The 72,089-nt window shown below is 41.1% G+C and overlaps 3 protein-coding genes across 5 annotated transcripts; 2 read left to right on the forward strand and 1 right to left on the reverse strand.

Moving 5' to 3' along the window:
* Nucleotides 1–6,527: 6,527 nt before the first annotated feature.
* LOC115359964 (CTTNBP2 N-terminal-like protein) lies at nt 6,528–23,957 on the forward strand. 2 transcript variants are annotated; one of them, XM_030052674.1, is made up of 7 exons: nt 6,528–6,618; nt 10,142–10,249; nt 18,045–18,278; nt 19,516–19,623; nt 20,860–21,048; nt 21,174–21,344; nt 22,019–23,957. In XM_030052674.1, the coding sequence occupies exons 1-7, from the start codon at nt 6,580–6,582 to the stop codon at nt 22,994–22,996; spliced, it is 1,827 nt and encodes a 608-aa protein (XP_029908534.1). In that variant the 5' UTR covers nt 6,528–6,579; the 3' UTR covers nt 22,997–23,957. The 2 variants fall into 2 exon arrangements, with proteins under 2 accessions (XP_029908534.1, XP_029908535.1); XM_030052675.1 differs by having other exon boundaries at nt 6,539–6,618; nt 10,145–10,249.
* Nucleotides 23,958–30,208: 6,251 nt separating this feature from the next.
* Nucleotides 30,209–39,181, forward strand: LOC115359316 (protein Wnt-2b-A-like). Its single transcript, XM_030051712.1, has 5 exons — nt 30,209–30,347; nt 32,396–32,616; nt 34,075–34,352; nt 35,506–35,770; nt 38,426–39,181. The coding sequence occupies exons 1-5, from the start codon at nt 30,220–30,222 to the stop codon at nt 38,653–38,655; spliced, it is 1,122 nt and encodes a 373-aa protein (XP_029907572.1). The 5' UTR covers nt 30,209–30,219; the 3' UTR covers nt 38,656–39,181.
* A 4,924-nt stretch (nt 39,182–44,105) lies between these two features.
* Nucleotides 44,106–64,707, reverse strand: st7l (suppression of tumorigenicity 7 like). Of its 2 annotated transcripts, XM_030051695.1 has the most exons (15): nt 64,536–64,707; nt 63,993–64,075; nt 63,317–63,476; nt 63,027–63,081; nt 62,657–62,772; nt 62,279–62,357; nt 60,569–60,657; nt 60,290–60,390; nt 58,596–58,710; nt 58,415–58,487; nt 57,639–57,741; nt 49,648–49,798; nt 48,728–48,820; nt 48,480–48,619; nt 44,106–46,676 (listed from the first exon to the last, which is right to left on the reverse strand). In XM_030051695.1, exons 1-15 carry the CDS (start codon nt 64,702–64,704, stop codon nt 46,581–46,583), a joined length of 1,623 nt encoding a protein of 540 aa, XP_029907555.1. In that variant the 5' UTR covers nt 64,705–64,707; the 3' UTR covers nt 44,106–46,580. The 2 variants fall into 2 exon arrangements, with proteins under 2 accessions (XP_029907555.1, XP_029907554.1); XM_030051694.1 differs by having other exon boundaries at nt 58,415–58,710.
* Nucleotides 64,708–72,089: the final 7,382 nt, after the last annotated feature.

The raw sequence follows: 72,089 nt of genomic DNA on the forward strand, positions 1-72,089 counted from the left end.
ATCTCTTCCTTCTTCTGCTGTGATGCGTCAGTTCATTTAAATTCAGTTCAGCTCTATTATGGAGTTTTTCTCACAGTATGCTGTGAATGTTCTTTTCATTGATGACAATGGGAGAATATGACGCTTATTCTAAGGAGCAACTGTGACCTATTTCCAAGACTGAAAGAGGACATTACACTAAGAAAAAAAGGGACATATAAACAAACACAAAACAATCTATTTCAAAACACCCAATTGGGCCTTTGAATCAATCTGTCTGGTGGGAGATAATGGCAAAGCTGACAGCAAGTACGACATTACACTGGATGAGCAGTCGTGGGCTACCAGAGCAAGAATTACAGACTTTCAGAAATTGCCCCAATCACCTGCAAAGTTAAATGGTGTTTACAAAAGTCCTTCTTGAAATCAACTTGAATGTGTGTAGAGCAAAGACTATGGTAGGTTCAGTAACCTGCATCTACTGTCACTGAAAGGATTTTGAAAGTTACATGCTCACTTCATTTGGACATACAGGCATCTTCCTTCCTTCCATCCCCAAAATCATTGTTATCTATCAGTCGCCCTTACTGCATTGTTTCCTTCCTGCTGCTTATCCCCCCAACCAAAAAAAAAAAAAAAAAAAAAAAAAAAAAAAATGCTTCACATCATGCATTGATTCCTTGGAGTATGTGCTCAGATTTTGGTTTTCTTACAGGAATATGCACACAAATCCCCACAAACAGATCCTTGATACAGAGGGGGTGGAAAGACACTTTGAAAGCCCGCACCATTTGTGGCTCTGAATCGATAGTGCCACCATTTCAACATAAAAGTGAAAAGTGCCTGGCTTTCAAAAACACACCAGCTGAATAACACCCTGCCATGTTGTGTCCTGTGGGATACTTCCACCTGCTCCAAAAGCAATCTATCCCCAGAATATAGATTAGCTGTAGCCAAGACCGGTGATATGGGAAGTGGAAGCCATCACATGTTTGTTCATCAGGATGGGAAACCGAGAAAAAAAAAGGACAAAAGCTGCATCATTACAAAAGTAACAAAGTTATGACACACTTATATTAGTGTGTGGTGAACAAAAGCTCGGGTGCTGATGCAATATTAATTTAACAGGCAATTTTGGGAGTTTGCTTTACTAAACAGGTGTCACACAGAAGTAAAATGGGGAAAATCAATGCCAAATAATATATCACATTAGATTTTATTATATTACTGATTGAATTTGCCAAAATATTAGGGCTTTTTTTTTTTTTTTTGCAGACAGCTGCTAAATCATTATCTCAACAGATGGGCTGTGGTGTTAATACAGCAACACAAAATACTGGCCTCTATGGACCCATGAAACAGTAGGAATAATAATAAAAAAAAAAGGTTGTGGTTTTATGTCTCTGTTAGTGTCTGTATAATCCCCTCTGGACCATTGCAGAGCCTTGATTTAGTTTTGGTTTTGCAGACAAAGATGCATGCTGGTAAAATTGTTAGTGTGTCTCATGTCATGCCCTCACTCTCCTCTCCATCTCTCCCGTCATTCTTCTATCCACTGTGTTCAGTAAGGCAGGAATAAAAATAAGACCAAATAAGGAGAAACGCTGAAAAAAAAGGCTCTCCTTGAGTTAATTTATCTTAGATGTTTCTCATCAAGCGGATAACCTAATTACATTTCCAAGAGTGGTCCGATCAGCAATGCATATCATGCACTCTCTCTTTTTAGTAATTACATCAAATCTGTTGAGCATAATTTCCATCAAACAAGAACTGAGGTGTCTAAAATGGAATAAAACAATTGTCCTCGATATCCGTCATTAGAATTCACGGTGCATACTTGTTACAGTGGAGCAGACAAAAGAAATTAGACTTTTGGAGAGTGTAGGAGCCATTATGTGATTAAATTACCATTCATAATTTTGCTGTCTGGTGCTTTTAGCCTGGATGGTTGCCTGGGTGCGCGGGCTGCCTCTTCCGACTGGGATGTGTGTGTGCGTGCTGTATTGAGCTATTCTTCACCCAAATAGTTTGCTTTTTAGACAGTGCTTTGAGGATCAGTGGAAGTAGGAGAGAGCCAGGGTACCTTCAGACTGTTGCCTTGCTCTTTTATGTTTATTAGATGATCCCTGAAATGACCGACAATATGTTAAGTTTAATGTTTGTGTAGTATTGATCGCTACACATTGCCAACTGCACAGAGGAATCACTTTATGTCAATCATTTTTGACCTGGAAAGGCAATTTGGATGATTTTGAAGCCTTGTATTGTCAAGAAGTTGGGTAAAATATTGATGTACTGCACCCAGTCAAATCTTGGTTTGGCTTACAGTTTTTTTTTTTGGTTTTGTTTTGTTTTGTTGTTTTTTTTAACCCAATGTGATGATCCTTTTCATCTTTCTGTATACAGTAAAAAGGAATCCAGCTCTCTATAAATTACATTTCAAGCTTCCATATCTTCTCTGGTTGAGGCGTATTTGATTTTTTCAAGGTAGCAATCATTTCTGGTTTGTGATAATTTAATCAAACTCTACTGTAGACCCTCACGTCTGTCCAAGTCAGCTGAGGTATTTCTCCCTGAATCTGTGGTTTCATTTGCTGAAACCGTTCACCTTTGGAAAAATGTGCTGAGGTGAAACTGGCTCCGACAGGGTCATAAAACCTCCCCATGCCCCATTCTGCTTCAACATGCTCTTGTATTTATAACTCACAAACCTCGATAACAACAGACGGAGAAGGACATCTAAATTGATCGGGTCGGTTTGTCAAGTTGCGGGAAAAGACCTCTGTAAAAGTGCTGTGGAGCACCAGTTCAAATGTCACCCAGGGTGCCAATAAATCATATCATAACATGCAAACTTCCATTTGTCTCTGCTCCCTTGAAAGCCCATGATTTGTAGTTTGGCTCCACTTTTGTCAGCAGAAACACAGGTCATGCCCAAGTGGGCTATGGCTTGTCTTAGCTTTGAAAATTGAGGTTGTCTCATCTCGAAATTACATGGGTTACAGCTCTCTCAGTTAATCTTTCCAGAGATCACGCTCAGTTTTTAGTCACTGAAGACAACATGCACTGCTGAATAATTGAGATAACAGAGAACATTTGTCTCCCTTGCAGGCCTTTTACTCTTTTAGTGAACCATGCACCTGTTTACTTTTATGAAAGAGACCAGTGAAATACATCTAAACAACTATTCTGTCTAAATATAGGGAGAATAAATCAATGGTAAAGCACACTTTGGTCATTGAATTTCACATCCAAATGCCTCCGCATGATTAGAAAACAAGCGCTTCGGTAGCAGTGACACCATCTACTCCTCGAGGACGCCCTAGCACTCTGGAGATATGCAAATGATTAATCAGAGCTGCTTCAAGGTCAGACACTTGGGTAATTTACATTTCACATGACCATTGCCAAAGCAAATCAATTTCCTAGCCTTAACCTCGTTTCGTGGCTCCAAATGCAGTGAGGTATATTGAGAGGAGTCGACTGCTGGATATTGGTGACAGACTGACTCACTTGGGGGTACTGAGAGGTTACAGCCTCCTACGCTCTTGCACGCATCCTCTGTATGGGGAATCAGATACAAAAAAGTGACAGATATGGAGCAATAGATGAATAACTAAAACCCCCACAGAACTGGGTGCCAGGCAACAGATGCTGATAACTGCCTTAGATTAGGTCCTAGATTGGCGTCGCTCCCGCCAAGACGTCGATGCTATATTTACTGCTTCTTCTCCATCCCTCCTCTGATCATGCCTGCGCTGCCATGGTGTCTCATCGCCACATTAGGTCTGGCATCTACTATGGAGCACCAGGTGTGAAATGGAGATGAAATATTCATTTTGAATAGTGGAATGCAGGCTTTCATATAGGCAGGGGAGAATAAAGCTGAAGTGAAATTGATTGCAGCTTACTGGCATATTCACTCAAAGTTGTTTGGGGTTTGGGTATATAGTCAAAATTGATTGGTTTTATCTTTCGATGGGTCCTGGACCTGTTGGAAATGATCTTGCTGTCACTGTCACAGCACTACAGACACCAAGCTGGTCCATCTACCAGCTTCTACGGGCTGTATTCTTGATCATTGGTGCAGTTATCTTGAAACTTTTACAGTCAAAATATACTTAATTCTTCTACTCCTACTGTGTTGAGCTAAATGTCAATATTCAGAGTTGGATTTAGGAACTCACTAAAGAGAAGGACAACTAAAAAAAATGAGCTATGGACTTCAATAAAACACTCCAGTCAGCGATTATGTCAGCAGAGATAGGAAAGAGAGAAGAGGGAGTTCAAAGGGAAAGAGTGCAAAAGAAAAAAAAAATCTTTGCTGACACAATAAAATTTTGACCTGCCGGTCTTTCTCTTGTAGAAATTATTTGGGCCTCAGCATGGACATTTTTGCATAAAATATAATGTAACTGGCTTATGTAATAGCTGAGAAATACAAACATGTGGAGGCACACAGTGATATTTGTGAAGCAAAAGCATCTGATGGGTTGCTAATGAGAACACATGAATTTGTTATATCATTTTTCTTAACATCCCCACCAACCCCTGTGTCTCCCTCTCTGTGCAAGACCAAACCAATGTGGATGGAAAACTTTATAAATTGTTTGGGAAAAGGAGGCGAGGACACGGCGAGGTTCAGGGGACACAGATACTCCACAGCAGCCAGTCAGCAGGCAGGCAGAGGAGAGCGGCTTAATTGAAGAGCCTGAAATAGAGACTCTCTATTAGGGCTGAAGAGGCTCCCTGCACCAGCAGCCAATCAGGAACTATATACCCTCCGGATAGCAGAGGGAGGGAAAGGGACACAATTATCAAATAGCACAAAGATGCTGCATAATCATAGATTGGAACAGAGCTCTGTCGTAGGAATTGTGCCAATTTATCAGTGACACAACATTTATCGTGGTGTGTATGCATTTTCTGGCAGAATGGTGGACTATTATAGCTCAAAAACGTGCTTGCCTTTGTTCCATACCAAGATAAGATTGCAGTGCAATATTTTGTATTGCATTTGCATTGTATTTTAATGTCTTAATTTGTTTTTATTTCATCTGATGTTGCACAGCACTTTAGGCAACATTTTCTTATATTTAAATGTGCTATATAAATAAACTGAATCATGATTTATGATGTACTGCAGCTAATGCATAAACATAGTAATTTACACTGAGTAGACCAATAGAATGGTTATAACATTACCCATATAACGTTACATTGCTAAAATTACACACAAGTAAAGAAAGCAAGGGTTAAATATTTTTCTCATGCCCGGTTATGGTGTACATCCTTCATTTTGCAGTGTCTCCTGTCTGCATAATCACAGGTGAAGTGACTGTGGAAACTTTGGCTTGAATTGTGTGAGCATTGCTCTCTACTGGCAGCTGATCCATATTACAACAGGGGAAACATCTTGCAAGTGGGAATTAGCCTAGCGTCTTCAGGCTGGCGGTGCAGTGAGTGCAGGACAGTGATGGGGGTTTTGCCACCCTGCACCTGCAACTCTATCAAACAGTTTACAACACGCAGCTGCATCCCCTGACAGTGTCCACCCCACTCCGACAGTGAAGTTTGTGTTATTTCAAAGCACTGCTATTAACATGTGGAAGGTGTGGGATATCTCTCTGTCTCTTTGAAATCACAGAGAAAAACCATGGGGCAAGTTAACACCTGCACCTGCACTTGTTCTGAGAGCTCTTTGGCAGGCAGGAGGATACATTAGAGAGAGTTGGATGCTGGCTGGAAACATCATATTCACTCATCATGCATACTGCTTGCTTTTATAGGGTGAACTGAGAAACCCACTGGTATCACTCCTGCTCTCTCTGTAGGTTTTTTTTTTTTTTTTTTTTTTTTTTTTGTGATTATGCCACCAGATGGCAGCCAGTAATACTATAAACTCACACAACTTGTCATGACTTCAAGGGACACTTTGGTGGAATTGGAATAACTCATATAACAGGGCAATTGAAGGGGGGTGATGCAGCTTATACCACATCACACACCTTGCATTGCCACTATGACAAAGATAATAATATGTAATTTCCCTTGTGGGAAAAGAACAATGGATATTGTACAAATGTAATAGCAATTCTACATACTGTCTATTATATCCCAAGAATGCAAGAATAATCCCAAGAATTTAATAGGGATTTCATCAGAGAAAAAAATACCAAAGTGCAATAAGGTGACAACAAACTCACTATAGAGGATCATATAAGACCCAATGGCAAGATTCTAGGAATCTTTCCAGCCTTTTTCTTCTAGGTATGTTTGGCAAATGCCTGTGTGGGAAATACACTGAACTGTAAACCCAACACGAACTTCTTTAAGAAAGAGCCAGGCGTTAAGAAAAAAAAAAAAAAAAAAAAAAACACTAAACAAAGAAATGCAAGCTAAATCCAAAGAGGTGGGAAGTTGTTGTTCCTGCCCCTTTTTCGAGACCTCGGCCTCTCATTGGCCACCGCTCCAAAGGCGGCGTCTCCTATTGGCTGGCTCGCGTGTCAGCTGAAGCGCACGGGAGCCCAGTGTTCCGCCGCGTCTGGATCCGAAGACGCAAATCAAGTGAAACAAATCTTCTGACAGGAGAAAAAGTTCATGCTGGAGTTTTTGAAGACTTCGGGGGGCCACATGAAGGTAAGCGGGGCTGTAGACAGAAATGTTTCTGTATTTGCAGCTCGGAGAAGACAGACGGCATAGTTTCATCGTTCTTCATCCACTTTTTGCTGTAACAGAGAGAGAGAGAGAGAAAAGATTTGAAGCAGTCAAGGCTGCAGGCCGAGCAACAGTGTATTTGGAGTGTATTGCGGATATCTTCGCAAGTTTAAATGAGAAGAAAAACGGGCTTGTGTCGTGCAGAAATATTTAAGGATATTATTACAGTGTCCTTATGTAACGTCTTTTCAGCGAAGGAGGAATTCAAGAGTGACATGCCATATCCTGTGCCCAGAAGCTATTATAGTTCACTGTTTTTTCTCTGCCTTCTCCTGTGTATGATGGAGACACACGGTTATTAACATAAAGTACATCTCTCTGCAGCCGCTTTAATTGTTGGCACTCTCCGGGTCCTCACTTTCCCGCTGCATGCTGTTTATTTGCTCATATTCATGAATAAACTTAAGTAAGTGCAGCAAGCGAGCGAGTAAGTAGGCAAATACACAAAAATTAGGTTTGCTGCTAAATCCAATTTCTTATCCAGACGTGCATCTGGTCAGCCGTCCTGGGTATCAGCAGAAGGAAGTCCATCAGACTGCTGCTGAGCTGTAGCCTGCTTGATCCTGTGGCTGACCCTCATAGACGCCAAAGTCAGCCTGCAGGGCCAAAGAGATTTCACAGTCTGTTATGTCTCCATGCTGTGACTGCATGACTCTTCACCATGCCCAACAGTCTTGTTTGAAGATGTATGGGGGATTTTTCACATGCTGAAAAAAGTCTGTGATGGTGCTCGAGTGAGTTTTCTGGGTTTAAAGGTTTTAAATGAGTTAATTTAACTGTAAATGAATGATATACCTACTTTTATTGTTTGTATGCTGCAGTAACAACAAGACAGGGTATCACAGCCTGAAATGTCTGTCTGTGAATGAAGATGAGCATTTTACCACCAGAATATCCCAACATATGAAACAAGTGGGTTCAGAGAAAATGCATGATAATGATGAGGATGAGGAGTTTTATTTCCTGTTTGTGCTGGTCCATCCTTGTGCCGCTGAGAGAGAGAGAGAGAGAGAGAGAGAGAATCACAGGCAGCCACTTGAAACCTGAGGGCCTGTAGGCAGGAACAAGAGTGTGTTTGCAGTCAAGGCTACACAGTGTTTTTAATGAGTTTACAATGTTGAAGACCAAGGCACACGGCTGACCAGGCTTAAAACCAACACGGATAAGGGGGATTATGGACACAGGGCTTTCGTCATCGGAAGTGCAGCTGAGAGAACGTGTGAGAATATTTGTATTTCCCATGCTGTCCGCTCTGCGTTTGTGTACCATCAATCTTCCGAAATCTAACCGGGGGATTAGGTGAAATAATATTCAAATGATCCACAACAAACATGGTGGAAAATGTAAGGCTCATGCTGGGCCCGACTTGCCTCTTAGAAGGCAACGCACACTTGCTCAGTGATTACAGCGGCCAGTGAAATTAGCAGCGAGCCTGTAAACCCAAACCAAGGGAGGTGTGTATGCTGCAGTTTAATTTACATTTTACCCATGTGGTTAAGCCACAGACCATGAGTGCTGGTAAAGGCACAGCTAACACTCTGTGGGTCCTCTTTTTCTCAGAGGAGGCTACTGTAATGATCAGGCTGTAGGCGCAGTAAAACAGAGATAGATCTGGAATAAGGAAGAATCTCATACAGATCATAGCTGAGTTCATTTCTCACTTCTGCATACTTAGTATGTGTCACAATGTGCTTACTGAGAAGTAGGCTTATTTTCAGCACAGTTTTTTCCAATTAGCAACGCTATCATGGAGCGATTTGTGGTCAGGCATCTCTTTTTCTGATGCTATCAGAAATGCCTGGGAAATATTCTGCTACAGTAGCTGGTAGCTGAGATATGAAAGCCCCATGGCTCCTGTCTCTCATTATGCAACCAGTGCTCCAAGAGAGCAGCCCACCCCCTCCTGATGACTTCATGATGTGGAAAGTTGTAGTGACCACAGAGCGCTGAGAGGAGAGCGCAGGCCTGCTGAATGAATGGTCGCTGGTTCAGGTACAGATGACAGACCGACAAGCTGGAAAGAGGGAGCAAAAGCTAAGGACTTAAAACATTTTTATACCTTTACACCTTTATAACTTGCAGTCATCCTGAACAGTGGCGTTCACCTAATCCTGCAGGTCCTGCCTACAGTATAAGACGATTCTTGTTTATCAGCATCTGGGATGATATTTCAAAGAAGGGCCTGCACATGTGTTGCATGGCCATAATGTGGTTGCATGTTTGAGGTGTGGACACCACAGGGCTTGTCTACAAAACCAACACAGCTGTGAGATTAGGGTGCAGGGACGCTACAAAGAGACCACATCACATTTCAAACATTTCACTCAAAACACCAAAATCACCAACTCTCAAGGGTCTCATCGTGGAGAGAAAAAATAGTGGAGAAAACTAACAAAATGCTTTGAAATAGGCTAATATGCAGTGAAGAATTTGGTAATAAAGTCAAAAACACAGATGATCAGTCTGTTGGCCTTGTGTCTGCGACAAATATGGTGATTGAACAGCTTGGACGCTGGAGCCGGATCTGTCTGTTTGATATCTGCCCTATCTGTACCTGCTGAACACATGTCCGCTTGTCCTGTTGCCAGGCTTGTGTCGCCTCATTGAGCTGCAACATCCAAAACCCATGAAGAAAATCAAATGGGTCATTTTAATGGAAATTTCAGTGCTCGCTTTTGAAGTGTACTGTTGCGGTTATTAATGCTGATGCAAGCTTCAGCAGCGCCTTATGAGGCCTGCTAGATCATTTGCTTTTTTTTTTTTTTTTTTTAACAGCAGTGGCATTTTGCTTCAGACAGTATTGTTACATTTTGCCAGAGATACGCTGCTGTTCTCATTTGTATCCAAGTTAATATCATGTTCAAAATCAGAAGAAGGAAAGAACAAAAGGCCTATACAGCAGTATAGTGGAATATCACATGTCTAGTTTCTCTTTTTATATGCATATATTTTCTCATTAGAAGTTGAATTTCTTTACCACACATTATGCACACAGGCTCTATTATGCCAAGTGTCTCCCCTCTGAGATAATAAAACATATCCACACATAGCCCACATTTCAGTGGACTACATCAGAGATATCAAATATCTCACTTGTCTAGATGTCTACTTCAGGGGCAGTTGGAGAAATGGGGCTTGCTTCCCAGATGAAATGAAATACCGATCGAAAAACACTTGTGGGAAAAACAAAAGAAAGAACTGTTTCTCATCTTGGAAATGTGTCCTCTTTGGGGTTTATATAAGTGTGGCAAGACGAATTAAATACAGTTCAAGTTGTTTTTATTTTCACCAGCAAAGTTATCTTATCATTCCCATGAGGCAGCTACATTTGCATGAACACTAATAGAGCGAGATAAAATCAATGGGTAAAACCTGATATGGAACCATTCACTCAATCAGTCAGTAAATCAACCACAATGCTTTTTTTTTCCATCTCTTGCCCTAGCAGTCCAAACTGAACATGGAGAGTTTGAGTAAGCCAGAGTTGCTGATGCTCTTCAGCATCCTGGAGGGAGAGCTGGAAGCCCGGGACCTCGTCATCGATGCCCTCAAGGTAAATATCTGCCCAACTAACTATAATGTCAGCAGTGGTACAGTAGGCATCATATGTGGCGTAAAACTGTAAGCTGCCTTAGGAACAGGCCATGCACTTAGGGTTTAATGTACATCTGTACCTCTGTGTAAAGTGTATAGGGTGCAGACGTGGTCATAAATACTCCCACTGCGCTTAAGTCAAGGATGTGGCAACAAAGATACTCAGCACAAGAATGTTAATATGGAAAACATGGAGAGAAGGAAATGAGCTAAGGTAGTTGAGATTTAACCCATGTAACCCTGATGAAGGCAGTTATTTCCTGTTTGGGAGGGGAAAAAAAAAACAAAAACAAAAAAAACAAACCTATGCTGTATTGTTGCTGTCCGGTGAAAACCTTGTATCTCCAGTATTGATTTCCATATTTTAGCTGAATTTGAGTATTTACATGCTCCTCCATGGGTTAGGCCAGTTCCACATCTCTTGACATCTTTACAAAACTAATGATAGACACTGAAAAATGTACAGTTGTCATCGAAGCAACAAGAATGTTTTCCTTAGTTTCTGAAAAGTTGACATTATGGCGATACAAGGCTTTGGTTGGACAGCAGTGATATGTGAATGAATACACAAGCTTGTGTATAGGGAGCAGAATTAATTTTTTGGAGCGTAGTCATCCATTTCATGACCTTAATTGAGCACAAGCACCTTAGTCAATTTGAATTTAAGAGCCACTTGGAGTAGTCATGATGTCGACGAGACGCTCTGTCTGCTAACCACACGTTTAGTTTCTACTGTAGGATGTGTTACACAGACAGGATTAGTCCTGCGTTTCGTTTACAGGATCACTGGGCTATTTTCCCACACATATTATTCAAGCTGTGTCCTGTAAACCCCACGTCATTGCCATGCTTTCTGTAACTGCTTGCATGGTTGACAGGATGTTAATGTCACTGAAGTGCAGGAGTGGCATGACTAAACACAGTTTAGTAACAGCGTAAGTATGACAGTGTTGTGAAATCATTAATGATAGGCAGAGAACATATCTGTGCTTTAAGATGTCTTGGCCCGAAGCCTTTAACTATACCACAAACTCTATATTGATAATTATTTATTAGTTTTAGAGCAGTTAAGTTCTTGGAATGCCGTTGAGTTTCCTGGTGTAAAATGCACCGTTGGAAGAACAAACTAGTGGAGCGAGGCAGCCAGCTAAGCAGAGAGCAGCAGTCTAGTTCAAAAGGCCCTACTGCTGAATGTTCATGTGTTGTGTCTAGACCGCATTCCTACATCTCTCCTGGGATCTGGCCATCTAAGGCAAGAAGAGTTACAGCACGCTGGGCGCTTGATGACTCAAAGTGAGGGAGGCTAGGAGTGAACAAATAAACATCGGCCTTAACTGGAGCTTGAGGGGAACATGGCTACATTTCTTTCACGGCTCTACCAGCACACAGTGGTAACCCACTCAGGGCAGCGGCTGGATCAGTGCTGCAGTGTTGACTGTTTTTGGTGCTGTAATTAAGGGTACAATCACTGGCTTGTGTGAGAAATTCTGTTTGATCCATTTTGGAGGCCTATAGGTATACTCACTGTACTGTGCAGCAGTGTTAATTTAGTCACCCAAAACTGTGGCTAAAATATTTCCCCTTTTTGCATGTGGATGAAGATGATTAAGACTGACTAAAATATCTTGAGAAAACAACAAAACCCAAACTAAAAACTAAATTCCTTGTAGTTAAAGTTGACAACAGCGTAATGAAACAAAAACATTGGTCACTGAATCAAGTTTGTTTTCTCCGGTATCTCTCTGTCCAGTCATATATTTATGAAGAATGAATTAAAGTTTACATGGCATGAATGGTGGCCCTTTCATTGGCTAAATTTGGTTTCCCAGCATGTCTTTGCACGCTGCAATCGCATACCATTTACTCAAATTGCAGCATTGGACGTATAGGGTTGTCTATTCCCAAGTCTAGGAAGGGTTAAAGGGTAGAGTTATTATGTATAATACAAGCAAGCAGTACAGTGTTACGCCTATAAATAGAATGACTGAATTATGACTGAATTAAAATGACAGAGACAACTAAGAGAGGCAGAGATTTAGTCGGCCAGACTAGACTACTTGACAGTGGCAAGGTATGTACAGTGTGCCAGTATTTTGTTTTATTTTCACTGTCCTGCAGGATTTAATCTCTTTTTCCAAACCAGTTAGCAAGGTAAACCCAGCACTTCATACCGTTCGGCTGGTTTGCTGTGGAGGAACTGGCAACAAGGAATCTTGGGTCTTGCCCTTACTTGAAAGTTGTAATCAGTGAAACATCTCTTCCACCAGTGAGACTGCATGTGAACCTCAAGTAATTAGAAAAATAGGCCCAGTCATGTTGCTCAATGTGTCACCACCACACTCAATGCCAACAGCTCAACCAGAAATCACCTCAGCAATAATGCCAGAGAAGTTTTTTTTTTGTTTTGATTTTATTTAACTGCTCATCTATTCACAAACTCTTTGTTTCTTTTCTTTTTTGTACTTCTCTCCTTTACTCTCGGTTTTTTCATTTCTGCATCTGGTTAAATATGTGAAAAGTGGCAAGTTTTCACTCTCCGTTCCCAAGATTCTTCTCAACGCTCTGCCAAGGTTTAACACCAAGTGCAGGATGTCAGGTTAATGATGTGGTTTTTCTATGGTCTTTATATATTCAATTATACAGAACTATCAATGGCATTCTAACCATCCGCTGCATTTTTCCCCTTGTGACTCACTTCTGCAGCTGCTCACTTCTCCTCATGCTGTGGCTTTCAAAAGGAAGTGAGTTTCTGGCAACGCTCATGTTTGGCACACAAAGCCCTGCAGTGATCCAGTTAGTTCCTTTGCTCTGGGAGGAATACCAGTCTTTACTTTAAGTTCAAAGGGGACTGAAAATATGGAAATGAGCCTTTAATCAACTGTCAACTTCACATGCCATGGTCAGGCAGATATTCCAAAAAAATGTACCTCAGACAGTTTTACTTTGTCTGTCGTTTGGCAGCGGGGCAGCTCTTTACTTGAGGGAAAAAAAAAAAAAACAAGAAAACAAAAACAAACAAATGGCCATAGTCCTAGCTTTTAGATTCATCCATTGATTGTACTCAGTGCCATCAATTTTGTTTAGGTAGTAAAAGTATTTCGACCAAAAGCTGCTTTATTTTTGGCCACAAATTCGTTTGTATAGGCACACCACTGTATGTTGGTCATTTAAACAAAGAGCAGGGTTTAGGACAGGACAAATTTTAGAAATTTTCACTGTTGCTGGCAACTCATTAGGACTTAAACTGTTTAAAAAATAAGGTGTGATTGTCAGTGTTGGATGGCACAAACTTTTCTTTATTAGATGCACTGTCAACAGCAATGAGAAAGATGTATACTCCTTTAAGTATAGATCCTGGCATTAAGAGTACATAGCTATCAGTGTACATTGCATTCAAATGCATAGGACGCTGTAGTTAACAAATATACAAGTATTCTCCTCAGCAGTAAGCCCATCTACTCACCAATATCTGCTACTGAAAGTGTGCAGACATTTCACAGCATAAGATGAGATGGATTTGAACCAATGCAATCATTGGCACATAGACGGCTCCCCAAGCAAGAGCACCTGGAGTGCCAAGTGCTGAAGCCAGGACTTTATTCATAACAGACAAGGACATGAAAAGTAGAAAATGATGCTTGAAAACTGTGCACTGAGTGTTTTTGTGTATGGTTCACGTATAATACGATGGAGAAAATAAGCTCCGGTGGTTTTGGGTGTTAAACATAAGTCATGTCAGGAATGTGTTTCCTGTCATCTCTCTTTTCACTCCCTCAACCCTCTCAGCAGTGGAGGATGATGGAGAGGCAAGGCAAGGCAAACAGCCTCCCTTTGTGCTGCGTACGTGCACGTCTGTATGTGCATTCAAGGACGGGGGGAAGAGACAGAGAGCTAGACAGACAGAGTCTGTGTTTATGAGTGAACTTTTGTGTGCATGTTTGCGTGTGTGTGTGTGTGTGTGCACGTATGTGTGTGTGTATGTGTATGTTTGTGTGTGTAATAGAGTTTATGTATGAATTCAGAAAAACCTTAGAATTCAAGGACTAGTTTTCCAGTCATGGAAAACTCATGGAGACTGAATAAATTAATTAAAAGCCAAGGAAAACGGTAAACAGTAGCAGACATTGTGAAAATACTGCAACTTCTTTACAAAGTTACAAAACCTGCATTTAGGAGGTATTTTCTCTACTTCTCACATGCATTTCTTAAGACATCTAGTTGTAATGATTCCCAGATAAGCCCACTCTTTTAAACAAATCCCAATCAGCACCGTTTTTCCTTGCTCAAGTGGCACTACTACATTCAGCTGCCATTTAGGGGGACTTTAGTGACTGAGTATATTCTTGCAACATGGTTGTTAATAATGGAAACCCTGATCTAAGCTTAATCATCTATGCTAGAAGTGACACTTTAGAAAACAGAGTCAGTCACCAGTGGGAACAGGAAATGAGCTTCAAGTTAATTCTTTGCAAGATAAAGAGCTCTCTTCAGTGCCCAGCTTTTAGAAAAAGGAGGAAAAATATTTGACAGTAATTCTAACAAATTGATTGATATCATTGATAGCATTTCTCAACTTCTGTCATTTCTAGCTTCATCATTGAAGAAAACTATGTAAATACTGAATGTGTTCAAAGAAGTCCTTTCAGCAAAGAATATCATGCTCCCTCTTTGCATCCCAACAGGTAGTGACACTGTAGCGCCAAGGTCCTTTTCTGTTCTCTGTTGCTGACATGTGTATGTGCATATGTATGTATGTTTCAATCTGCACTGTAAGTTAGTGAGAACCAGCTCTGTTCATTATTTCAGACATCCTGCATCACACATATAACTGCAGATGAGGTGCTGAGTGGTCATCGGGCTCCAGACAGCGCCCACATTTGAGATGCATTTTTAAAAAATCTCCTGGGCTCACTGTGTTTTCCTGTTTCACCCCTGCATCCTGTTTGATCCGCCTTCACACCGTCCCCAATGGAGCAGATCAGATAACAGCAGCAAAGCCTCACAGCCGTGCTCTCTCCTCATTGTGACAGTGAAGCTCATACTCTAGAAGAGGACCATCACAAAATTGGCCACCTCTGTCTATAGCCATCCATTCTAACTCAACTAATTCCAGCAAGAATTGGAGGGAGGAGGTTGAATGAGTTGGTTTCTTAAAGCCAGTGTTATGTTGGAATAGCTAAAGCTGGTTCAGTTCTCTACTTGATATGATTATGGATGTATGGGAGTATTGTGTCTTTTAGTTCTCAATCATGTCAAGCTGTCAATAAGTAAAAGACTTTAATTGTTGGCCTGATTTAACTGGATGATACAGAGCAGAATTCAGAAACAAATTATACTTTAAATTTGTTCTCTGTCTCTGTTACTCCAGTTTGAAACTATAGTGTTATTTGTGTAGGTGGTTATTACTGCAACGCATGTGCTGTAGTTAGACTGTAAATCCCCTAGTCAGAGGGCTTATAGATGGTTATACACTGTAAGCCAATAGAAAGGGATAAATATTGCCTTACATACCCAGCCATACGCTAACTACACACTAAACTTTTCAAGTGATCTTGGTATCAGTCATCAGGAGCCCTGCCGTCACCCTGCCGGGGAGGATGCCGTCCGCTCTAATCTCTTGATCCTCTTTTGTTGAAACCTTGTTAAGACATATTGCCAGCTTCCCTGTGGCTCTCCTTTTTCACGGCCGGCCCAAAGGCATCTGCTGAACCTGAAATGACTTGCTGATATTATCCCGCCATTGTCAAGAGTTCAACAGAGTACAGGTCTGCCTTGGCCAGGGCCCAGTCCACAGCAGCTGTCCTGCTCAAGACAGACAGACGCACACCATCTGCTGCTCCTGACTCCCGCTAGCAGCCTTTCTCTTCTCGTACTTTTTATGCAGCTCCTTGCTATTCTCTCTCTCTCTCTCTTTCTCTCTCTCTCTCTCTGTCTCTCACTCTGTCTCTCACTCTCTCCCATCAACTAATTTGACTGAAGAAGATCACTTTTGTTTACCTCTGGTGCAGCACTTGATTTCCTGTTTAGATGGCTACTGATAGAGTATTCCCTTTGCTTTGTGGGGAGGGAAATGACAGCACACTGTAGGAGCTGAAAACACATGACAGGGATTACAGTTATCAAAGTAGCTCATGAAAGGACTCTGACTTCAGAGCCTGCAGTCAGGATGTTGTTAGTTTACAGATCAAATTACGATTCTCCTTGCTCAAATTAATTTTGATGTAGGACCGTAGTTGGGGCCTAAATCAATTTCATGACCAGCTCCAGTCGAGTCTGAGTCAAGACCAGGTCCAAAGTGGGTCAAGACCAAGTCAAGACTGAAACCAGAGCAAATAGAGTCGTATTCCACTAGAGCAAGACCAAAATAGACAGGAAACAGAACATGTTTAGATCCCACATTAGTACAACTGATGACACAACTAAGTAGTTTCTTCAGGATCAACAGAGATATAGATTTAGCTGTAGGAGCTTGTACTATACCCTTCAATGATTTTGACCATTGACACATACATTTGAGGACCATTACAAATTATACACTTCAGTGTTTCTAGTGCCAGGGAAAAGATAAGTAAAGGTGGACCAGGTGAAGAAAAACATATTTTGAAAGTGTTTTTATATAGGAAAATGTTAAGGTATTATCTGGAGTGGCCCTGGACCAAGAGCCCCAGTCCAAGTCAAAATCCAACTTGTTAGAAATTTTTTCTTTACAATGGACTCAGACCCTACAGCCATATTGCAAGCTTACTGTGAAAAAAGGGAATGAAACAAAAGTATGTATCAGTCAGGGCTGCTGATCCATGAACAGTTTGACTGCATAGTATTAATAATGATAATTATTAACAGCACTTTTCTTAACAAGGCCACAAGGTGCTTTCCATTAAAATGGAAAACAGTTAAAAAAAAAAACAAACAAAAAAAAAAAAACAATTTAAAATCAATAAAATAACATTAGGGTTAACATTAAGATACTACAAAGGTCTTTTTTTATATAAACATGAGTTTTATAAGATATTTAAAGAACCATACCAGTAATTTTGCATGTTTGGTTCCACAAAATGTGTATTTTAGAACGCGGATATCATTTTTCTTATCTTTTGTCCAGCCATTGGTTTCCATTCATTCCACTATGATACGAAAATGAACTTTCAGAGACTTCAGAGAGTATTCCATCACCGTGATAAAGTCATCCACCTTAGTTTTCCTAAACACAGCAGCACTGTTGTGTTTTGATGACTTGAACTTTGGTGGAGTGATCCCCTTTCTCTGAAAAGAGTCCCTGGGGAAATGTTTGCTTTCTACAGCCAATCATCAGTTCTGTGGTTTATGAATGGCAACAACTTTGTTAGCCGCAGAAGAAGAACATTATATGGTGGCTGTTTCAACCAAAAATGTAATTTTAAAAATGGAGGGATTTTGATTATACGTTGAGAATTTTTTAGTACTCTCACCTGATTTTCAAAGTGGTTTATTGCAATGTAAATTGTATTCAAAATCACTGGTATGGTCCTTTTAAAAGAGGAGCACTGAGCTGACTAACCTAATCCCATCAAACAGGCTTTTCCAGAACAAGCTCAGTCTCCCTTGGTGACCAGCCTGGACCTCAGCACTATACCGCCACATATACAGTGTAACAATCTGACCACTAAAGAACAAAGCAAATAACTGCTCTAATGAAATGTAAGTCAGTAAATACAAAACACTACCATTATTACACTGCCCGTCTCAACGGCTCACTCTCCTCTTTTCACCTGTAGGCCCAGCGCAAGGAGCTGTACATCCAGGAGCGCTATGGCAGGTACAACCTCAGTGACCCTTTCCTGGCCCTGCAGAGGGACAGCGAGGCCGTGGGAGGCCAGAGCAAAGAGCCAGGCTGTTCTTCCTCCACCTCCAACCCTCTGGTGGTTCTCAAGCTGGTGGTGAGCCACTGCAGGAGGATGCAAGAGAAGATGCTGGCCCAGCTGGCTGCAGCTGAGAGCAGGCACAGGCGGGTGGGTCTGGGTGTGTGGCTCTTGGTTTGGTCGTGGGTAGCTAAAACCTGTGGGAAATAAAACTTCACTCCAAAGGCAGAGATCATCCAAAAAACATGAGAGAGGAGGAGGTGACCAGTGCAGCACAATGCCAGCTGAGCATGACAGTTTGTTGTTGACCTGAATAACATGAATTAGTGGCGCCTGTAGATGTATATATAAGCTGTTCATTCAAAATGTATCCTGTGAGAGCATACATGTACAGCAAGGCGATTCAATGACTAATTCAGTTGGGTCAGATTTTAAAACCAGGCAATGTAGATGGACCACACTTTTTAAGTATCCTATTGAAAACCTTTTTTTCTCAGCTTTTGGTAATTGTAATACACAAATGAATATATTAAAAATAGCAGTGGTTATTGTTTCACTTTTGAAATATATATACTTTTGGAATATATGTATCTGACCCAAGCATATCACAAAGTGCAGAAACAGGATAAAAAAAGAACTATCAATGAACAGAATCATGACAAGTGGCAGTAACAGTAACTTATAACTCTATCTCTCTCTACCCCTCTGTGTCCCACGTTAGGCTACACAATAACATTGCTATTAACAATTTTTTTTTTCATAAAATATGATTACAAAATAGCTAAAATAGCTGTTAAAATAGCCTATTTAAGTCAAGCTCACTGAGCCACTTGGAAGTTGATTCTGGGCTGATGTGGCCCACAGGCCACCAGTTAAATAGGCCGTGTATACAAGGTGGAATGCACCAGTGGAAATATAACACCTATTTTTTTTTTTTTTTTTTTTTTTTTTTTTTACTGCAGATGTGAACAGTTTGCAAAATTGTAAAAATGATTGAAATGATTTTGTAACAATGCTTTTAGGTTCAGTTGTCAGATCTCCAAACTGTAATTTGGTGTTTTCTGACTATGACTCAGCGTTTTATGCTGCCAGATCACTGTAGCAAATAATGAATTCCTCTTTATAAAGCTTTATAAAATAGTCTTAGTCCTGGTCAAAATAGTCAACCACAAAATTGAAAAAAGGGTCAACGGTCATACTTATTTTTTGTTTAAAAATGAGCTAAACTGTTTGGTTTGTAAACTCAGCTGCCAACAGCGCCTTTGTTTACAGTGTAGTAATCACGTTGCTTCAAAGTAACCATAATTGGCTGTAATATTTAACAGACCAAACAGTTGAGAGAGAATTTCATTTGCGTCCCTCTGTCTCCCCGCTGTGTTCGCATTAGGTCATTGCAGATTTGGAGGAAGAGAAAAGGCGGCACGCTGAGGACACAGCAGAGGGAGATGATGTCACCTACATCCTGGAGAAGGAGAGGGAGCGCTTACAGCAACAGGTGTGCTGTTTAAAACAAGTGTGATTAGGTTCAGATTTATTTGCCCCAGGTGGACAACTGTTTTGCAGCATGGTGAACACATAGAGAAAGCAAATACTGGCAAAAAAGTACATTGGACGCTGAAAACATTAAATGGACCCAAAACAAAAACTAAAAGCTAAAAAACTAACACTGTGCCATGAATGGGTTAATGCTTTCATTGATCATTGGTCATTGTTGGGAGTAACGTGTTACAAAGCAACAACTTAATTTAAAGGATTAGTTTTAATTTTAAGTATTACACTAACTGGTCTGAACGGAAAAGTGACAGAGATCTTTCAAGGTCATCCACCCTCTCCTCCAGATTATATTATTTTTGAATGATATTGATTCTCAGCAGAGGGAATATTACACAGTGGCTGAGAGGGGTGGAGATATGCCCCGACCAGTCTTCCTCCTCATTTGTATTTCTATCCACTGAATGCAGTACATTTATAGACTGATTGAAGTCACAGAAACTACTCACCATTTTGGAATATAATTCTGTGTTTCATTTGAAGGGTCCTCCATGCGCTCGACAATGCTGCAATTACAACTATCATAAATAATGTTGATAAAAATCTGCTACTGACTGCAACTGTATTGAGTAGTAAAACCTTGACCGAGTGAGTTGCAATAGATCTGGTGTCAGCGTTGAATTGAACTGGAGTGGCTTTAAAAAATCCCACATACAATAAGCCGCTGAGCGGGGCTGACAATCAGTCTTAACGAAAATATTCTACAGATTACTTTCAAAATAACAAAACACTTAATCAGTAATACAGCAGTATACTCTCTAGTTGAAAAACTGTTCCGCTCCTCTGTCTCAACAGGTGTCTCTTAATTATATAAACAAAATTCTTGCAGTATTATCAGTAACCCAAGGGGGAAGCAAGGCATATAAATAATCATAAATCATTCAATATACACATTCAACCATACCATGTTTAACATAGCTTGTTTGTATACCATTTTATATTTTAGTTTCATCCATTAATCTCCCATTTTCCCAAATTTTATCTATAAATCTATTCAGCTCACAAGCCATTATGCCTTCACCATCAAATGTGACCTCATGAGTAGGCTTAAAGTAGAAGAGTAATTAAAACAAAACAAAACAAAAACATGTACTGACAAATAAGTTACCAATTCCATTATCTCTTTTGCACCCTACCCATAAATTAGATAATGATTATGTTGTGTATTTTGTGTCGGCAGCTGGAATTTGAGCGAAGCCAGGTCCGGCGTCTGGAAAAAGAACAACGGCGAATTACTGACCAGCTAGAGGAAGAGCGCGCTCAGCACAAACAGCTCTCCTGTGCTTTGGCCAAAGAGTGCAAATGGGCCAGTGCCCGGGCCCTCGAGGAGGGACACCGGCTGACTGAACTGGGCCGGAAGCTGGACAAGGTATTATCACTGTGAATCCTATTAAAGCCATATATTTCATTTATTTAATTTTCCCTCTGTGCAAGTTACAAACAGTAGGCTAGGCCGGATTGCTCTTGGTTAATAACAGAGTGCTTGTGATTCAGGAGAAGGAGACCTCTCAGGCCCTGAGGAAGGAGCTGGAGGAGGAGAGGAGGAAAGCTCTGCAGATGGAGGCCAGGGTGGAGGAGCAGCTGGCCGAGTTCGACACTGAGCGAGAGCAGCTCCGTTCACGCCTGAAGAAGGAGGAGGCTCACTGTTGTCAGCTACAGCAACAGGTGTGAACTCATGTTCATCAGCCATGTGGCGTTTGAACACTGTGCATACTATAGATGGATATTCCCTTTTTTTGGTGTGCATTTAGTATTGTGTCTAAGCATTTACTGATTAACATTCATTTCTGGAATGTCATGGAAGTTTGAAACATCTTTTCAGACTAGGAAAATCAGGGAATATAATAAACCCATAAAGTCATGGAATATCATGGAATTGAATAGGTAACTAGTTATTACCAAAGATATCTCATCATTTTGATTAAGGTATTATATTCCATTTACTTCCTATGTTTATTTGAGCACAGACTACCTGAAACATTGTTCTTGTTAAAGAGCTTGTACTAATGAGAAGCTACAGTTGATATTTTTGGTTTTACTGCATAGCATGGTTTCAAAATGTCCCAACATACTGTACTCCCCCCATTGAGTAATAAATTGAATAGACTAATGCGTCTGAAGTGTGTTAAAAAATGGTCAAGAAAAAAACATATTTTACATTTGGATATTGGAAAGACATTGAAAAGTCAAGGAATTTTTAAGTCAAGTGGGAACCTTATATTAAATTAAAGATATTAAATCTCATTTTATTTCATCCACTCTCCAACGCCCTATCATTTGACCAGCAAATGTATCCTTTAATAACAGCTAAAGTGTGTCTCATCTCATTCTCCAATCAGATAGAAGAGCTCAAGAGGAAGCTGGAGGCGGCAAATAAAGTGGGCGAGGTGAGGGAGGAGGTTACAGCATCAGTGGAGGGAGGAAGAAAAGAGGAGTGGGTCACAAAGGTTCCTCTGCCAAAGACTGTCACAGAGACTATTAAGATTGAGGACCTGGAGGAGGAGGAAATCCGCCCACCTGCCCAGCCAAAAGTCAATGGTCACCATTGTTTAGTGGAGACCAGTGGGAGCCACGGCCCTCACAGCACCCCTTCAGGGAAGACGTGTGTAGAGAACGGAATTGAAACTGGCAATTCTGTAGCTCAGACCTCCCTCTCTCCCTACAGTTCCAGCCCCTCCACCCCCACTCCTACCCCTACTCTTCCCCCCTCCTCTCCAGTCTTGGCTAAACACCCACCTGGCAGCCCGGTTCTTGGGAACTACCAGGCCTCCTACCAGGCTGGCATCAACCAGCGCTTCCATGCGGCACGCCACAAGTTCCAAGGTGCCGGGGATCTCGAGCCTCAGTCGCAAATTACCCAGCCTGCTCGTCCCCACTCTCCAAAGGACCCCTCCAGTGTGTCCAGCCCCTCTCCAGATTCCAGCCCGGTCAAGCAGATGGCCCGTAGCACCGTCACCCAAGCCCTGTCCCGCTTCGCTACCGTCCAGCAGAATGCCACACCGAAGCTCTCCACAACAAACAACTCACCCTTTGGCACAGACTACCGCAACCTGGCAGCCCCCCTGTCCCCAGTCATTGGGAGGGCCGCGGGCGCTCTCCCCCAGGGAGTCCGATCACCCACCATCCCCAGGGCGGACAGGGGAAATCCTCCACCCATCCCACCTAAGAAGCCTGGGCTGGCCCAGGCCCCTCCCTCCCCAGCTGCAGTGCCCAGGTCTGCCAACCATTTCCCTGACAGTTCCCTCTCAGGCAGCTGTGGCCTTACCTCCAGCCAGGAAGGAGTCAAAGAACTGGACATGGTGGTTTCTTCCAATTAACCAGTTAACTGATGGGTCAATTAATTAGCTAGCTGCTGCCCTGCTCGTGGCATAAGGGCTTAATCCTTATCTCATCATTTTGATTAAGGTATTATCTTCTGTTTACTTCCCATGTTTATTTGAGCAGAGAGACTTCCTCAAACACTGTTGTTATTTGTATTTATTTGATTTTTTTATGCAGTTTTCTAATGTAAAGCACTATTAACTATTTTCTGTTCTTGTTAAAGAGCTGGTACTAATGAGAAGCTACAGTTGATATTTTTGGTTTTATTGCATGGCATGGTTTCAAAATATCCCGACAATACTGTCACAGTATATTGTTATATTAACAGTATCATCAGGTTTTGATGGTGTCATTTTTCCCAAAGAATAGAAATCAATATATCAACTACAGTGGCACAGTTGTTCATTCAATATTTTATCTCAAGTATTTTGCTTATTATAACAAGTAATCCTTTGACCAAATGTAACGAATAGTCTGTGTAGCCTTCCATGGACCAACGTACATTGTCTTAAGTATGCACTTGTGACTTTTATAAGAATGTATAGTTTATTTTAAAAACTTTCCTCAGTTTTTAATGTATGATAGGTTGTACACAGCAGATACAATCTAGTTCAGTGTTTATACTATGTTTTCATCATGTTTTATTAGTAGGTTAGAAGTGAGATTTTTTTTATATCGCATAGATTTAAGTTAGACTCAGTACTTTTTTTCTTCATCTTTTTGTTCCGAAAAATAAAAACATAAACATATAGACTTAAACTGTATGCAGTCACCATTGCACATGGGTTAGCATAAGTGTTGAATGATGTGTTTGTCATTTTTGGAATGATGGAAATTACTGTATTTTATAGTTAATAACGGCTTTGTCAGTTATCATAACTCTCGTGTTTGTTATCATTCCTTTTTGCTAATTATTTTACAGTATTATATATGTTGGAAAATGAGTGAATTAATAAATTCATCTTAGAAATTGTTGTGTCCCTTATTTGTTTATCCTCATTTTGAGTGCATATGTGCATTTAGATCTAAGTTCATTTTCCTATTTTCAGTAGAGCACCTTCAGATTATGCATATTGATGATACGAGACGCTGCTCAGCTGTTTGTGAGAAAATTGTCCAAAGCCATTGGAATAAACCACATGCTTTCTCAAATCAAATGTTATCCTGCTTAAATTCCAGTGTTGTAGTGCTGTGTGGCTGAACAGTCTCCTCTAGGGGTCAGTGTCTGATAAGCAGCCTACAGCAGGTGATCGAATGCAGAGAGCCATGATTTGTGACTCCTCAGGTATTTGACATTTAACATTTCCCAAATGATGACAAATAATTTAGCACTAGTAGAGATGACGGTATAGGAAAATATAGCATTCACTAAGTGGGCAGTAACCATCGTCATATCTGTGTTCTGTATGGCTTTGCTCTGTGGATGTTTTTGAATGTATACCCCATAAAATGCAGCACATCCCTGGCCAGGACCCTTTTCATTTCTATGTAACTAATAGATACTATGCATTAATTCTATGTCAGGCCTTATAATCTATTCACAGTAAAAATAGATTTTTCAGTGAATTTTCAGTTGGGAATAAATGAAGATTACACATACACCCTCCTATATAACCTATGGACATACAGGACCTATGAAGTTCCATTGATGATTATTATATTTAACCATCCCTTTCAATCAGATACAATGACACCCCATTTTCTGTGCACTGCGCTGTTATGAATACATACAATACAATAAGCTTTGTACTACTTTGCATTTGTGACCAGGGAGTCTCCACGGAGAGAGAGGCTCAGCCCCTGCCTTGCTGGGAATCACAGTGACATTATGAAACCCTTAAATGGTCTGAAACGCGTGTTGTTGTGCACCTCATCAGGTGGAATGTTGCTTCAGCTATAAACACTAAAATTGTCCACTTGTAATCTTGTGGTATGTTTTTTTAAGCGATGCAGCCTAACAGAGAGACAGACTGGTGGGTGGGTAGTTGGGGCTGAGATGTGGCAGCAGGGGCGCCGTATATGGGGGAAAAGTTAGGACAATTCCAAGGGCCCTTGCCTGACAGGGGCCCCAAAAAATAGGTAAAAACTAATATAAAATTATTAAACCATCAACTAGTAAATACATATATATATTTTTTTTTTCATGGGGCCCAAAATTCCTGGCGGCGCCCCTGTGTGGCAGTGTGTGTGGGTGTGTGTGGGGAGAGTAGTGAAAGCATGCTGAAAAAAAAGAAGGAAGCAATTACTTCAAAGATAGATCTACAGTAGATTATAGTATATTCTGTGGTTTCTTATATGTTTCCATGTCTTTCTTAACCCCAGCGCGCGCCCACACACACATACACACACACACACACACACACACTGTCTCACTCAGTCCACACTGTTTGTCTAATCAGGCAATCAAGTACGACATATCCAGAACATTCACTGACCGACTTCTGGGCTGTCTCTCAAACTAAATCCCCCTCCTGGTTTCTGGACAGGGGCTCGCTGGTTAACGGGACGGGTCACCTCTTCTCTCCTCAGCTCACCTAATTAACATTCCAGTGCAGGACAGCAGGACCGCATCCCAAATCCAGCACAGGCACGTCTGGTCCTCCGGCAAAGCCCCATCCTTCTAAGGCTCCGTAAACACAGGACTCAGGATGATGAGCTGTGAGGGACCATGTCGGAGCTGCTGTGACAGCCACCATGGCTGTTCACTGTGCCGCTGTGCTGGGGCAAAAACACAGGGAGCAGTGGATGTAAAAGTATCAAAACTTTATATATCACTGTTGTGAAAAAAGGAAATTAATAACTAAACATTTCAAAGACAGGATTTTTCCATTCAGAGAGTGAAACAAAGATAAGGGACAGCTAGTACAGCGATCATATTCCCTCCACAGTGAGTTTTATGTAAGCAATAACTGTGAGAGTATAAGTGAAATTTTTAAAATAATTTCCATGATTCTGCGGTGATTTGTAAAGGCACACACCTATAACAACCTGTCAGTTTCTCTGCTGCAAAATCTAAAGTTACTTTCAATTTTTAATGTCTTCTATATCCATACTGAATTTAAATGGCCCAGTTTAGGCTCACTTAAATACTTATACATTCATTTAAAGTGCTGACTTCAGATTATGGGCTGCATGACTTAGATGACAACTACACGGTGGTTTTCCAAGCTATGGATTTTGACCCAAAATGGATCCTGCCTCTTTTTCTGTTAAGATCCAACATAACAAGATGGGTAATAATTGTTTCATAAGCCTAGAGCATTAGATTAAATTTCTTATTGAGGCCTGAAACAGTCCCAGAGCCCTGATTCTATGTTGGATTGATGTGATAAAGGATTTCTGCAGCTGTAGATCATGACTCAACTGGGCTGGACAGTCATGTTGCGTGAACGAGATGACAAAACTAGGTCAAATAGAAGACATGTAACCTGTAGTGATTTAAATGGAGAATTTACAGCCCTCTCATGTCACTCCTGTACCAACAAACCAAAAATATGCCTGTCTGTCCATTCGCCCTGTTCCCACTCTCTGTCTGCTTGCCTGGATGAGTGATGAGGAGATCTATCACTGTCACAGAAAGTGACACGGGAACTGGGTCCACCATGAAGATGTAATCACTGTCATCTAAGCATTCATCTATGGTGCTTTTCTCTCTGTCGCGATCTCTCTTTCTCTGTCTTCATCTAACACCCCTCTACCTCTCCTCCTTCTTTCTGTCCAAAATTAGCTCAGGCCATGAGACGGGCCTAGAATAGGACCTCAGGGCCCCCCGTGCTCAGCCTCTTAAAGACCACAGCTGGAGCTGGCCTGGAGGGGGACAGCGGGAGACAGACAGACAGGGAGAGGGAGGGCTGGATGACTGGTGTTCTCACCGCCATCACCTGCTCCCTGTAAAGCAATTTGTTATAGAGTTGTCACTGTAAAATCCATAGCTTGTCCTGGGGTAAAGAAAGACAGGGTCACATGTAATGAGGATCCAAGTGTCGCTCCATGTCTACATATGACATAACTGAAGGACAAGCAGCTGGGCTGTTTGTGCATGTGTTTGTGTAGTGTCAGGGTGTGTGTGTGTATGTGTGTGTTCAGCTCCTACTGCAGTCAATATCCATTCAAAATGTCTCAGTGCCAGACAGTGAACCCCTACCTTCTATAGGAGGACTGAAAAGACGACTGCATGGCTCTGTGCTCTGGCCTCTGTGGAAAAATACATACAGAATGCATGTCAGAGTTACATGTATGCATTAGACTGATTTATCAGTTTACAGATATATCAGGTCAATATCTGCCTTTTTTTTTATATTGGATATCATTGGATATGTGCATGTCTTCCTTCTCTACAAAATGAAATGAAAGAGGTTATTCTCTGTCTCTATTTAAAACATCATTTATTTATTTTATTATGATTTTTTAATATTGTTTGATGGCATCTCTCTCTCTCTCTCTCTCTCTTTCTCTCTCTCTCTCTCTCTCTAGATAGATAGATAGACAGACAGATAGATTGATATCAGGATCAGTATCTCAGTATTATAACCAGAAATATGACATGAAAAAACAAAACAAAACACAAGACTAGTATAAAACTGGTTTCTAATTAGACAACATGTAATATGGCAGTTGGGTGGCCCAGTTTCCCAAGTCTCATGGAACTGGCTTCTGACAGATAGCTTACACACACACACACACACACACACACACACACACACACACACACACACACTCACAATCACCTCTGCGGTCTGTGTTGTGGTATTTTTAGGCAGCTGCATTGTTATTGACCTTTACATAGGTTCCCGACTAATGCCCCTGGATTTGTACTGATTAAAATGACCTCACACACTCTCACTTTCTGTCTCTCTGTTTCTCTCTCTCTTGCTCCCTCTCCCTCATACATACACATACACACACTGTCTGGCCCGTCTCTCCCGCTACCTTGAGGTGGGTCATATGTTTCCACATTGGCAAGATGAGCTGGATGGGATGTGGACTCCTGATTTGAACTAAACTCCAAACACACACTCGAGTGGTGTTACAGCAGAGGTTCATGAAGTGCATCAGCACAGAACCACAAATGCACTCTCCAAATGTGTGACCTGGGCCTGTTAAAACATATTTTACAATCTATAATGTGGGAAACTACTGATGGATTCTGAACTTCACTTTGAAAAAAAAAATTATTACAGCAAAATCCAAGCAATCCCAAAGGTAAACCATCCATAAAATTCAACAGATTGCTTGTGTTTGATGCCTGGGTTTATCCTATCAAAGAGGCAGAAAATAAAGAGGCGAGGTTTGGAGTGGGTCAGACATTGATTTCAAGGCCATTTGATTCCCTTTCCCTAAGATCACAGAAGGAAAATGTAATCATATTTTCCCTTTGATATGCATGAATTGTTTAGTGTCTTGTCTCAAATTAGGTTTGATAGACACCCTCAGTAGCTTTTGGCATGACAACACCCACATATTGCTACTGTCAGATAAAACCCATACCAAGTAAAACCAAGTTTTTATGCAACCGCAGAGCCATTTTGCATGTGGCCTGTTTAATTCTGCAGAGGCACTGGATTGAGACCAGTCACACTGGACCGGACAGGCATGTGTCTCAGATGCCCCCTGGGAAGGATTACCTATCTCTATGGAGACACCAAGTTCCTGTTTAATGATGTGTCAAAGCATGAAAGCCTGACCCCTCATAGCTCAAAGTGCCCCAAGCAAAACTTTCTCCTTGATGCTGACCGTACAACTGGACAACAGGTTCGTGTTTGCTTTACATTCAAACTAACCAAAAACACAAGCACAACCATTTGGACTTGCACATGATAATTAATGACGTTATTTAATGCACATTTTTGTTTTTGTATCTCCATAAACATCCTTGTGAAAGTAAGACCTGCATATTGTGGCTGATGTCACAAAAGGATAAACTGGTTATTTCTCACCTTTCTCCCTCTTCTACAAATAAAATAAAATAGTTAATTTAATGCTTTTTAAGAAAAGTTTTGAGATAGGAAAGTGATATAAAACCATTTTAATCTTTAAAAAATAAAATGTTTTCTGGAAGGATTTGTGATTCTATCAAAATAAAATAAAATAATTCAACGATTTTTAGAAAAAGATTTGAAATAAGAAATTGAAATAATAACAAAAATCTTTAAAAAAAATAAAACAATCTTTTCTGGAAGGATTCATGATTCTATCGAAACTGGATTATAATAAGCTACATTTTAGACGAATACAATATAGACCTGCAAATGTCACTGCAATACTACAGCTTTCATCTTCATAGAATAATGCTAAGAAAAAAAAAACACATGAAACACTCATAAATCACTACAAATTACTACTGAACGCCACAGACACGCTCCAAGTCCCCGCAGAAATAGTGCGGGACTGTCACAGGGAGTGTGCGCGCTACAAAGGGCGCTGATGTTGTTGGGAAAAAGTTGGATGGCGAGCCTCATAACACCGCGGCCGGGCTTACTTTCCGTCGCTCTAAATCCATAGGGCCGCTCTCTCAGCGTGTATAGGTCTGCATGCCGTTGTTTGTAATTGACTGACAAAGGGAGGCGGGGCGGCGGGGGGTCCCGGACAGCTGACGCGCGGGGTGCTGCGCGCTCCGGGAGCATCTTCATTCTCGGCTGCGGGAGGTGGCGCGCACAGTGTCTGTCTTCTCCTCGGATACACCGCTTCCATCCGGTTTAAATTACTTTTATCAGAGAGAATAACAATAATAATAAGATTTACTTTTTTTTTTTTTTTTTTAAATTTACCTTCCAGCACAGCGGGTTTTGTGCACTGACATTGACCACAGCTTCAGTGATGTGCATTTCGGTGCGCAACAGCTGAGGGGGAAAGGTGCTTTTATTGACAAGACAGGGGAATATCTGTTTGGGACACTCAAAGAAATCTGAGAGGAAGGACTCATTCGGCACGCTATAATGCAAAATGCAACCTTGGATGTAGCAAAAGGAGATTATGGATGTACTTATAGCAAATCTGCATGGCACGGTCAAACTGGCAGCAGTCAACTGATGGAGTTTTAAGCCCGCACTTCCACTTTGGTGAACTCCGTTTTGTTCCACGATGACGGACGGGGGGAAGCCGTCAAGGACTTTCACAACTGATCATACAGCGTTTACCAACACATGAGAAGGAAAAAAAGGAGGAAAAAGAAAAGTTTTGTCTGATGAAATCTCGGGGCTTGTCAGGCAGCAGCGGGGCTATGGGGACCACAAGTGTAACCCGAAATGGCACAATAACACGACACCGCTCCAAACCCACCTCTCGGATATACTTCACCTTTATTTTGCTCCTGCTCATTTTCACGCCGAGAGTGGATTCATCATGGTGGTGAGTGAGATGTTCAGACGTTTAAATCAGTGTAATTTCAATCACTCAGCGGATCATTTAATCTGACGCACAGAGCAGATGGACATCTGTGAAGTAAGAAGCTTTAGACACAACTTCTGTTGACGGATTAAAAAAAAAAAAAAAAGACAAAAACGCAGCCTTTTTACACACTAACACACAGGCTAATTGCTTTATGCTTTCCATTTGCACCTGCCCATCTTAATTTTGTCTCTCTTAAAGCTTTCACATTACCAATCAGGTTGGAATCCTCTCTGCAAGGTGTAAAGATGGGAAATGGTCTTGGGTAACGCACAGTAGACATATATAATCACATTCAAGTCTGAATAATTGTCAAACTTAATCAAAAAATGTTCATCTTAATAAAGCCATTCTGTTGCTTATTTGCCACCATGCTGCTGCATAGAACCGCCTCTGTGCAGGAACGTGTTGCACATTGATGCTAACTTTTCAAACATCACTTGCCCAGAGAGATATTCAGCACAGCACTGTCATGTGTTTATGAAGATGAATGGTGTTGGGGGGAATCTCCCCTATCCATCCATCTTGCCCTTAGTAAGTGGCAGGTGCAGGCGCTGGTGCATGAATAAATGCCCCCTTGATGATTTCTCCTGAGGTTTTAAAGGCCCAGAGGACAAAATACATGCAGGAGGCTTTAAAGTCCTCCACCACAACATGCACACACACACACACACACACACACACACACACATACACACACATACACACAGACACACACACCCCTCACCCCCCACTCTGCCTACCTGTTCTCACATGTCACACCTCTGACAAATGTATACCAGGGTACATAATTGGTATACAATATATGTTGCCATAAGTGATGCAGTTCAACAGTTTCCTCCTGCATTATGGTCCTTGCTCCTTTGATTTACCGTTCCTTGTGCTCTAACAATTAGCCTCTGTTTTACAGATGGATTTAGATTGAAAATGCACCCTTTGTAAATAATGTTATGAATGGTAATTTCCCCCGAGAGAACAAAAGCATATGTTATCCTATTTGGCTTTCTATAATCCCTATGCTGTCTTATGCAAAATATTATGAATAAACTGTGATTAAAGCGCTCAGAAATTCCAGAGAGGGAGAGAGAGAGAGAGAGAGAGAAAGGAGAGAGGGGAGGAGAGTTAGAGACTTGGAAGCTTTCTTTCCAGATGAATAATACCTCTTTAATCCTGGTTTGTATTGTTACAGCCTATTTTTAACCAATGCGATAATTCAGATGAGCACCATGTGTCTTGCCACACTGAACTATCTCTCCCTCTTCCTCTCTCTCCTTCGCTTTCTCCCTATGTGTGTGTCCTCCTAGAGACAGTCAGGGGTCTTTTGGCACAGCCGGTATGTAAAACACACAATAAACACACGTAGTGCCTCTGCTCTGCTTTACTGCTCAGGCAGATAGTCACAGTTAGAATGGGACTGGGACAGCCATAACAGGAGTGGAAACTACCCGCTATGTCTGTTTCTGTCTCGGTGGCCAGGCGACACAAATGTGGCTGCGATTAGCGACTATAATGATATCCGGATGGAGAGTCAAGCGTGCAGGCTTGGAGAGAGGGGGGGCTGCACCATCATATGTTTGCAATGTGAGGCTGGGAGGGAATTTCCTGCATGCTGGGGATTCAGGGGTCACCTGTACTGTAGATGAGTGTCCCCGTGTCCTGTTTGTAAGGCTTACAGAGGCCCCCCTCAGTGTGGCAATACCACCACCATGTGATCCATCCTTTTAAGAGTTGCTACAAAGTAAAGGATTATGTCTGAATAGAACAGGAAGCAAGGGAGAGAGATGCTTTTCAATGAATGTGAGGAATTTATTAATCTCTTTTGAATCCTGAACATCTGAGCTGCAAGTGGAAGAGGGGCATGAATGTATGTGAGTCAAAAATAATCACAAATGAGTTAATAATCCAGCCATCCTCACTCTATCTTCTTATTTTCGCCTCCGTGTGCTAAAAGCACGAGCACCAGCCACTTCTCAACGCTGCAGATGTGTTTGTTGGATGTGTGTCTGCAGGTACATCGGAGCGCTGGGTGCCCGGGTGATCTGCGACAACATTCCAGGCCTGGTGAACAAGCAGCGCCAGCTGTGCCAGCGGCACCCAGACCTGATGCAGTCGATCGGCGAGGGAGCAAAAGAGTGGATCAGAGAGTGCCAGCACCAGTTCAGACACCACCGCTGGAACTGCAGCACGCTGGACCGGGACCACACTGTGTTTGGCAGGGTCATGCTGCGAAGTGAGTCGGGAGCCTCTCTCTGTCTGATTCTGAGAGTCCGGGTGTGTGCAAGTGTGTGAGACAGGTCATCTCTGTGTGTGTGTTTTGTTTATTTCAGCACCATGGGATTAGGGAACAACTTTATCATCCTCATAAATGTCTCCTTTGTTACCCAATAAGCATAGAATTAAAAGGCGTCTTATTGATTCAACTCTGGCCTGTGTTCCCTCTGAACTTTGCCCCAGAGCAGAGACAGGCAGGGTACGAGCGGAGAAAGTATTGTGGTTTCACCTTCTCGGGAATGAGGGAAGATTGGGAAAGTGGATGTTCTCCGAAAACAAGTAGCAGATCGAGAGATCCACACGGGTGATGTATAAACAGTAATAGGAGATGTAAATATTTGGGTAGATGTTTCTGGCAGCCAGACAAAGCCTCACTCCCTGACATATCGCCTGTGTTCTGCTTCATTGCGTGAGCAGGAATGAGGACGGGAGGTGGGTGGGAAAGCCAGACCAAATAACCCCCAAAATCTCCTCTCCTCTGAAATGAAAACACAGCCCGGTGACTGAGAAAGCTGCCATCTGTGCAAATTAAAAGGTGAAAGGAGAGTCGGCTGGACTGTGATGTTATAGCAGACATGCTACTTCTGTCTGGCCATCCACCATAAATGGACTGATTTCTGTTCTCTCAGTGCCTGGAATATACAGGAGAAAGGCTGCTTTAGTGAACAGTAACCCAGGTCAGAAGAGCAGACTTATATGCAGCAACAGACAAAGAGCTTGAATGAAACCAAAGCAATGACACAAGTTGCAACAAAACCAGTGTATGCTGTGAGACTGAGAGCTTTTATTATTGCATAGTAACAATAAAATAAGTAGCTACTGTATAATATCATTGTTTGACCAGCAAATTTCACACTGCCAGTTGTTAATGATGCACTAAGTAAAACTGCATTAAAGTGAGGACCCTTTAGACTAGGTTGAGTCTACATGCTTCCCATGATCTCATTGATATACTTATTCCCCATATTTTGCCAGTTTAGTCTAAAACGGTCCTTTCCTGCCCTTTTTGCATAGTGCACCTTTAATATAGTCTGGTTTCAGACCTGTGAATCACATGTTCACTTTAAAAAGTTTCAAGTGATTTTGCAGATCTGGTGTGACACAGTGTAACTATGATCAGCTGTGATTAGCAACTGTGATAGCCTATATGAGACAATTGACGATAAAACACCCCCGATGATTAACAAATTTATTTTACATAGACGGCATATCTTCTTGAGTGTTTCTCAAGTCCTCTCTAGTGATTGGATTGAGAAAATCAAATTCCCCTCCACCATGGAAATTGGTTAGAGCGGAGGCAATGTCAGACTGACAATGGAGTGTAAAGAGCTGAGCGTTCAGTTTGGATATCAGGGAACCTTTAATAGGCTACTCTGCTCTGACATAATGGAAAAATGTCTCTTTCCTGTCCACTCAGGCAGCCGAGAAGCAGCGTTCGTGTATGCCATCTCTTCAGCAGGAGTGGTCTACGCCATTACCAGGGCCTGCAGTCAGGGGGAGCTTAAGATCTGCAGCTGCGACGGCCATAAGCGTGGGCGAGCCAGCGACGACAGGGGCAACTTTGACTGGGGCGGGTGCAGCGACAACATCAACTACGGCATCAAGTTTGCCAAGGCTTTTGTAGATGCTCGAGAGAGGATGGTCAAAGATGCCCGGGCGCTGATGAACCTGCACAACAATCGCTGTGGGCGCATGGTGAGCAGCGGGAGAAAATTTGAATGGAGTAGGACTTTAAAGGAACAGTTCACCCAAAATACATAAAAAAAACCCTCAAAAAACAAAAAAAACAAAAAAATCCCCGCTCACCTCTAGTGCAGTCTACTCTTTTGGATAGTTTCTGTGTGATTTTGGCGAGGTTTTCAGTCTCCTGCGGTCATCGCTGTCTCCCTGACACAATGGGGCTGGATGAGTATTTGTTTGTGCAGCTCAACCTGTCAAAAATTTTACATGTCAAAAAGTCAACAGTAACAGCCCTTTCCAAAATCAATGACATAGATACCCAACATTATCCACGGCCCTCGGGGGTTGCAGATATTGTCTCTGTGGGAACTATTTTCTGCCAAAGAACATCAGCAAACTGTATCTATCTGCCTCAAATTCATACTCCTTGTGGGCGGATAGATATCTAACTGTATCAAACTATATCTAACTGTATCTAAATGTTTTTCATTTTGGGTGAACTAGTCCTTTAATATTACACTTTAGATCTCTGTGTTGCATCTTAGACCATTTTTTAGACTGCTGTAACCTTTTCACCAGCTAAAAGAGTACGAGGGTCAACATATATGAAGTGATGACATGCAGCTGTTTCTAAATTGGATGGTAAGAGGTGTGAAAAAAATGTACAAAGATTAATAGTTAAGGATAATACTTTCAAAATGAAAGACATTAATATACGTGGCCGGTTAAGGACAGACATGATTAATTGGAAATGATGCTCTTAAATTATGTTTGAAATAAAGTAAAATATCATGTTAGGATGCTGATATATTAGACAATCTTATGAGCAACACTGCCAGGCACAGGCAATGAGGTGAGATACGTTTTCCTCTGTTGGCATACTTTTATGTTTTTAATTTAAATTTCAGCAGAAATGAATCACTCTGGATGGTATGAGAGAAGTGGGTGTAATTTTCACCGTTATACTTTTTACTAGAGCTTGGTCTCGTGCACTAACAAGTCAGGGGCTGTTTCTCAAAGTGTCTGGGGGAATGTAACTTTAACTAACACCTACTTACCATGAATGATATATGGCTAACAACTGTGCTAGTGAGGCTGAGCACACCTACACCATGCCAGGGGCAACATCACAGACTTAACACCCCATCACCTTTGACCTGTGCTCCAGGCAGTGAAGCGCTTTATGAAGCTGGAGTGCAAGTGTCACGGGGTCAGTGGCTCCTGCGCTCTGAGAACCTGTTGGCTGGCTATGTCTGACTTCAGGAGGACCGGAGACTACCTGCGCAAGAAGTACAACACGGCCATTGAGGTGACCATGAACCAGGATGGGACAGGTTTTATGGTGGCTGACAAGGACTTCAAGGGAAGCACCAAGAATGAGTTGGTGTATGTTGAGAACTCACCAGACTACTGCCTCATGGACCGTGCAGCAGGTGGGTTAACAAATCTGTGTCAGCTACTTAGAGGAATACTCCAATGTTTTGGGCAAAATGTACGCTTTTTCTGACTTATCCAGACTGAGACAAGATGTTTGATATCATTTTCACATCTGCACATCCAGTGGTTCGGCTCCTATCTCCTCCTTCCTGTTAGCTTAGCGTAAAGACTTGAAGTCTATGGGAGTCATTAGCCTAGCTCGATCGAAGTGAAAAAATAAACCTTTCATCAACTCCGAAGCTGTCTTATTTCCACAATGTATCAGGTGTATTTGACGAATTTTAAAAAAAGAGTCATTTTAGGAGAAGTTAATGTGTGCCAGATCTTCCTATACCTTCTGCAGTGCACGGATAACTGTGATAGACAGAGGGATAAATGTGTTCAATGGTTACAGCTCCATCATCTAACTTGTCATTCCAAGACGCTTACTTCAAATAAATGTAAATCTAGTGCCCCAAGTCGGTTTCTACAGGGATGATTCCTCCTGTCTGAACTCGGATGATGATGGCTTTGCAAGGCATGTGCATACTGAAATATTAACTACACCCAGCATGTGCCAACATTTTAACCGGGATTAAGAAAACACCGCCCCTCTACAATTTGGGATTCAGTGAAGCCTCTGTCAAATTTATAGCAATTTTGAGTCGTTATCATTTATTTCCAGCAGAGAATAGTGTTTCACCATATTTCCAGTTTTGACTAGAGATAAAATTACAAGTATGAGGGGACTGTTAGGAGACAAGATAAATAGATATCACCATGTCAGTTTCACAAAATCTGTGAGAATCAGCGACTCATCCACCAAAGGCTTACATTCCTTCACAGCTTAAAGTTCAATTATTTGACCTTTAACATCTCCCTTAATTCCCAGTGTTTGCTTTGCCTTGTTAAGCTCTGTCTCTCTCCTCCTCTCCAACACCTTCAACAGAGCGTGAAGGAGCTCAATATCTCACTATTAATGGGCTAGTTATAATAACCTACACTGGTATGTGCAGAGGCCATGGTACTATCTGATCAAAATCCTCAGCTCCCCTCCTGTATTAGGTTGGTTACAGGTTGACAACTGAAGGGTAATGAAGGTGTGTTCACTAGAAGAAAAGGCTGCCTCTCCTTGTTTAAAGGTGCAAAGGTGATCTTAAAAGGAGCTTATGACCCTCCTCACCACTAATCTCCAATGTATAGGAATTCACACCCTAAGGATACATGAAGGCTTATTTTTCAAATCCTTCCTTTGGTCACTATTAAGCTCCACTCCCTTAAGCCCAAGGGGAATATCTCACCTCATTTTCTTTTCTTCACTTCACTCCAGGGATGCTCTGTTATTAGATGTGGCATCTGATCTTACACTTAGATCTTACACCTGAGTCTTAACGTGCACTCACATCTGCGTTTCTGCCTCTTCTTTTGACTGCTGAAAGCCTACACCCTGCTGCAAGAATATAAAAGTGATATTTCACTTTGGTCAAACTGCCAAAGTGAAATGTCAAACTGCCAACATTACCAAGCTGGGGCATCCAGGTCATTACTGGAGGTTTTCCAAAATGTAGCTGAGAAAGATGTGATAATACAGATGCCCACTACAACCAACAGTTCTAATTACTTTAAAGGGATGGTAAACTCCCCATGACTAAACGTCAATATTGTAACTGTAATAAAATGCAATTTTAGGAGTAAAAGTAATACATTCCAGGGCTGGGTGGGCTTATGTTGACCCTGTAGGGTGACAATATTGTCTGGACCCTGGTAAGACCAACCATCTGTCCAGAAAAATAAAAATATCCCTCTTGTTTGAGGTGAAATGGCTCTGGCTCTTGCTAATGCTGTTTTTCTGATTGGATTGCTCCTCTCTTTTTTGAGAAAACTGCTTTTAATCCCCCAGCAAAGCCACTTGTTTAAGTCAGGAAAAATCAACTGGTAGGCCTCTTTCTGCATAGAAAGGACTTAAGATTCTTTTTTGTGATTGATTCTTTCTGCATCCAATGATGACAATAAAAAACATTTAAAGAGAAATTACTTTATCTCTATGTCTCTATATTTGTATCAATGTCTCCTATCCCTTTAAGGGCATGGTGTATTGTCAGCATTTTAGTGATGATGAGGTAATGGTCTTCCAAGTGAGTGGGAAAATGAGACAGTTTATGTGGATAGGACTTTGGCCTACAAGCAGCGTCCGAAATCAACACCTGCTCAGCAGCAACTACAAGCAATGACTTGCCTTTGGCACAGAAGTCTGCAAGGGTCACCCAGCACACACAAAATTGTCTTGACAATCCTCGTAGAAGCAAATGCGAAGAAGTGTAGAAGCAATGATTATGAAAGAAATAAATCATTTGTTTGTCTTTGAAACACTAGACTTTAGTGTCAATATTCCCTGCACCACAAGTATGACAGAAAATCCTAAAATTAGATTTTGAGTTATGAAATGTTATCATTATTGGCTAAAAAGGCCAATAACCACCACGACCACCACCACCACCACCACCAAAAAGAAAAAAAAAATAAAAACTGGCATCAGTTTATTGATTTTAGTCATACATTTTATTATTATTATTATTTTTAATGGGAACATCAAAGGTACTCATGTTAATGAAATGATTTCAGTGCCAGCACTGCCAGTAGAGGAGAATCTCACCCATTCCTTGTCTCTGCAGGCTCCCTGGGCACAGCAGGCAGAGTGTGCAACAAGTCCTCCAGAGGCACAGACGGCTGCGAGGTGATGTGTTGTGGGCGGGGCTACGACACCATGCGTGTCAAACGCGTCACCAAGTGTGAGTGCAAGTTCAAGTGGTGCTGTGCCGTGGAGTGCAAGGACTGCGAGGACATGGTGGACGTTCACACCTGCAAGCCCCACAAGCGACCTGATTGGTTGGACCTAACCTGACAAGAAAGCCAGAGCAGTCACGTCCTCCACTGACTCGTCCTCCTGCCGGTGACTGGCTGCACTGCATTATGGGATGCTTAATGGAGATCTCTTAACTTCAGCACCTCTGGCTTTGACTCCAACTCTTTAACATTTCCTGAGGCAGAGATGACACAGACCTTCACTAGGTGATGCTCAACTGGAAAAGAGACCCAGTTACTGATGGTGTCCTGCTTTAAAAGCATTTCTAAGGACGTTCCCCCATTTTTTAAAAACTGACTTAAAAACTGAACTTTGATATAAAGTGTTTGAATACTGATTCTGTAAATGCACCCTTAGTTAAGGTAGGGATTTGAGATGATGCCTTTGTTTGTTTTATAATGCAGTATGCAAAAACTTTGTGAGCACAACTTAGCTCAGAGATCTTTGGAGATATTGGAATAGACACCATGACTCTGTGCTCAGATTTAAAGGAGTCATTGTAGACTATTGCTACATAGTTTTTAGCAGACAACAGACAGTTCCTCCAAATTACTGCAACTCTAACTCAAACTGATTTGGTCAAAGTCAAAATAAGTTAATGAAAACAGTTCCTCAGACAAGGCCAGAAAACCTGCTGGTGGGCAGGGCATGGTGAATGGGCATGGGAGATGATGTGGGGTAACTACATCTTGTCAGTAGCCCTAGAATATCGATAAAAATGATAACTGAACATGTATCTCTATTCTGTAAAAAATGCAAAACATAATGTGACTGCATCCATGAGGACTTTAATCTCCATCACATGCTGTTGCTCTTGTCATTTTCAGATTTATTGTTATTATCTCTTCTCCCAAAATGTATGCTCCTCAGTAATTGGCGGGGTCTGAGTGTTGTAAGTGGAATTTTTCGCATCACTTGGTCTTGGGCACAAAAGCCACCACAGCATATTTCTTTTGTCATTGCATCGCGACAAGAACATTTTTACCATGCAATTTAACTGTGCTTTCAGTCCATTGTGCACACAGTCACTGGTTCTGGCCGGTCTGTGGGAAGTGAAACACTTCATGAAATCAGGCCAAGATACTGCAAAAAGAACGATAGAGTAGCTAAGAACTCTGAATTTGACTTTTCAATATGTGGTAATGCAGCCAGACATCATGTTAGGCCTTTGGAGACACAACCCTCCAAGGATTTAAAAGACCTAAATGAATCTGACAACAAGCTGGAGATGCTCAAAGTCAACAAATTTCTTCAAGTCCACGTAATGAGGAGGAGAGCCAAAATAAAGTGCTTTAAACAAGGCGAATAGCACACCAGTGTCAAACATCCGTGAGTCAAAAGTTAATAGTAAACAAAAAAACCCTGTTTTGAATGTTAATTGCAAGTACATTGAATGTTTTTCTCAAAGATTAGAAAGGTGAGAGGTACACACACTGTGGGGGCTGACCACCACGACCCGTGCTGCTCTGGCCCACAGAAATTTACATTCCTATCCCCCAGTCGCAGTCAGAGTAATAAGTGAAACAGCCCAGCTGAACACTTTCTGTTCTGTAATTTAACATTTTATCACCAAACCTAATAAGCACCCAAACCGAGCCAGCATGGACCTGAACTATGGGTCCAGGTTTGATTCAAGGTGAATTTCTCACTTACTTGATTAAATTTGGGACAGGTCAGGGCTAAAAAACAAACAAACAAACAAAAACAAAACAAAACAAAACAAAACAAAAATTTCACATTACATTTCAGCTGACAGAAAAATTTGCATACCTTGGGCACACATTTTTTGAGGGGTTCACGTAAGACCCAGGTTGGTTTTTTAGGTGCAAGTCAAACTTTAACTCAGCTTTCAGGTTTAGTACAACGGTGTAAAAATGGCCTTCGAGTCCTAGTTGTATCAATGTGTTGGGAGGTATTGTCACCTTGGAAAAGGCCCAAAAATACCTCAGCAGTTCTATATTAAACCCTGTTGATCCACCCTCTGTCACTCACATTAGAGGTCTTCCATTCCCTCTCAGTGTATATGGGCTCCTAAACGTCAGCCCTGATTCAGTTATGACACGGAGAGGACAAAGATAAAGCAACCCAGCTCTATTGATGGTGTAAGTTCAGTCAGTTCAATGTCAGGTACAGCAATGCCACACTATATTTGTTTCAACTAACTCAGCTGGATTGACAGTTGTGCATAGCACCAGGAAATGCATAACAAAATACCTCCAAAGTTGAATTACTGCAGTATTTTTATGGAAGCTGTTAATCAGAGATTACAGAGACTTTGTGCATTTTTTTTCCTGTATAGAACGATTAGCTACACTGCACACACTGTGTGGATTAATAATACTTTGCTGATCTCTAAATCGGGTCTAGGGCCTGAATGGCAAACGTTTGCCCCAGCTGAAGTCTGTAAAAATAACAGGGGTGGCATCACTGGCATTCTGTGCCATCATAGTGATATCAAACGGGCATCTCAATGTAACAACATTTCTGAGCTAAAATAGGCCCAAGGGGAGAGACTAACAATATGGCCCAGAGGGATGTTTCACATTCAGGGACGCCGGGAGAGAGGAATAGAACAGTCTATCATGAAGAGTTGTTGTGCTTCCAAAACAATGCAGTGGCATGTCAATTACATGTAAAACCTTCCTGTTTTCTCTGCAGACTAGTCTGATTAGTCCTCTAGCCCAAAAATTTGTACCATTTCTATGATTTATATCTACTACGCACAGTAATGTGGGAAATATGTTGATGTGTACTCTGAGAAATTGTTACTCTCTGGACTATTTAGGAATATGTGTTGAAAATCATTGGCAAAATGACCCGGTAGTTGAAGTGCTTTTCTTGGCTTAGAAGAGGGCCCTTTTGGCCCTATCAGCAGTAATTAAGAGCTTTATTTGGACATGAAGTTGGGCTCGCCTGCAGCCACTTTAAGTGTAGCATATGTGTAGGCCCTGCCAAGTGACATCATACCCATTTGTTGCTGGGAGAAAGAGTAAAATAGAGTTATCTCATGTACAGAAGGCTTCTATAGCATGAACAAAGAAAAAAACATCCCGCAAAGTGAGGATTATAAGCTTTACTTGTGGGTAATGTGAGTCTTTGTTACTTTATACTATACTCTGCAAATGATTTATTGTGTCTATTTCTGCAGTGTGTCCCAGAATCATTACATTTTACATTTTGGGAATGTAGATAACGCTCTTATCCAAAGTGTGCAACAATAACAATGGGGTTAAATCTCTTGCTGTGGATGCATGCATATTGACTACTGTAGGAATCAAACTCCCTGACCCATTGCCCTTTGGTCATGTGATTGTCTTGCTGGTCAGTAAGCTGCTCTGCCTTTCATTAAGTAAGGCTTCCATCACAACAGGCATCCTTTCATTTAGATAAACTTTTTGGAACCTTCTTTGTTGCCAGACAAAATGAGCATTTTGGACGCAAGTATTAGCGCTCCTTTGATTTACCAACAGAACTCTCCACTCTCTGTCTCTGGGTTTGAGTATGTCACACCAAATGACAAAAGATTGACAATTGTGGAGGGGGAGAAGAGAGCAGATTCTCCATGACCCACTTACTTCAGTCCAAGCTGCTGCCTGTCAGCTGATAATTAGCTCACTGGGTCATCATCAATAAACGTATGTGGGTTAAACCTGACACACTGCAAAAACGCAAAATCTTACCAAGATTATTTGTCTTATTTCAAGTCAAAAATGTCTTATTCCTAGTCAAAATATCTCATTACACTTAAAATAAGACATGATCACCTCAGAAGTAACTTGTTTTTAGACAATTTTCACTTGTTTCAAGTGAAAATTCACTTGAAATTCACAAATTTTCACTTGAAACAAGAGACAATTGTCTAAAAACAAGTTACTTCTGAGGTGATCATGTCTTATTTTAAGTGTAATGAGATATTTTGACTAGAAATAAGACATTTTTGACTTGAAATAAGACATTTTTGACTTGAAATAAGACAAATAATCTTGGTAAGATTTTGAGTTTTTGCAGTGCAAGGAATGAAATGTTTTATAAAGTCATAATCCCCCCATATTCAGGCACATACCAAGCTACCACGTGGCTCACACGGCAGACTCTCAGAATTGAACTGGTGTTGAATGAGGCCTTCCAGGTTCGTATTTGCATCCTTTAGAAAGCAGTGAGCAGCACCTACCAGTGTTCTTTGGGTCCCTGAGGCAGATTTAAAGGAGACTTTTGTGTAACATACATATATGTGACCTTCAGGGACATGCTTGGCAGGGCTCCCAGGCGAGGGAGATCATAGTCTATCAAGCACGCTCGTTGCTCGGGTGAGATTACTGGGCTGGCGGCAGGGGATTTGCACATAAAAAACCCTTATCAACTGTCAAGAATGCATCACTCCACTGGAGTCTTCGGCATGTGCATGCATGATGTGACACAGCCGTGATCTGGTGTTTGCAGACAGAGGTTGAACATGGAAGGGACAGGATAGACTGCATCATTTGGTATCTGGGCCGCCTTCCCACAGAAGCTTATACCCGTCTTCCACTCCTGCAGTTTTCTACTCAAGCACAACTGTACATTCGCCTGTCATAAATGTCTCCTGTCTCTTTATGGTGGCTTACAGTGAAGAACATAAGATAAAATACAGGCTGTGTAATGCCTTGTTCCTATATTTGGGGTTCTATTGTCTATCTTGTACTCTATCTTCTACTGCATGCTGTATTAGCCTTTGTTATACGGCACTCTAAAGCCATTAGCATGGAGGTCAGTGAGCTAGTCAAATTTCCAAAAGCAGCATGAAGCTGTGCTCAAGCTCTGAGAGCAAACACTTGAGCTCACATCAACATTCCTCAACGAGTGATTTTCATTTCTGCTGCTCGCCACTTAAGCATCAAGTATATCAATTATAATTAAGGCACCAAAGGTTTAATGGGAACATGCTGTGTAAAAGTATCTGCTGGTGGGGGCAGATTGGTCTACTCATAACAATGGGCACGAAGGCTCTTTACGCTTTATAGGGACAGCAGACTGACACAGTGAGCGGGAAGAACGTCCTTCAACTGGAGGACCTGGGTTTAAAAACCTCTGTGTCAGCAAGCTGAGCTGTGCAGGGGGGCAAGCAAAACCAGAATTTCTCTATGGCATCGATTAAGTCTCACATGAGGAGAGATTTTAAAGATGAAGGGAGATTGCTTCCTCCTTCGAAAGCAAAATATTTGAATGTATCCCTCTCTACCAGAATGACAGGAAACATTCTGCACAATTGAGCAAATAACTGTATTGTTTGAGTTTTTAATCAGATAAAAAAACATTTTACTCAAACTATTATGTCCAACTCTATGCAACTGAAGGCAGAAAAAATTGTGTTTGGAAGAATTGTTATTCAAGAATTTGTTCCTGATGTTCCTGCTGCACCTCAGTGGTCAATATCCATACATTATTATGCAGAATCTCTAAAACAACAAAACCAAGGACATCCAGACAACAAAAACTTCAAGCAGATGCAGTGAAATTACACTGAAATAACAATTTATTTTTGAGTTTTGCTATCAAACTCATCCAATGGTAGTTACAGTGGGTCAAATGCTCTCCTGTCTTCAACATTTTACAGCAGTACACTACAGTACAGCAGTCCTACTTTTTAGGCTGCATAAAAACATGAGGAGTGAGACATTTTGGGTGTCAAGAATTTTAACAATCAATTATCACAGGCCAGAGAATGGAGTGAAAGTGCTAAACAAGCAGCAAGTGTGTGGCTTAGATTCAAATACCGTAAGTCTGGGTAACTGTTAGTAAGACAATCCAAATTTGCACCATTATTAACACATACACTAGGTGTCATTACAACATAACCAGTCAGCCCTTTCTACTTTTTTTACTGTTGACTGGATACTTATACACCAAATTAGTCTTTGCTTTTTTTGGCTGGTATGTATAGTAATGCTAGTCAACAATGGACAATCATTGGACAGTGAATAATTCAGTTGAAAATCACAGAGTTTTTGAAAGCAACTATTAATTACCAATTCTAATACATCAAAGTTGAGCAATATTGCCACTAAACTTGACATCATTAACAGTTACAATGCCAAATCTGTGTGTTTAGCTAATGTGACACAAAAGGCACTTTATTAACAACAGTTACACATGTGGAATGGGGAGCTGTCAGAGTATCATTAACCTCCTGAGGCATAAACTCTAGGACTAGGTCTTAAGCCACTGATAATGTGTCTGACCAGTCATGTAATAACTTGTCAAAATGTGTAAAAGGTCCCTTTTGTATACTTAGGATAAAAGTAGCACATTCGCAAAATACCGGAGTATGGCTGAGTACTAAGATACCACTTCATTTTACTGGCTGAGGAAAAAACAGTACTATTTTTTGGTGAAATTTGGTGAGGGCATCCATGCTCCCCAGAGCATGAACCTCGTCATGTTTGGTGACCTTCTGACCGTTCCTGTAATGGTACCCTCATGGCAGAATGTCACCTTTGTACACATCACTAAATCTCATTAATCACCTGCATTCATGCTTCCCCAAGGAAGATTCCTGTGAATTTTGATGACCGATTACATTTCCAAGCTCCATTCTCTCACTACTTGCATTCCGCTTTTGACAAGTTCTTACATTATCAGTCAGCTATTACAATGTCAGTTGCCACAAAGTCCTCATGCTATGTTTCCACATTCAGCGTCATGTGACAGATGTGAGCAAACATTTCACACAGGAAACAGTGGTTAAATTCCAGCCTGTTACAACAGCATCAGAATAATGTATATATGTTTACACCTGGCAAAATGAAGACAGATATAGGGTACCAAGTGAAAGAGATTTTATACATACTGTGTAAAGTATGTCTCTTCTTACTATGTACACTGTGCCTGTATGTCTGTTCATTTTGCTTTCCTTCTCCAATTGCTATTCAGCATATTCACCAGCAGTGATTTGGGATTTAACAAATGCGCTAAATGCATGTGTCTGCTAGTATTGGCCAACATTCCCTGACTGAAGAACCATACTGAGAATTACTGTGATGTTAAGTAGGCCAGCCATTCTTTATGGCAACTGCGCTGTGTGATTCTGAGTATGTCTGCCACAGTCAGCAGCAGACTACTGTATTGAGCTGCAGCATTTTGTTGTGTAATTGGCTGAGATGAGATGAGCCATGCCATGAGAGGCCAGTGATGATCCCATTTCCATGTCCATGTTGTGTCAAAGATGGGGGTGGGGGTTGCCCCAGTGATATAGCGCTGAAGTGTCATACCATGGCAACAACTGTTGAACCACAGAGGCGTTGTATACACTGCAGGCACTCCAAGGCTGTAAATCACAGCTCTGTTTTTAGGAGGTCTCACAAACTTTTAAATCTGCCTCGCTGGATGACTATGGGGCACAGAGGGTTCATATACGACACAGATTTCCGTCCCATATAAACTCTACGAGATCTTTCTGATTCACATACTTATTTCTCACGCCTCCCCTGTAAATATCTATTGCTTTGTGTCAGTAACACCCTGCTGAGGATTATTCATCTGAGAATCAGTACAGGTGTTTTTACAAATTCATCATGTGATTTTTGCCAAAATGACACAATTCATTGCCAGGCTTGGTGGGACAGGTCAAATTTACCACTGTTACCCAGTGTTAACATAAAGACAAATGAATGACCCTGTGAAATCCTTGCAAATGGTATTCACTAAATGTATTCTTGGAAAAGAAACTGGCTGCTGGAGCAGTGTGGGAGAGCATCTTAAGAGTGGTATTTCTGTGTTGATACAACCTCAGCCAACATAATCAGTAACAATGCAGCAAGTGGACAGTAATACTGAAGACAGGAGAGCAAACACTTTTTGTCTGTGGGTTTGGAGCGGTATTGGTATGTATGTGTGTGTGTGTGTGTGTGTGTGTGTGTGTGTGTGTGTGTGTGTGTGTGTGTGAGCATGAGTGTGACTGTGAGTGCGTGTGAGAGAGAGAGATGGGGTCAGATTCGAGTCAGCTGGTGCCAAAAACTGGACGGCATGAAGCTTTCCATCTTGTCTGCGAAGAAACCCAGGGGTGCAAAGAGTGTGCTGAAGAACTGAGAGGGAGCAAAAGCAAAACGAGTCTTCAGTTAAATGTCAGTAAATATTTCTTCCCACTCTTAGATAATCCTTTAGCAAAACATTCAAATAAACCTATGTACTTATGCCCATTCAGTTATTTAATTCTAACAGTGCTATGGAGCTTGCATCTTCATGCACGCAGCTTAAGCTAAAACATTTTTTCATTCTCAGAAATTATAATTCAAAATGAACAGCACTCATGTCTACTTTAGCTTAGTCAATACAACAAAATCCCCTCCTTCATGTCTTGTTTGCAAGCTCAATGCTGTAAATACGGAGAAGCACAACAACCCTGTACTTATGACTCAGCTCTCCTCCAGCTCATCAGCACTTACAACTGCATGTTAACCAGCTAATATTTACAAATCTCATACATTCATTAACATCAACGCATCTCAAAACTAACAATAATCATAACAGATGACTCCTATACAGTATGAAATATACGTGTAGGACAAAAAACTGAACACTGCTGTGCTGATTTACATTATCATTAAATAGGGACAAGGGGGAAAATTAAAATCAAAATGTCAAGGATGTGTGCCTTTTGGCTGTCACTGATACACATGTACACGGCATCAGTCGTCTTTTCAATTAGCTGTTTATGTGACAGTGCATGTAACTCCTGAGGCTACACAAATCACAAGCTCAAATAAAACACAGTCTTGGGTATCTGGGTCAATAAAAATACTTTACAAAATAGATTTTTCAATTCAAGCAACACAAATGGGTGAATAGCTTTGCCCTTAGCCTAGGCTTAACTAACAGAAGCAGCCAGACCCAAACATAACAACATGGTTTATTTTTTCAAGTACTTGAGGTGTGCTTGATACATCTGACACTTTAACAGTCTCATAAGTGGGAATATCATTAGTCTAGCCAGACAAGTGGAAATCAAGCACTCCTATAATCCCATTAAATAAGTGAAACATATACACTATCCATGTCTGGTGCTGATAAATAAAAGGAAAAGAAACCTCCTGCCACCACCACCATCACTGTCCTGGCTTGCCTGGCTTCCAAGAGTGGCAGATTCAGACGAATCTCTGTTTTTCCTCAGAAGGCAGTGAGGGCCTCTGTGTTCCTCCCTCAATGGTTTTCATGCACTATCTGAGCATTACACAAACCAGGCTCGCCTGGCCTGCTGTAAAAACCCTATCTGCACACATCCTTTCCCATAACAAAAGGATGAGCACTAGATGTTCTCTGTGGTCTTGTTTTTGCTACAAGGCTACACGGCTGTGTAAAAGCAGACCCCAATAAACAGGGTGACCATAAACAAAGGATTAGCCAAACAAAGAAGCTAGCCAAACAGGATAAAAACAGACAGAACACACACTTACTTTATGAATAAACAGTAACGGGAAATGATGTACTCACTTGTGGCTTATAGTGCATCAAAGCTATATGCCACACTTTAGTGTCTGACATGGCGATATGTTAGCATTGTTCAACTGATTTTACTGATAGCTTGAAATAGTGTATTTAAAGGCCTACAACTCCCATGAGCCTCCAGTGTTGCTGACAGTGATGGAACGCAGCAATTACCACCAGGGTTAAAAGGTTCAGGTTAACACTGGAGTAACAACATTCATTTAAAACACAGATAGCTGTTTTGAGCCAAGCTAATCTCTCCTCCAACCTAAATTTCAGTCTAAGCTAATTTACAGTCATGATAAAAACGTGGACATTCTTGAATTAGATATCCTACCAAACAAAACAGCAACTTTTAATGATAAAATGGGCTGGAAATAGAGATGCGTAGTTGCAGTACTTACTGCTTTGGCAAAGACACCCATGAGCTCTGGGAACTGATGTGTGAGCATGGCCAGCATGGCAGTGAAGGAGCAAAGGCCTGCTGTGAAGAGGATGAAAAAGGGAAGCTCTTTCTTTGGGTACACAGACACCTCGTGGAACGCTAGAGGACACAAGAGACAGAAACGGCGAGCATGAGCAGAGAGCATGATTAATCACAACAATCATACTGACAAACAGCATGCAGGTTTAGGGTACTTCCTCCACTCACAGGGCAGTAGTTCCCTGTCTGCTGTTTCTGTGCATCCTGGGTAGGGGTAAAACAGGTGACCCTTCTCCAGGGGGTAGGGAATTATCCGGAAGGCTGGAGACAGAGGAGCACAGAGGGGAAAAAATGATTTTTTATCATGACCAGAGTAAGTTGTTCCACAGCCTACACAATTTTCATCAAACAGACTGAGTAGCAAAATGTTACACTCGACTAACATAATTTTAATGTTTTTATGAAATCTAACAGTAAGAGTCCTGTGAGCACTAATGTCACACCAGAATCAACTATTCTAAAAAAAAGTCACAAGTGTTTTTGGTGATGTCCAATTGCTATACCTGATTCTGGGATAACCATAGGAGTTCTCCACTTGTAACTAACTGCTAAAAAAAAAAAAGCAGGCGACACTATTTACATCCGCAGGAGCCTCAGACTACACTTTCCATCTCCATATTGAGTGGTGACACAATCTTCCAATCTGTCTGAAATGTAGCGTTTTCTTCACTGCTCTGTCCCAGTGGTCTATCAGTACAAGTATATTAAGAATACAAAGTCTGACACCAATCCAAAAGATGGTGATTTATTACGAATTTATAGGTTAAAGTTACATAGAGGTTAGATTTGCCTGATAAAAATAAAGTGCGTGTTATATATCATTGCGGCTACACAGATCGCAAATCAGTGGGTGGCCTGCTTACACATTTGCCGATTGAAGCCAAAGGTGATAATTTCCCAGGACTGTTGCAGGGTCTAGAATTCAACACTTAAATGGTTTATGCTAAGCTCAAGTGCCGGATAGTAGTAGGATTTTAGTTTGTGTAAAAGCAACACCAGAACGACCTTTACAAGTCATTTACAGGAAAAATAACAAACATTATACCCAGTGTGTTAATGTGTAATACTGAATTAAGCATGATACATACTGCCCTCCCAGGTGCAATGTAAAAGGTTTAAGGCTCCCTCTGCCCTCTTCCAATGCTGTAGGTGGAAGAAGGCGTATGCCACCGCCTCGCTGTCACCCCTCTTCAGGATGTGTTCTGGAGGCAGGATCAGGCTCTTCATCTCTAATAAGTACTGCACACAAAAGAGGAAAAAAATACCTGTGGTTGGTACACATTCAATACGGCAAAGCATAGCACCGCTGTCCGGAACAGCTGTATTCCAAAATGATTTCAACAAGTCTGCTGTTTGACTATTTCTTTAACAAGAGTACACTAATGTCTGGATATTTGTGGATACTCTGCTTGCCCTCAAGCTTTCTGTCATTGTGTTTTGGAAGCTTAAATAAACGTTAAATTAGACAATATGATATTTTATGAACCCCAATAGGGAAATGCTCTTCAATCTCCTTAAATCCCCAATAGATGGTCAGAAACCCAAAGCCCGGAGTCAGTACACATTAAGTCTTGACCAATGACACTTCAGCAAAGCAACTGCTTCCAGTGTAGGAACCTGAACCTGAACCCATACACACTACTCTACCCTGCTGTCCAGAACCCAGAGCACTGAGGCACATACCACACACTCTGCTTTGTAATCTGACTCCCGGTCACTATTGAATATTTTAAAGTAACAGCATATTCAGATAACTGCAGGTACATTTTGCCAAGAATGTCCACAGAGACTGAGATTCAAACAGTTTTTGGTGTTTACTTTAACCAGTGCAATGAGATGTTTTAATGAGCATAATGGACCCACATTTGGATTCCTCTGTTTAGTTGTGTAATGGATGTAATGAATGAGCACTGTTTGTACTTTGAGTTCGAGCTCTTTGTAAGTGCAAGACTAATTTTCATCAGGAGAAGCCAGACACTATTCTGTTCTATTCTATCTGTGACTATCTTTCAGTCTTGACACTTAATGGTGCACTGGAACATGTCACCGTCTACTTGTAGTATACAAGAATTACTGAGTTTTTCAAAGACGGAAAACAACATGCTCAATACTCTTACTCAATACTACAATCAGACTGAAAGTGAAAATGGAAAAAGGGACATAGGCTGTTGGATTCAAAGCTGTTACGCACTGTTGAAGACCAGACAGTGCTCTGATAATCAAATCTAGACAAAGAAAAGCATGCGAGGATCGAAGGAAAACAGAGAGATGCACTGAGCAACAGGAAGTATTAAAATCTATTAAAATTTTCATTACTATGATAAATTCAGTTTCTTAGCAGTTTGAGTAAAACTTTGAGACAACTGGATATTGAGGCAGCAGTGAGGTATAATGAGTAGAGGGACAACCCTTCAACCCGAGTACCTGGGTCCAACACTGGGAGTGCTGCTGAGGGTCACCCACAGGAAACAATTATACCGCTGTGCCGCCTCACAAATAGTGTCATGGGGTTCCAAACAAAGGGGAACCCTTCATATTGGCAAGATGATGCTGTACAATAGTAGATACATCATAATGGCGCCCTGTATCACCTCTTGTCAGGGACCCACAATTCCTCAGGCAATGACACACCAGGGTTTTCTTAGTGCCAAATTCAACCTCAGATAATTGAGGGGGTGATCCCAGCTGAAGGTCAAAGCAAGCTGAGAATCTGCCCCAAGAATAATGTAATGTGAGAAGATTACAGAGCTGATCTGCTGTGCCATTTGGAGCCACTCCGATTTACATAAAACACAATTACATTGAGTACACACTAACAAGGAAGGAATAGGGCATAAAAATCTGATTTTATGCTTGAATATAAAACAAACACTTTAAAATCAATTACCACAGTCCACAGTTTAAAAGTTCCAATAAATGTCCCAGGAGCTGGGAGAAGACTACTACCAGACAGAAGGCACAAAGTCATCTTTTCATGACTTTTACAACCTGACCCGGAGGTGATTGAAATGCATTTTAGTGGGCTGGTACTGAAAATGTGGATAGAGCTTTTAAATTTGGACCATAGTAACACTATTTTTAACCAGTGTTGATTTGCTTTTTTGCCTATTGTTTTTACTGGCCTAGGTCTATAAAGGAATAAAATCAGATGCTGACCCTTTGTTGGGGGTGTGAAACTACAATCTGTTTCCTTTTTTTTTTTTTTTTTAGTGCAGATAGACAGGAAAGGCAGGGGAGAGAGAGGGGATGACATGCAGCAAAAGACCTGAGGTTGGATTTGAAGCCTGGTCGCTGCGATAGGGACTAAGCCCTGGTACATGGTACGCGCTCTTTACTGGTGTGTCACCAGTGCGCACCGTTTCCTATTTTTTTTACATTTGGTTGGGATGAGTAAGAGCATGGTGTATCCAGTCTGTGAAACCATCTGGCATGTGCAGTTCACCAAATGGAAGCATGAGAATTGGTGAAGATCCTCTTTATGTATGTGGTCTCCAACTGGAAGTCAATGTCAGCTCTCCACTAGAGTGTGCCGGATCTCAGCAGTGCGCCTGCTTGGACCCAGGTTTGTGTCTGCGAGCATCTGCCCAACTGAATCCCTACCAGCTTCAGAGTTGCTGTTCTTGTTGTTGTCTACTAACCTCCCTGGAGGAGGCCAAGTGTCAGTTCAAGTGTATGTCACATTACTTAATGATTTCATTCACTTTTACTCAGTGTTTCTAAGTCAGCACTTCATCTATGATGGCCTCTTGTGCAATTCCCACTTGATAACTCCCAGCAGACTGAAAACATATTTTCCTCATGTGAGGTATTTGTTGAGAGCCCAGTTTTGCAATTGTTCAAGGTGGGAGGGAAAAGCTTTCCAAAAGCTCTCCGTGTGTTATTGTTACAGTACAGTACATTCATTCCATGTATGTGTAACATCGCCCACTCACCCCCTCCCTTCTCCCGACTGTTAAGTTTGGCCCAGTCAGTCAGTCGTTCCACTGTGCTGACATAGGCCCACATCACAGAATTATAGTCTCTAGAAAGGGTATGCCCTCTGAAATAAGTGGGAAGCATGGTCAGGGAAATACAAACATTTGGAAGAAGCATATTGTGCACTGCCATTCTGCATAATTTATTTGTTAATTAACATCTGGCTATGGCCATTGGTAAACGAGTGCAAAGTATACACTGACTTAAGTGAATATGCTCACTCTATGTAATATATGTCTGCAGTGTCCAGTGTGGCAGGGGTCTGTGTTAAACTAATCCAGTGTGTGGGGCTGGGGCCCCCCGGGGCTGGATTCCCAGGCGGCCAGCTTCACAGTGCTCTGGATCTCAGACTGACACTTTGGGAAGGTTACCCCACAGCTAATCCTGTCTAATCCCTTCCATGGTCACAGGCTCAGCCGGCCAGTCAGCCAGTCAGCCAGCCAGTCAGCCAGCCAGCCAGCCAGCCCATGTTGCTTCACCCATCTCCCCTCAACCTTATCCTCTGTCTCCACTCTCGCCCCATGATCACAGCCAGTCAGCCAAGCAGGCTGTCCAGGCCATCCCACCTCACTCATCCTTGTCTCTTTCCCATGCTTAACCCCACCTCTCCTCCATGGTTTCTCAGCTTGCTACACAACCAGCCTGTACTTCCCTCCCACCCATGTCCCTAGACCTCTGGGCTTGCCCTCCATGACAACATCCCACTAGACAGCCAGCTAGCTCACCCATTTATTTTCTATTGTGGTCAAGACAAACCCCTCTAACCTTCTGCTCGCCAACGATCCTGCTATTCTATACAATCTTGTCTCTTTCTCTCCACTGCATCATACCTGTTTCCCCCGCTCTTACCCTTATAACTACCTGTGCAGTCATGTACCAGCCAGTGAGATCAATTAACCCAGTCTGTTCTCACTCCTTTCCCTTTATCTCACAGCGATTAAAGTAGGAAAACAATCTCAAGAATGCCCTCTATGGCTTCACAATAACTGAAATCAGTTGTGGTAACTGAAAACTTTAATTTCTGCTCATTCATAATGATAAGCTCAGACAGACAAGTGGTCCCCATTCACCTATAATGTTTTCTCTTGGCTGTTTCTCTTGCCCTTCTCACTTATATCCTGTCTGACCTAACCCATATCAGCTCTCTTTGCTCTAGCCAGGATATCTGACTCTCCCTCTTCACCCTCCTAACCCTCCTGTCTCCTTTCTTCTCAGCCCAAGCCTTTCACCATCATTTTCTCCCCCAGCACCAATGAAGGGCAACCAGCCAGCCCACCCCTCACAGAGAAAACAGACCCACTGCTCACAGCTGCTCTTCAGTCCCATACAACTGCTGTAAAAGCAGCGTTTCTGAGAGAGGAGGGTGACTAGAGGAACATTTTAGTGCCTACATATCATTTAAGCCCTTTCTCCCAAAAGTGTATATATATATCTGTAAAACAACACCATCCTAAAACACTTCAAGATAAGAGGACACAGTGCACAAATTGTGCATGCTGGGTAGGTCTGTATGCATTTCATTTGAAGTGAAATCTTCCAAACCAACCAGTCTAGCCAACACTGATACAAAGCAGAAAATGCAGTGACATTTATATATGATGCTGATTTGTGGTGAAACTATTTCAGAACAATTCCTCTTTTGGATTATAGCTGGGCTATTAATAAATTCCTGCATTACAAATATTTCAACACGAGTTTCATTTAAGTAAATTGTTGATAATGAGTGACCATATCACATCCATTAAGGTCTGAGTGCTTTGTGTAGTAAGACTAACCATTCAGAGAGACTGGACACTCAGCTGTCCTTCCTGGCATGCTATGGCATTAGACCTGGTGACACCTCAGTCCTTCGTGCTGCCCTCTCTCCCCCCTCTCCTCCCTCCCTCTGCTTCTCCGCTCCCTGTCGCCTCTTTGATGAAGGGATTGAGTTTCATGTGTTTCCCCTTTATCCCTGGGCAGTCATAAACCCAGAGCATAACTCATAAGCTACCTTCTGATTCTAATCTGCGGCATTTAGCCTCGCACAATGTAACACGCAAGCAACAATGATATTAGCCTTGTAGTTGTTCTTTGTAGGTATGACACACACTCACACACTGGAATACCATAGAGATGTACAGGTGTGGAGAATAAAAACACAAACAAGATAAACAATTTCATACACAACCAGTAAACACAGGTACAACCACCTTTACCAAAGGAGTGAAAAGTGGAAGAAACCAAACAAAATTTGTACCAAAGCAGGCTGGGATGAGCCATATTCAAACTAAGGCACCATTCCTATAACAAACCCAGTATGTTGTCTAGGACAAACCTCATCCATCTCAACTCACAACCAACCCAAGGCTGCTACTTTGTCTCAATTTACAAACCAAAAAGCCAATTTCAGACCAAAACCAAGCAAAGGTCTGGCCTCTGGATCCTGAGAGGCTATCTAGATGAGTGAATGTGAGTGACAATGGAGTGAGATGAGAAACTGCCTCTGCAAATGGAGTAAATGAGCAAGCTAGATGAGGCTGGGTGGCCTTGAATGCTTTAAAATAAATGACTATGGACCAAACTAGTAGTAAATGTAAATATAAAGCAGATTCAGGTGGCCAGCACACTTGATCATCCATGCAAGCATCTGCAAGACTGTCAGTTTCTTAACCACTGGCTGGTAATGGACCTGATTGGAGTGGACAGGCAGATGGAGGAAAAGGGAGGAGGAGGAGTGGAGGGAGACGGGGCAAGAAGATGAGAGAGGAAAACAAAAGGGGGAAGGGGGAAGAAGAGGAAAATAAGGGAGAGAGGGGAGCTGCTATGGTAAAGGTAGAGAGGAGGGTGGAAAAAATGGGAAGATGGAGAAGCGAAGCACTGAAACAGCTGTGGTAATGAGATGTGTATGTCTGTGCATGTGCAACTGTTTCTGTGTAGAGCTTTTGCAAAAGTCAGATTCAGCACAGTGGCATTTTACCCTGCCCTTACCTTAACCCTAACCCTTAACCTAACCTTAACCTTAACCATAACCACACTCAAAAGATTTTGAACCAAGATTTGCGAGAGTAGGATTACTCTCTCGACAGGACTATTATTCTACCTGTCCAGCAGATTTGCTACACTGGTGAGAGACTGATGTGGCATGTTAGCATAACAGGAATGGGAAAAGATGCAGTTTTTTTCATAAACTGGAGAAAGGGGAGATATTTTGAGAAATCAGTAGAGACAGAGACAAGCCAAGGCTGCTCTGTTTGCTCCAGCTCTGAACACCAGTGATATCTGGTCTAGTTTCTCTAGCAGCAACATCCGAAAGCTGCTATTATGTCCCCATTCACAGATATAACTGAGGCTGGATGATTTATCAAAATTACATCAATATCGTGATAAGAGAGTAGATATCATCTGGGATTTGGGATATTGTAATTATCATGATATGGCATAAATGTGTATCACTTTACTACATTATAGTAAAGGGATGCAATTTTTACTAGATTGTTCTAGCGGTTCTATTATTTACTTGCTTGGTCATCATATCCAGATGTATATATATAAATCTTACAAAAGCAGCAAAAGTAACCTACAACATCATTCCAATATCGTTATACGGGTATTCAGTCAAAGATATTGTAATATTTGATTTTGTCCATTTTGCTGCTCAGCCGTAGATACGAGTCCTACAGATGTGATTAATGGGGCAATATTATGTAATCATCTATTAAAATAAAGTAGGTGAACAATTCAGTTTAATCTTCAAAATCAAGCTTCTTATAACAGCAGCAAAAGGTTGATTTAAATTTGAGACAGTTTTCCGAAGAGTGCACAAGTGAACTATTTGCCAATCAATCTAGACGATCCACATAATGATGTAGCCTAAGAGTTAGAGCCTTGTTGTATACTTCCTCATTTAACTATCCACCCAGGCTCCCAGCAGTTATTTTGACAAAGCTGGCAGTTGTGGTCCTCCTCAGTTACTACTTGGCTCAAAGTTCAACCAAAAAAACATATGAGGAAAGGTAAGAGAGGGGATAAGGGAAGATGAGAGGGTAACACAGAGGATGTGGGTGTGTGATGAGAGGGAAGAGGTGCCCCTGGGCTGGGTGGGGAGGGGGGGTGAGGTGGGGTGGGGGACAGTTGGAAAGACATTGAAGATGAGGGCCCTCACTTCAAAATCAAAAGGCTGGATCAAAGGGTTGGCTGACTTCCCCCCTTGCTGCCTAGAACTGACACTGGCACACACACACGCACACACACATGCACGCACCCGCACGCACGCGCACGCGCACACACACACACACACACACACACACACACACACACACACACACACACACACACACACACACACACACACAGATTCCCTCTGTAAGACATGAAACACCACCACACTACAAAGGCTAAATGGAGACAAAACTCTGCTGCAGCTAGGTGTGTGTGAATGTGTGTGCGTGTGTGTGTGTGTTTGTGTGTGTTATCTAGACTAATCCCTGTGGGAACTGATGTATGCAGGGACAGAGTAGCATCCAGGTTGGAATTGTAATTCCATGTGTCCCTGGCTGAGCCTCACAATTGCACTTCACTATGCAATACTGTGGAAAATCTGCAGCTTTTTTCAACCTTTTTTTTTTCTTAGGGCCTAAATGAGAAATTTTGTGTGATTTTGAGATCCAGGAAAACATACTAGTAAATGAAAAGGATACCTACAGAAACAAGGGCATAATATATTTGGACTCCAAAACCATATTTCAGAAAATTCTGCAAGTTCCCAAAATACATGATTAAGCCACTCAGATGTAGTGTTCCCTGACAATGGGATTCTCTTTATAAACTAAATACCTGCTATACCTGCAATCAACTCCTGTTGTTTTTAAACGTGCTGTATAAATAAAGTGACTTCACTGTTGTACATATACAGAAAGAACTGACAAATGGATGATATGATCCAACCCAGGATTTAGGGCCTGACTATAATCTCAACTCACCAATTAAACTGGCATTGCAGGTGTGATGAAACAGGTCAAGATCTACACTGACACCTGCTGGTAAGACGCAATATGTCAGGTCTAATCTTTACTTCACACATGGCACTCTGGCCTTTCCAGCTCGGCTGAGAAAGTGAATGACCAACCTTTGGCACATGCGGGTTGAACTCCACAGCTCTATGTATGGCCTCCACAGCATTCATCTCTGCTGTGCTTAGCCCCCGCCTTGACGCGGCCTCTGGAGAGAACCTAGGACAACACACACACACACGCAGACATACATGCTAACACAGAATGCTATATCCTGCTTTTGCTGCAGGCATCCACGACACAGGTATTAGGCTTAACATTTAATTGAGGGTCTGACACTGTTCTTAGCTTTGGACATGGACAGTGACACCAAACACAGCCAACTTCCTTTGCTGCATGTCTTTCTTGCCTTACATATTTTTTTTATGTCATTATCACTGACCATTTGACTGGCTGTCCTGACATCTATTACACATCAAGGTGTAGGGGCCCTCTTTGACATGGCTAACCCAAGGTTTCTTCCATTTTTTTCCCTTCCCATTTTCTATCAATCTTGACCGTTTGTCCTTGCATGCACCGAAGGTCTGAGGCTGGTGATGTTGGGTAGATGAGGGTATGAAGGACAGACAGTCTTGCTATGTGCTGCAAGAACTTTATCCTGTGTCTTTTGTTTTTTGCTTCTTTGTGTTTGTGTTTCATCATTCTGTTCTACAATGGCTTGCTGTTTAGTTGGATCTAGGTGGGCTCATTCTCTGTAAAGTCAGTAAAGACATGCTAGTGAAGGGTTATAGAAGTAAACAAACTTCAACTTGAAGATAATACTGAAAAGTACACAAGTTTCAGTCCTCATATACTGGATATTTGTAGAAATATCAACTACAACGCAACATACTTATCTGACACAGCTCTTGCTTTCAACAGTGCAGATGTGTAGCATATAGTGGCTGATTTCGGCAAGCTGATGTCTACGAAGAAACAGAAATTAGAGTAATGTGAATGGCATTGGATTAATGCCTGTATGAATATAGGATGATGACTTTGGAAAGATAAATATTTGGTCAGTGCAGCCTTACCATCATATTTGGCAAGGACAGCTTGGACATCAGCATATGCCTGAAGCTCTAGAAGCGCCTCCAAGAGGTTTTCATGTATATTTAGCATTCCTAACAATGGGAACTCCTTCATTAACTGTCAAGAGATATATATAAAGAAAAGATGTAATGAATACTAATTCTATATATATAAAAAAATCCATTAACATACTCTTGGCAAGAAGGATCATTGTGTTGCCTTTTTTTTTTTTACTGCAGATAATGTATTTACTGCTGATAATGTATCAAAATGCACTATTTAAGTCTTTGGCAGGCCATCAAAGCATTTCTGATAACCACAAAAGACCAAAATTTCCTTCTGCATGACACGCTTTGTTTTGAATGCATGAGGCTTGCTCTAAAAGAGTTCCATGTCCATGTTCCATACTTGGCTAGATTTCATTAACATATTCAAAAACTCTTTAACTGTTGTTATGTGCTCTGAGGCCCTGTTTTCACTTGGCATTAACATCCATCCTTGGTCATCCAATCACAAGTGGACAGCATTAAGTATGGGTGTAAACAGCACCCAATGTGTCTCGAGATACAATTACTCAGGCCATATTCGGAGGTGGCCTGGGACACTTTTGTTCGCACGTTCAAACATTCAAGTTCAAAGTCAGGTTCAGGTTGATTTAGGCTATCATCCAGCAGCAGAGAAGCCAACCATCTCAAAGCTGCAGGAATAATTAAATAATCTGAGAATGAACTGACAAGATCGGGTCGAGCCTGCAATAATTTACAGATGTGAAATACATCATAAGTGACTGACGGTGATTTAAAATGAGTTTCGAGTGAGCAACAATTTCTCCTTTTGTTAAATGCCTGTTGCCTGTTTAATGCCATTTTATGTTTACTCTTTTATTTTTCTTGATTTTTTGTGTGGAAGGAAGACTAACAAAGTAAGAATTTCATTATATGGTGTAAACCGTCTGTTTTACTGCACATGACAATAAAATTCTTTCCTTCTCTCTCGACCACAAAAAAACAAAACAAAACAAAAAAAAACAAAACCCTAAGCATTTGGTCTTGGCAAATCGCAATGATGCGTGTTTATCTGCATATGCAGCATATACTTTAGAGGGGGGAAAGTGAGATGCAACCACACTGCAAAAACTCAAAATCTTACCAAGATTATCTGTCTTATTTCAAGTCAAAAACAAGCAAATTTTCACTTGAAACAAGTGAATTTTCACTTGAAACAAGTGAAAATTGTCTAAAAACAATTTACTTCTGAGGTGATCATGTCTTATTTTAAGTGTAATGAGATATTTTGACTAGAAATAAGACATTTTTGACTTGAAATAAGACATTTTTGACTTGAAATAAGACAAATAATCTTGGTAAGATTTTGCGTTTTTGCAGTGCACAAGTGGGAAGATGAGACGCATGTGGAGACACATTCTAATGCCCGGTGTGAACGGATGTACTGAGAACTGTCCACTTATGATCGGATCACCCAAGACACATTTTAATGCCAACTGGAAACAGGGCCTGCGTCTTCATGTGCATGTAGAGGCAACAGAAACACTGCCAGGACTCGTCTCTTCAAAAAGAAAGGAAACCATTCACACTCATATGGTTGACTAATTTGACAAAATTAGCATTTGCATCAGAAAGTTTACACAGCACAATTTACTACCTAACAGTTGAGTTTTAGACATTAAGGCACTCACATCTCTCATCATTTTCACTGCTTCTTTAATCCTCCCCAGTTTGCGTGCACACATGGCCAGTCGGCGTTTAATGTACACCAGTAGGTTGATATCTTTTCCAGCTATGGAAGAGAAAATTTGAAACATATAACAAAGACTTTTTAAACTCGAGAATTTTCCAATTTCAATGTTATAAACAGTCAAATATAAGCAGCAATATTCTATTTTTCAGCTTTTTTCCCTACTACTTTGTCTTAAGGTCTACCACTGGTCAGCTGTTATATTTCAGTCCATTCTTACCGATTCTCAAAGCTTGTTTGAAGAGACGCTCAGCCTCTGTGATAGTTGTAGCTTCCTCTTCTGCCAGAAGCACATAGGCTGCAGCACATCTGCACACAGATACATGCACACACACGTAATACACACTGGGTCAGGTTTTCAATCATCCAAAACCTTATTTTCCAAGGGAAAACAATAAGATATGGTATGCAACAACATTACAGCCATGTTAACATTGACACTGAGAAAATGATTATAATGTGATTAAGGTAAAGTGAGTGAGGCAGAGTTAATGTAAACAGCATTCTCTTATTACATTAATGCGATTATGCTCTTAATCATCACAATAACATATGAGGAATGCTCCCTAACTTGAGCTGGGCACATCTCATGTTATGTGGAAGTAGAAGGTAACTGTACCTAACTGGTTTAAAGCTGGGCTAGGCAGGTTTGTGTGTGTGTGTGTGTGTGTGTGTGTGTGTGTGTGTGTGTGTGTGTGTGTGTGTGTGTGTGTGTGTGTGTGTGTGTGTGCGTGCGTGTGTGTGTGTGTGTGTGTGTGTGTGTGTGTGTTGGGTAAGAATTCAACAATAAGATTTCAGCATATTCTAATTCAGGTGATCTGAGAGAAAACTAGATTTCTGCACCTGATCCAGTCTTTGTATTCAGGCTTTAGAAAATCTACCCTGTGATGGGAGACTTAAGCCAGTCACTGGTCATTTCAGAGAGAGGGTGTTCCTATTGGCTGCTCTATAAATGCACGGATGTATGTGATCAATTTGGGTCCGTCCTGCCTGGACTTAGAGATTTGCTGAAAAAATCTATTTTTGACATGGACAGATTATCAATTACTATACTACTATACTATACTATATAAGTTTTTCAAGTCTCACACTGACATTTCCTGGCATTTTTCTCTTCCAGAAAAATGCCTAAAGCTTTAAGGGATGTTTTTTTTTATCTGTTATCCACATATGCTTATAGGATGCATGAAGGCCTTCCTCTCTTATTATTAGTGCATCTTTCTAGTCATTGAAAAGCAGTGGGACAAGTGGACTTGTGCAGGACATGTGCCCTCCATCTGCAGCCTCTAACTTGAAGGATGTGGTGCATATTTTCAAAACCCTACGCATTTGTGCAAAATGCAAATGCAAGACAGAATGAGTGGGAATGTTTGCAAGACTGCAAATATGCACTGAAATTATTTTAGTATGATACAATAATGGTGGAGCAGGAAATATGTTTTATTTTTGTCTTTTCACCACCACCCTCAAAGAATCTCTGAATTCCATAACTCTCTCTGGATAATCAACTAAACATGTCAGTTAACAGTTTATGCGATCATGCACAGTAAATAGCTTAATCAGACTATTGGTTTAAACAAAATACTAGCAATAGTTCCATTGTTGTGCACATGTAAACATAGCATCTGCTGTCACCTTTACATAGCCAGACCTTGGTAATATTTCACAAAGCACCATTAGAAAATTAGCCAGATGTGGTATAAAATATTCTCTGAAATTATGTTTATGATTAGCAAACATGAATGACTGAACCTAGCATTGAAGCTTTGCTGTGCAGATTCAAATGACTCTCAAAAGGCTACAGAATTATTTTTTCCACACTTACTTGTCTAACTGTGTAATTCTGCTTGGTGGAATATCCCCCCAACTTCAAGAAATACTGTGTTAATGTGTTAATGTGGAAGCGTAGAATGACTGACACAGAACTCACTCATGGTTCATTTCTATGGCCTGGTAAGCTGCTCTGATCCTGGCTTGAGGATTTCTCTCCCTCCAGGCCTTCTGCATCACTGGAACAACACAACGAAAACAACCTTATTACAGGTGTAACCTTTCAGCATTGAGATATTTAATCAAATAATTCCAAGTTAAAAGTTCAGCAACAAAAAAGAAATGCAATTCCATGTGATCACCCACATAGAACCAGGAAAATCTCTCACAAAGAAATGTGCTTGCAGTTTTCTGAAACTGTGAAATATAAAGGACAAAAAAATATTGTCTCCCAGGCATCACAGTGTTTTCTTTTGTAGGGCAGTACATGACTTTTTTGCCAAACTGAGGATCTTTTGTGTGTATCACTGATACTCACCAGCATCCTCTGGTCTTAGCTGCTGTGTGTCTCCTGTGAAGAAAGTCTGGTGGTCTTGAGCGGACAAGTTCATATCATAGTATGTTAACGGCTCTTTTCCAGTCACCCAGGTGTACCTGTGGTGTGCAGAGTAAACATAACATGTTTTTTGATAGTTCCAAGGTAAGCAATAAATCACATGAGGTTGATGTCGCAGGCTTACAACGCTCATTTCCTTGCACCTACAACAATATGCAAAGTTGTCATGCATTTCACCTTTACATCTGTCTATACAGTCACCAAGAAACTTAAAACCATCTGTCCTGCAGTCCTACTGTGTGCATTTTAATTGTCTTAGCATCTGATTCATAAATCTACTTTACACACATACCTGCTATATTCTGCTCCTCTGAACAGATTCAGCGGGTTCCTCCAGACCTTACATTCTACAAAAAGGAAAAAGGATGTACTATATTTATATAATTATTATTTGTATTATTACATTTGGACAAATGAGCCAGAATGACACAACATCAACAATAATGATTAACTGAGTCTGTTCTACACAATGCTGTAATGTTATAATTTCTACACAATGCTGTAATTTTCACACTATTTCCAAATACACAGGCCTATTGTGCGCATCTGGACTAAGCAAATAATTTTACTTTAAATGTGTACCTGAAACGCTGGGTCTAGGTTCTGTCTCTCCATTAACTGATGAGAACAGACCTGTGGTTGAGCTGCTCTCCACCCCACCCAGGAGAGGACGCAGGTGGCTCACCGACACTTGCTCGATGAACGAGGTCCCATACTTACGAAAATACCACCACTCAAATATCTGGAATAAGCGGGAATAAGCCTTGCTGACTTCAGTCATGAGAGGCTAACAACACATTGCTATCATATACTTTCTACTAGACAATGATGTTATACACAGGGACAGGGATTTCAGACTCTGAATCACAATCAGAAATACTTTATGCATTCCCTGAGGGGAAACTGGGGCAATTGCAGTTGCTCAAATTCTCAAGAGAAGAATATATTATGAGCAACATTATAAAATACAGAAAAAAATAAGAAATGGAAAAACATGTGCATTAGAAATTTGTAAAAAGTATTGCATTGTACATGAATTTGTGCATCAATGCTACTTGTGCATTAATCCTAGTTGTAAAAAAGTATGTGACACATGGCACTGATCCTCCACTAAATCCCACTATACTAAACAGTCTCAAGCCTGACTTAGGATCCATTTATCTGAATTTGGTTTTGGTCCTCGTTTTTCACTTTATGTTGCAAAGGCTTCTGTGTTTCTATTTCTACAATGAGAGAAACAGCTGGGATGAGCACTCACAAGGATGAGTCCAGAGATGAGAGACGAGGTTCCAGTGAGAGCCACGTAGAATTTGGGGGTCAGGGTGTTCAGGAACACAGATGCTGGGAGGACAAAGAAACAGAGACCATGGTCAAAGTTGCTTTCTCGGTGTCATCATTACAAGCCGGACAGTAACAGGTTAAGGTACAGGCTCCATCAGTAACAGTGGCATGTGTACGGCAGTGTAGAGGCCATGCGATAATAAAGGCTGGTGATTGGGCTATCATAGAGTTACCTGAAGTCCTGTTTTGAGTAACTACTACTCAACTACTCAATACTGACCACACACGCCGTAATGTTAGCGAGTGAACGGACTACTTTTAATCATGACCAGCCTTGGCTAGAGTTTACATGGTTTTGGTTTGAACTTGGCCGGAAAGTGCCCTCTCTTGGCCTCAGTTGTTGCCAAACTCAGTGAAGCGAGCAACTGTCAAACTCGACATTAGCTCCCGCTATCTGCCAGCTAACGCTAGGTAACGTTAGCCGGCTAACGGCAGCTAGCTAGTCGTGCCATTTATTCACCTGAGGTAAGCGTTTCCTGGAGTTTCAAGGGGCTCCACAGGACGTATATCATGATCAGCACCATGCCGAACCAGATGAAGCATATGTAAGTCCATGACCAGGACAGCCAGGATTTTAACTTCTCTGTAAAGCCAAGAGACTGAGGATTACTGCCGGTGGTGTCCTCCATGTTTTTCCGGATGTCTGTAAACAGAGGAGTCACGTGACCGCTCGGTAAACAACTTTTATTTTTAGCGCGTTGCCGACACCTGCAACTACAGAAAAAAAAAAAAAAATAATAATAATACATAAATAAATAAATCAAAATAACGATACTACTACTACTACGATTACTACTACTCATAGTAATAATAATAATTATGACAAATGTATACGAGTATTTTTCTTCGGTCACACTGTAAATTGAACATGATCATTAGAGTGTCAAAAATGAATAAATTGAAATACTTAAAATGTATAATATTAAATCAAACAATAAATACCTGAATAAAAATCCAGGTTTTAAGTCCTGGTGAGAGCCAGAGAATAGCATAGAGTCCACTGAAAGTGAATGAATTCAAAGTCAGTTTCTATGATAGAGTCAGGGTTGGATATAAGATGATTCAGATTGCAATGTGGTTATATTTACTGGGGACTGTGCTAAAGTAAAATGTTGTTTTTACATGTTAAGAAACCTTGTTATCTATCAAATATGTATTTAGGATGATCTTATGCTGATTTCTCTTCTTTGAGATTAAGTTGTTAGCTTGATAGAGATGTGAGTCTTCAGCTGTTTGACTATCTGCAAACATTCGACACCTGAGCCATATGACCCCCCCCCCCAAAAAAAAAAAAAAAAATTCCATCTTGCATTAGTGTTATGGCCGGTAGGTGGCGCTAGTCGCACATACATCGCTTAGGTGCTGTAGTCCTGTACTGACTGCAGGTGGAGACAATGCTCAGTACACGCCTTGCTTTAGTCTCAGGTTCTGTTAGAAATGACTATTGTCAGGCATATACGTGCATTCTATTTCATTTCTTTCTCTACAAATAAATAGATTTGTTTTTGCAGGCCTCTTCAGATTTTGAAAACTGTTTCCACACAATGTGGGTTTGGTGAAATTGTCACTCATTGCATATTCAGATTGTTTGCTATTTCCATGATTTGCTTTGATAGATGTAGCTGTTTTATCCTGTAAGGAGACAAACAAAGCAACAATTTTGTTGCACGATAAAGAGGAAGTATATGGGATACAATCCTGCTTTCCACTTTGTGTGACTGACACACAACTCTAACCAGGGCAAGAATAAATGTGATTTGTTAGAGTGCGTTCTAGTTGGAGGTTACAGCCACTGAATGACAGAGAGCCAGATTTGGTCCTGCTCACACATGCCCTTGGGTGTTTTCTGCCTGATGCTGATGGACAAGTACACGCAGGGTTAAAGGCCTGTCATATAAATCAGGTACAATCACTTCAGAAGTGAAAGCATGCATGATGCCAGAGACGGGGAGGAAGAGAGGAAAAAGAGGGATGGGGAGAGGAGGGAGAGAAGAAAGAGGGAAGCTAGGGAGGCGAGAAAGATAGATCTGCAGAAGATATCTTGAATCGATGGAATGTCTGCATGTGTGAATGTATTTTCACTTCAAATGATATTACCAAATGACCCCTACAAAACACGCGTGTTGCTTTCAAGAATACACTGGGCGAACAGCATTATCATCTGTTTTCTTGATGCTGGACAACTTAAACTGCTTCATATCATCAAAATCGAATAGCACCTTTTGAGAAAGCAAATAAAGCAATCACACACACACACACACACACATATATATATATATATATATATATATATATATATATATATATGTGTGTGTGTGTGTGTGTGTGTGTGTGTGTGTGTGTTCCTAAGAGGGAAAACAATGAAATCAAAAAAAAAAAAAAAAAAAAAAAAAAAAAAAAAATGCAACACTGATACAAAGATGTGGGACACAGACTCAAGTTCTGGAAACAATGTCCAATGCCTTAGCACAAAGTGTGACATGACCTGTACACACAGGGTCAGCCAATGTCCAGTCAGGTAGAGGAGATCTCTCTCATCATTCTGCAGTCACCTGTATGTTTAAGGTTCATTTACAATTTCATGTCTGCTATGTTCCCAGCCATTCTGGCCTTCATGTTCTGTTTATGTAGTCTTTTTTAATTCTCTCTCTAAAGCTTTTAAGAGCCTTCTAATCATACATAATTAATCAGCGATTTCACTTAAATGCACTGCATTTCTCACTCTCATTATTACTTAAGATGCTGCGCTTGAAAACGCCTAGCTTTCTCTTCATCGTATTGCTCTTAGACAGAACTGTGTATAGGAATAAGGATTCTTGTGACCAAAATACAGACAATGCATTCATCAATATTTAGCACCAATTCAGGGTTATTGGCATAATTTCATTATTTACTTACTTCACATGAAAATGTAAAGTTGTCTTTGTGATGACAATGAAATATCAAATGAGATTAGAGGTTTGGGCACAATGCAGAAGTAGTGTATCCACTTCATTTTAAAAATGAAGTTGGCCTTGTATACCATATATTGCACAGTATATGTACACAGCCTATCTGACTGGCAGCTCGCCAGCTCTGCATTCGGTGGTCCCTGCATGGAAACTTCAAACTTTATGAAACTGGTTCTTGTCTCCCACACTGCTCTCTCTCTCTGTGAGTTTATATTACTTGTCTCCGAGAAGGGACTGTCCCCCCACAACTCATTTCTCTCAAAACACTTCATTTTCAGAAAAAATGTGTTTTTTTTTCGTCTTCTATTTTGCATCAGGAGACCAATCCGTTTGACCACATCTGAAAGTAGTGGTGCTGTAGAAAAATGACTTCCTCCTTGACAGTCTTGGAGATCACAGAGTAACACTCTAATCAACCTTTTCTCTGTAAATCCACGAGGAAGAGTGAACATGCTCTGCAGTGTTTCCTTTCAAAACTCCTAATAATGATTAAAGCAATTCGCATGTCATGTTCCAGCCTACAGCATACACCCCCTTCCCCTCTTCAAATGGCAGCAAGGAAGATAATGGCAATCCTTTACATAAAACACTCGACATCCCCCTGCTGATGAATGTGCCTTCTGGTTTCAGCAGAATATCTTCTTATTCATCCTTATATTGTGACCCCTGCAAAGTCCTAATTTTAAAAGGAGTATTGAATTTAATGTAATATAATCTGCATTGTGAAATTTAACAAATCCCTTTGAATGTGAAAAGGATGAAACCTGTCTAGCACAAAAACTAAAACATAAATATACACCATCATCATCATCTATGTGGCACCAAAAACATGAGAATGAAAACCCCCGGCATGAAATAAAAGAATAAGAGTGCAGCACTGCGTCACCCTCTCGCTCTTTCCGTGCACAGTGGCTTTTTCATTGTATACAACTCCAGCCAACTGTAGGTATAAATGGAAGAGGCAGAGATGAATAATACATATCAATTACCTTCATGCAATAAGGGCCCCTTTTTTCCACTGCTGCAAGGAAATAATTTTTAGTGACAATAAAGTTCAAGGCAAGGAGCTCTGATGAAAAAAAAAAAAAGATATTATCAACACACACCAGTGCACACACAGTTCTGCAGCTCGAAAAGGTGTCAGATTCTAAAAGGTGTTAAGGAGTGTAAAACTGCCAACAACGCAAAAGTAATGAAAATCTTGATGCACTTAAAAATTGCAATTGTACAGTTTCAGGAAATCCTGCTTTGTAATAAAGCTGTCTATGTGTTGTGCTGCGAGAGGACGTGTTTGTTAACGTTTGCTCGCTGATTTTCTTTGTCCGCACACGACACATTTTTATTTCTAATCGTTACATTGAAACAGAGACTCGCTAAGCTCAAGAACTCAGCTCTTTTGCCTTGTGCTGTTGCGGAAGCAGATGGTAAAATTCCAAAACCATAAAGCCAATGTAAACAAAAGCATAGATCCAAAAAAGAAAATGCAGAAAATTGAAAACATAAACAACAGGCATACAAAAAACAACAACAGAAAACAAGCATAACACCAGAGGCGTGTCTTGATTTTCAGATTGATAGGGAGTGCTCTTGATATAACTCAATGTGTGCAACAGTGAAACTTTAGATGTGTGTAACATGTGTAAACATTCAAATAAAACCGGCCTGTGTTTTGAGTTACAGTGTCTCATGGAAGTTATGCAAAGTGTGTTTTGCATCTGCTGAAACAATTCAACAACTGCAAATGAAGCCAAAATCTATTAAAAAAAAAAAAAAAAAAAAAAAAAAAAAAAACTCACCGGGACTTTTATGAATCTGCTGTATAAATGTAGAAATCCCCCCAAAATCAACAACAGCTCTGATCCCTCCTTTTCCTACAAACTCTTCTGTGATTTCTGTAAAAAATGCTATATCTGACCTTTCTGCTTCTCATTATTGGGTGCTAGTAATGTTGTTGATCTCGGCATTAAAATGTATTTCCACCGTCACACTCAAGTTGCTCTGAATAAGAGCCTCGGCTAAATGCCTACAGTGTAAAAAGGTAAAAGCAGTCATTGCTACAGACTGACCGTCAGTCTATGACCTTACACTGGAAGTATTCGAAACAATAATACCAGCAGCTGAAGAATAGAATTCACTGACACAAAAAAACCTTGATTATGCATGATCGTCCCTTGACTGAGAATACCTGAGAGCTCGGACTCCATTCACAGAACCAGATGAAGTTCAGGCCCAACAAGCTTTGTCCAAATGCATGTGAAAGGACATGGCAGCACTTTGGTCTCTGTGGTTTAAGCTGCCCCCCCACCCCCCACCCCCCATAACATTCAACAGGCCTTGATTGCAGTTACTGCTTGAGAATCATGTAACCTTTATGCGCTGGTTTCAAAGATGACTCACCGGCAGGCTAATTTTAGCAGGCTTTCTGTTTTTGACTGGCCTTGAAGTATACAATTAAATGACATGAAACTAAAAGACAAGTATGGAGACAGGCTCGGCTGCTCTGCAAACGGATAGCTTCATGTCGTCTGGCATTATAAAAAAAAAAAGCTGCAGAAAGCGGACTTGAATTTTGAAGTCGGTTGTTGAAATTTTAGATGTTCAAGTCAAATGCAATAATTTGACTGAATATGTGCAAGGCATAACCTACAATGCTGCATGGCTCATGACTACAAATTGGATCTAGTGCATTTTTTCTATAAAGTTAAGTTAGTCAGTGTAGTTAGACTAAAACATGCCCCCTGCCTACCCCGCTCTGTTGTCATAACAGTGGACATTGTATGAGTAGACCGCTGGATGCTGATGGTTGATGGCTGGAAAGCAAACAAAATTGAAACCCAGCTAGTTCCTCTGCTGCGTGCTTGACCTTTCACAGTGGAACGAGACGTGTTAGTGTCAGTTGGAGAAAACACTGCCGATTAACACAGCTACTCCCCTGTCCCTGACTTCACTACTAATAAACGTTACCTGGCCACTGGTATTTGTGGTTAGATACTGAGTCAGATGTCAGGAACAAGCAGACTCAAACTGACAGCGGGAGGGATGGAGGTTATGTTTCATATTCGGGGGTGTCTCTTTAGATGATAACAGAATCTGGGGCAATAAAAGATGATGCAGTTAAGAATCCGGCGATAATATCTAAAGCAGTGTCTTGAGTGTTTTTTGCTGTATAATGTGATATGATTAAAACAGTGCACTGTATTCTAGTGTGGTTGCAATAAAATTGTTCTTTGAATGGAATTACTGGCAAACAAACGGGAGTGTTTTGTTCAAAATGGAAGTGTCCATTGTTTTAAAAGCTTGGTTAATTAAATGACTGGTGGCATGAAAGCAAAACATATTATGCAGTATGACAAGGGTATCATTATTGAAGATACAAAAAGATGCATTACATATGTTGCATTCACACATACAATCCATCAGATAAACAATAAGACAAAGCAACCATAAAAAAAAAGTGAATAACACACCGATCTTTTAAAGAAAACACGCTTTATTTGTAGAGCTATGATTTTCTTCGACAATGCATATTTTCCCCCTTTTGCAACATTTCAAAATGCTATTAGATGGTTGTTGACTGTCTCGGTGATTCCAGTCAACCGTACAATAATATGTTCCCTGGATTGACCCCTGGAATGATCTAACCATAATAGACATCATGATTGTCCTGGCAGGGTCTCTAGAACCTCCCATGGAAACACATTGTGAGATTGTGACCCCGTGGCCTAAAGACTACTAACAACATTGATCGACTCCATCTGAGCTGTTGAAAGCTGTAACCCATTTAAAAACAGGAAATAGAGACCACATAAAAAAAATGAGAAGACATGTGCTTTTGGAAAAAAAAAGAAAAAAAAAACAGTATAGATTCTGTCTTTGAAGTATTTTTTCCCCCTCCTATGCACGTTTTATGATTCACAGTAGCTGTGCATTTCCAAATTCCTTGCCATCTGTGCGAATGTGATACCTCTCCTTAGTACAATGAACTGGAAATGGAAGCTGTGTTTCATATAATCCCCAAATCCATCCAACTCTCACATCCTATCATGCAAATTTGGTGCAGTTTGAAGAGAATCCGGTCTCCCAACCATATGCCTGAGCCGTGTAAAAGATACAACAATTTATTATGCATGCATTGCACCAGGCTTATGGTAATAAGGTATTAAATTAGTGCTGGACATTATTGCTCTTCTATATCATTCCTGCTCAAAAGATTTTCATATAAGTCACATAAAACAGAAAAGGGAACCAGATTTTAACCCAGATGAGCTGGCAAGCTGTAGTTTCTTTACTTCTGGAACAACATTTGACCACTTAGATCGCTCTGAGTGACTTTATAACAGAATATTTCACAGCTTCAAACTCTGAATTGGTGCTTGCATTCAATTATGCCTCTGTTGGCTTTGTAAAATTGATTCAAAACAAGGGTATTTATGCACTGAAACTGCCACTCAATTCGCCCAAATGACATGAGTGGTCTTGTATTAAAATGTAATGAGTGGTCTTGTATTGCTCTGTGTTCAGAGAATAAATTCACTTCAGCTCTGGGCATATTAAATTTGTCCCACAACATATTACTTATGCACTCACATTAATTTCACCAAAGACACATACAGAAGGCTGTAATCATATTCTGGAGCACAAATCTATATTTTTAGCCGAAGACAATTTGTCAAATTAGTCTCTAAAAATCATTCTGACCAAAAGGCCACCATCGCATTTAATATTTGTTATACTGGATGCACACTCGGCTAAACATATTTTATAATACCGAGAAATGTTTTTTTGTCACATGCTTAACCTCAAAACGTATTTCATCAAAAGACTCCATCAGTGTGGAAAAAAAGCATTTCTTCAATATTTCAGTGACAATGCCACAATGAAGGCACCCGGAAATCCTTCTGATCCACCTACTGTGGTCATGAGCAAGCAAACACAGTCATTATTCAAGTAGCTTCCTGGGCTGATTGTGTTTACAATGTGGAAAGTTTTTTTAAATTTCATGTTTCCCCCCCTCGCTCTCTTTTTACTTGTTTGGACGGGTACCACTGAGTTCATTTACCCTG

The sequence above is a fragment of the Myripristis murdjan genome, chromosome 5 (genome assembly GCF_902150065.1).
Source record: "Myripristis murdjan chromosome 5, fMyrMur1.1, whole genome shotgun sequence".
Lineage (NCBI taxonomy): Eukaryota > Metazoa > Chordata > Actinopteri > Holocentriformes > Holocentridae > Myripristis > Myripristis murdjan.

Coding starts and splice junctions, on each gene's coding strand:
- LOC115359964 (XM_030052674.1), top strand. CDS start 6,580: ATGCTGGAGTTTTTGAAGACTTCGGGGGGCCACATGAAG. Junction 10,250..18,044: donor TCGTCATCGATGCCCTCAAG/GTAAATATCTGC, acceptor TTTCACCTGTAG/GCCCAGCGCAAGGAGCTGTA. Junction 21,049..21,173: donor TGGGCCGGAAGCTGGACAAG/GTATTATCACTG, acceptor CTTGTGATTCAG/GAGAAGGAGACCTCTCAGGC.
- LOC115359316 (XM_030051712.1), top strand. CDS start 30,220: ATGGGGACCACAAGTGTAACCCGAAATGGCACAATAACACGACACCGC. Junction 32,617..34,074: donor TGGCAGGGTCATGCTGCGAA/GTGAGTCGGGAG, acceptor CTGTCCACTCAG/GCAGCCGAGAAGCAGCGTTC. Junction 34,353..35,505: donor ACAATCGCTGTGGGCGCATG/GTGAGCAGCGGG, acceptor CCTGTGCTCCAG/GCAGTGAAGCGCTTTATGAA.
- st7l (XM_030051694.1), bottom strand. CDS start 64,704: ATGGAGGACACCACCGGCAGTAATCCTCAGTCTCTTGGCTTTACAGAG. Junction 63,477..63,992: donor TCATCTCTGGACTCATCCTT/GTGAGTGCTCAT, acceptor CGCTTATTCCAG/ATATTTGAGTGGTGGTATTT. Junction 62,773..63,026: donor AGAGGAGCAGAATATAGCAG/GTATGTGTGTAA, acceptor TGCACACCACAG/GTACACCTGGGTGACTGGAA.